We start from the raw sequence: 72,089 nt of genomic DNA on the forward strand, positions 1-72,089 counted from the left end.
ATTTTTACTTGTCTTATAGGGATTTTTTTTATTTTTACTTGTAGCAAGAAAAAAATTTCGTAGACACCATTTTTTATTTTTATTTTCTTAAAGCATATTATGAAACCTTTCTTCTCACAATTTATTTCAAAATTATATCTCAAAGAATTTTTTTTATGCACACTAATGTGTATTTTCATGAACAAACTAACCAAATTTTTGCAATTTTCAACAACTCATAGCTTGAAAAATAGCACGGTGACCCATACTTTTTATTAAATTTTTGAAAAGAGCATAGTAAAATTATCATTTTGGCAAATTATAAAAAAAAATTCTGTCTCAAAAAATAAATACTTGTGATCTACCTTTAATTTCAAATATCATTATTTTTCAACAATATCAACAATTAAAAAATACTACAGTTAACAATCAACATGAAACATTCTAGTTTAACATCACTTACATATATAATGATAAAAAACAGAATTAGATAAAACAGAATGCTCAAATAAACTACTTTGTATTTCGTATTTGAAATGACAACTTTCTTTAATATAATTTTTAAAATCACACCTATATAAATTTTGAATATTTTGTTTACTTATATCAAGATTTTTTTAACCAAAGGACAACAAACAGAACAGCTTAATTCGATTTAAAATAATTTAATTTAGGACGGATGTGTGTTGAAACAACATTACCGAAAATCATTCAAATATCAATCATTGTCGTCATCTAAAATTAACCGTTTGACAAAAGTATTTAAAAAGTTGTCTATATATTTTTAAAGGCTATTCTTTTATCTGTTTTCTTTAGAGGTTATCTGGTGAATGCGCTTTCAATCTATATTGATTTTTCTTTGTTAAAAGCTTCGAAATACAAATACAGTCTGGTTGATATGCCCTCTAAATACTCTTTTTTATCTATTTAATATGATAACTGTTCGCAGCGCAAATTGACAACGAGAGGCGAAAGATACCGATGAGACATACAAACCATTAAGTCGAAAATAAAATGGCACCGCTAGTCTTAATAAGAAAACCAAAACTAAACAAAAGTACACAAAATACAAAATACAAAGATTTTTTTCTCAGTATTACAATCGCTGTTAAGAATCACTCCACGGACACAGCTATATATATATGTCAGTGAAGGTCCTCGTTTCTAAGTACCAGAAGTAAAGGGATTTTTAAGGTAGATAAACTGCATATTATTGTTAGTCGTTTACAAAATATAAATATAACATCAATAGATAAATAATGCTATTATATCATAATAAAGTATTTATATCATCTGGCGTTATTTTAGGAATTTCATAGTTAATCTGAGTTTGGGATGATTTATAACAAATTTATACCAATTTACAAGAAACATATTATCACGCACACAATGAATTACTTCAATAATATACAGATAAACTAATTCCATTTTTATATTGATGTCTATCGTAATGCATTGTGTTTAAGGTGAAAAACCGAAAAATAAGGATATCGGGTTGTTCAAACATTGTCATTTAGTATATTTATTTCATTTTTGAAAAATATACTAATCTTTGTGAAAGCGTTCCTAGGGATACAATGTACGAATCTAATGAAAGCAAATAATTTCAGATTGAATTTGTTTGGGTCGACAGTTTTTGCAGACATATACTTCTGTCATAATTTTCACACAAAAAGTTAGCTATTAGTGACAGTAGCTACTACTTAATGCTAAATTAACAATTATTTTGTTTTTTATATAAATTGAATATGTTCAGCTGACAGACTCAACGACCTTGTTTTTAAAAAGCAATATCTACGTTTATGTAGATGAACTGGACAAAGGCCTTTCAATTTGTTTTTGAAACAAGGTCAATCACTTGTTTTATTGATTCCCTTTTTTCTTTATTGATATTTATCAAAATAATACAATTTTCCTTCATTTGAAATTTCAATTAAGGACACGCATTTGTTCGAAATGTATTGGCAACAACACCACAAATCTTTAAAACAATCATGAAACAGTGATTTAAACAGACAGAAAGGAAACAATCGTATAATATTAATGCACAGTGAAAATAAATATCAGCTTTGCAAACATTTTCATTTCTGATGCAACGATCTCAAAAAATGATGGTAGGGCGAACATATGTTTGTTTAATTAATGGTGGAGTTTGATCGCAAAGAAAATGCGTTAATACTTCAGCTCGATATCAATAGGTTTGCATTATACACGTACTTATACAAATAGTTGTTGAATGGCTTAGCACTATAAGAAGGAACTATTCAAATTAAACTTATTTATGAAAACTTAAAACGATACAATATTTTTAATGGGTAAAATGCGAATTCTATTCGTCAAACTATTACTTTTTTGTGTTCTTAAGATAGAGGTCATATTTTGAAATATCCAATTAAACTGATAATTGTATTTTAGTATCAGTCCTTATAATAAAATAAGATTTGAGATGGATATTGGTATTCGACAGTTTCTCTTTCAAATTTAACTGAAAATGAATTTCACGTATTTTTTTTGGCTTTTACATTAACAAATATTTGCTAATAGTACTAGCTAGCATTATATAAATATAACTATAAGGGAAAATTTACAGACATAATTTGTATATGATCATAGGGCCTTTTGGCACAATCATTGTGTGAGCGAATTACATTTTTTTTAAGCTTTTTTCCATTCAAATGTGTCATTTCTAGACTAAAAAAAAGCATTGAAAGCGAAGGTAAGAAAAAAATATGTAAACCCTTCTCATTTATAACAATGCACTCTTTTTCTGAATATACACAGAAACAAAGAAATAAAAAGTTGACAACATTAATTTTGCCAAATGTTGTAAAGGAATTCTACTGATTGTGTCGTTCTTAAAAAAAACTACATTTATAAATATTTTAAACAAAAATATTATTGATGGTATACAATTTCTGAAAATATGACCCACAAGTTACCCTTGGAATAGAACTAAATATTCAGGATATGCTTGTGTATCATGGAAAATGACAAAAATTGCCGGATCTGCAGGATTATCAACTACACAGTCATGCAAAATGTGACTTTTGCCTTTGCCTTTTGGCGGTGGTACGATTAATCCTTGTTTCCCTTGTGCGAATTCACCAGTTAAGACTTTACACATGTACATATGCCTTTGGTTGTTATGGTCATTTGGCGAATATGTACCTCTAGCTGAATATGCTGCATCCCTTGCAAAGTATACACCATTTCCATATATCGTAGCTAAGTAAAAAACATATTAATAAAAAGAATTTCAAGATTTGTTTTAAATAGAATAAGTGGCGATGCAACATTTGACATATGGAGACACCAACAGATGCCGTATATAATTATTATTTTTCTACGGTCGGGTTGTTGTTTTTTTTGCGACATTCTTCATTTTCATTCTCAATTTTATAGAAACATCAAACAAAAGTAGCGGGTTAGAAGAGGGCTTTCTATAATGATCTTTATTGGAAAACCAAATCCACCAACTCTTCTCGAGATGGTTCATATCCGTTGCTTGTGGGGTATTAAACTAGCTTCCAGTAAATGTGATAACTCTTAGATCGATTTTTTTAATTTCGTTTAGTGATTTTTTTCTAAGTATTCATCTGAGTTAAACCCATCCCAACTGGTGTTTTAGAGTGTATTCTTGCGTTTTGCTGTAACACCTTTATCCAAGGAAAGAGGAGACGAAGTTGAACACAAACCTAATGTTTAGCCCATCAATTTCAGTGAATGTATGACAAAGCCGGGAGCCTCTTTTTTCTGTCTGCTATGATAATATTTCGTTCCAACTAATAAACATTAATAAGTCAGGGTTTTTTTTCAATCTTTTTGTTTCATATTTGGTTATCACGGGTCTTTACTTGTTTCTAATATGAATGAGGTTTGTTTGTATGATGACATGAAGTTGTTTACATTGTTTTCTCTCATCTTTTGTTGATATTTGTCTCAGAGTTTATGGAAGGACCATTAATGGTATGGTCGAAATACCTGCTATCAAGACAGATCAACGAGGGCATTTTCGAAAAAAAAGTATGGAGGTTCATTCGGGTCACCAAAGAAGACGGCATACAGGATTTGGGGCAAAGGGTTAATAATGCTGCATATGATTGATTCATTCGAAAGGATTAGTTCATTGCAAACTAAAAACGTATAATTTTTTGTTTGTTTGTGTTTTACTGTTCTTTTTGTAAGTTTATAGCTACGTGCAATCCTTTTAATTATACTACAAAAAAAGCTTGTAAGTAGTATCAAACGTACCAGGATTATAGTTTAGTGCGCCAGATGCGCGTCCCGTTTTCAGAAGACTCATCAGTGACGCTCATATCAAAATATATTTATTTGGCCAAACACGTACAAAATTGAAGAGCATTGAGGACCCAAAATTCCAAAAAGTTGTGCCAAACACGACTAAGGTAATCTATGCCTGGGATAGGAAAATCCTTAGTTTTTCGAATGATTCAAAGTTTTGTTAACAGGAAATTTATAAAAAAAATTACCACATTATTGATATTCATGTCAACACCGCAGTGTTGACTACTTGGCTGGTGAACGTATACAAAGAATATCGCTATTTCAAACAGCCGACTTAAAATAAATGCAGAAAATATTTTGTAAGCAATTTTGGAGAAATACACAGAAATCAGAACATAAAAGATATGAAATTTCACATTTTCATTTATTGACAGCAACTCTTCTTTTGCTGTAAATAAAAGTCTGTCACTTGTCATTATCTTTTTCGATTTTCTTTAAACAAGTAGTAGACAAGATCTTTAAAAAATACATTTAACGAACAACAAATGTTGTCAGCAGTTACTCATCTCAAGAAACATGTGACTTGAAGACATTTATTACTCGAATAATTGAATGGTATCTTTACATACCATTTTTGCCACAATAACTTCTGTTAAACCCATATGTGTTGATACTATCCAAAGCATCATATGCAGTACCGTGCCAAAGTATTCTTTCGTTTTGATGACCTTGGGGATTTAATGACTCCATTGACATTTTTTTTGCCTTGTATTGCTGATATAATGCCCGATTCTGTATTCTTGAAATCTGCAATGAAGTTATAGATACTTGTTTAACGAGAAAGATAAACACAGAATTCCTAAAGTGTTTTTTTTCAGTTTACGAAACAAGTATAAATACTAAAAATTGTGCATTTTACGAAATGTAGTTTAAACATATTTTATTGTCCAAAAACATTGACAATAGGATTAGACACAAGTTTTGCAACTTAGAACGTCTTCTCCATATGAATACTTAATAACGAAAGGGTTTCTTGTCTTTAATAAAATTGACCATGCAAACTCAATACATTTTCCAATATATTTTTTTTAATTGATAAATATTAGTTGTTGCATAAAACATATTCTTATCACGCAATGTGTCATCAGCATGTTTTTTTTTTCTTTGAAGATTAATCGTCATTCATTATAACGTTTGCGAACAATCATGAAAGGTGTGTAATAACTTATACACACACTTTACCTTTAGAATCGTAAGTGCTGATCCAGTAGTAGTTTTTAAAAAATCTTGTTGAACTGCGAGATATTCCTGGTCAGTTTGTTGAAGAGGTACTAGTTTTATATTCTCCTTATCGTCCATTGGACTCCAGTTTGAGGGCATCTCAAATGCCAAGCCGGATGCGTCTGAAAAAGAGTTTGTGTATATATACTTATTCATAACATATAAAGAGTTATGTTTTATGTTGATTGATGCATACAAAAATGAATTTTACCAGTCCAAGTGCAAGAATTTATACAATTTTACACATCTCAAGTGGATACACCACGTTGACCTTAAAGTTTAAACGTTAGTAAATCAACCTTTTTTTTAACAAAAAAAACTTGTTTAATCATTGATATTTTGATAATGGCTCAACACAATAATAATAAAGGAAAAAAAATGAAGAAAACTGAATGAAATAATTTTACCTTTTCCTCTTAATACTTTTTTTTTTACTTTATACTTAATACTTAATAACGAAAGGGTTTCTTGTCCTTAATAAAATTGACCATGCAAACTCAATACATTTTCCAATATATTTTTTTTAATTGATAAATATTAGTTGTTGCATAAAACATATTCTTATCATTGTGTTCAAATTTTGCTCTTCTTTGATATTTTGAACATTTCACAGAAATACGTATCAACCCTGGTTAAAAAGTTAGTATATAACGGATAGAAAGTTGGTTTGGTAGACATTCATTGAAGAATCCATCAAAACAAACCTTCATCAAAACAAAAATTTAAGGAAATGTGTAAATTATGTACATAATGATCTACTTCAAAACCTTCAACTCCATCAGTCTTGTAATTCAGTAAAGCGAAATAAAGATTATCTCATCCAAAAAACATTAGGTCTCAAAACCTTAGGCCTCATTATAGTTTTGAGATTAAGAAACTCGCTTTCCTTTGTATTTTTTTGTAAATTTGCCTTGCATTTCATGTTTCTTTTGTCATGAATACCACCGAATATCCTTTCTTTTCTATTACGCTTATAATTTTGTCTGCAAGAAACATGTTTCATTTGCAAATTATTTATCATTGGTGCTAAAAAAACAGTTGCAAGGATGAAATTTTAATCAAAGTAGAACTGCATTGAAAACCCATTATTCCAACATATGAAATAGATATGTTTTGTGTAGGTCATCTTTGGATTGAGAAAGAAAAGCATGAATGAATTACCGATAATAAAATGATCGTGTTCATTGTATTATATGTACGTCCTTTAACGATTAGTAAAGTCAATACTTCATGGCACCGAAACGACAATTTAAAACAATTCAAACGAGAAAACTAACGGCCTTGTTTATGTATAATATAATAAATCGTTGAAAGGTTGGCGGTTATACTCGGTGATAAAAACAACTCACACACTTACAGGACTAACTAAGCGGAACAAAAAACATCAATGCACACGGATAAGAAGACTTTCCGGCTCATTGTATCTCTGCTTAAAGAATTTAAACAATTTACCTGATAGTTTGTTTTTACGGATCACCTTGACAGCCTCTGATGGATTGCTCTCTAAATATTCCTCATAGCTGTTAAAATCAACTATATACTTGTTTCCCTTGTCATCGTGAAATTCAGCTGTTGCTTTGTTATTTCTGACGGCTTGTTCCAGTAGCAAATTTATCTGACGTGGATATTCTGTTAATTTTTCCCCATCAATGTCTACCTCGAGATAACACCATTCAACCATTTCAGACACAAGATTAGCATGTTCCTCAGCATAGCGCATTTCTTCCGTTCGTCTTAGAAAAGTGTAAATTTCTTGCAAGGCTTGTGTGATATTTTCAGGCAAACCCGTAATCTTTATTCTACCTAGATTCTTTTTCAGTGAAATTTCAACACCAGAACTTAATAGTATTTGCTGTAACTCGTCTATCTAAAAACAAAACTTCAAACTTTACGAAAAATGAATGAGGCGTCAACTTAACGATTTAACGATTGAAAATTTACATCTATATTTGAATGGTCAAAATTTATAAAGAAAAAGACAAAGCCAAATTTAAGTTCGATACAATAATATTGAACGAGTATTTGATAATTATTCTATTTCCTCAGCTGCATTATATAATTTAAACTAATTAACTTGTTTTATAGCTTAGTTTCTGTAAAATTTGTCTTTAAATCAGAAAAATATCGAAATATTACTCTTAGACAAAGTAGAAACATATGTGCATATTCATTATACACTTAAACATTATTATTTCAAGGGAATCTGAGACCTTAACTTGTTTCCGAATGGCCATGGTTAAATTGGATCAAAAAACACAAATATTCATATCAAGGAAACTTTATGTATTTTTTGACATACTTATCGCTATTCAGTTCAATCCGGGGAGACTCCGGTGTTCCTATTGTTCCTCTTATAGTTAATGCGTTTTCCTCGATTTTGGTTTGTAACCCGGATTAATTTTTCTCTTAATCGATTTATTGCTTTTGAACACCAGTATACTACTGTTGCCTTTATTCAATATACTAGTAATAGAGTTTTATGCGACTGTCATACAAGTGAGAGATTAAGCTGGCAATAATACTGAAATGCCTGTACCCAATTAGAAATATGACAGTTGTTAGTATTCATTCGTTTGATGGATTTGAAATTGTGAGTTTGCCATTTGCTTAGGGACACCCTGTTTAGAATTTTCCACGAAGTTTAATATTTTTGATATTTTAATTTTCCACAAGTTATTGATATACATTATTCGCAAGAAACATAAAGGGGCACTCCTAAAGAAAACTAAGCAGAACTTGAGAATCTTGTTCAACAAGATTTATTTTGAAAATGGTCCTTTTGCATTGTTTGCACCTTGGTTTTATTTTTGGAAATGACATTTTTATAGTCATATTGGGTTATTATGTATAGAAAGTGTTTTGATTTCACAGTAAATTTGACTGCTTACACATTGAAATACATAAAGTCACCAATGTATATATATTTAAAAGATGACCATGAATAAAGCAGGAAATGATTATAAAATATCTGGTATCTATTGGTATGTAAATCTTCTAATGCGGTAAACTGTCTGATAGTTTATTTTCAACTTGTTGGTGTTTAGACATACCGAAAGTGATGCTCTTCAATTTAAAGACGAATAAAAGTTGTGATGTTTGATGGAAAAATGAACTTCTTTTGTATACATTTATACATAATTGAACATTTAGACAGGATTTTACAATTATAGTTTTCAACTTTGTTGTGTTTGGAAACTTAAACAGGAGATTGTTGCATGCATGTACGTGTGAAGATCAATTTCTTGACACATTCAGAGACAGTTTCAAATTCGGTACAATTATCAGACTGCGATTATAGCATTATTTACTGGAAATGTGGAAAATGAGGAATTAAAAGCCATTCGTGGGTAGGTTTTGATGATACAGTGGGAAATCATACAGTTTGTATCCATTGTAATTTTTGTGCCCGCGATGCTCTTCAACTTTGTACTTGTTTGGCTTTATAACTATTTCGATCTGAGCGTCACTGATGAGACTTATGTAGACGAAACGCGCGGCATTGAACCATTACACAATGACGGGAGGAATAAACACAGAGCTACGTCATAAATGTATAAAAGGAATATAAAAAAGTAATATCGACAAAACAAGAATGTGCTCTAAATTGTCATCATATACGATGTTTATTGATTTCTTCTGTTCTATAAATTAATCGTTTGGTGGCAGTGTGTTTCAATGGACAGAGAGCGACGGTATTCATATTGATCTTCGAATCAACTGTATTCTTCTTTAGTGCGACTTATTTATTTTCGATGCAATCCATTTGTGATTTATACAATTTACTTGTGTTAATTTCAAGGAACACATTTTATACATGAGCTATGACAGTGGTTTACTAGTACTTTGTTAATACTATCATTCGGTGTATCAAGAAAAAAATCATACAAGTAACAGTGGTTTTGCGAATGAATCGTTAAATATTTGGTAGAAGGATGGAAAAAATAAACAAATGCAACATCAAGAAAAACATAGAACTTAATGAATTATGATGACATAATTGTTGAAAGTGGCAAAAGCTGGAAACAGCAGCAAAAATCAAGTAAACAAATTTCCCGACGGACAACACAATATTCAAAAACACTTATAATTAAATCAAACATAAACACCAACCAAAAAAGTTATTGGCCTTGATAATACAGGTAGTATGATATAGCATAGTGACATATTGCTTTTCCAATCAAAATACTAAATAAGTAAAATATAAATTCAAGTGCTACAAAATGAAGAGTACGCTATGAAAACCGTATATGCCCGGTAGCAACCTCGGACCTAACGCATAAGGAATGCAAAAAGTTAAAATCCTGAAAACTGGATGCACATATGGCGAACAACAGAACGGGTCACACAACCAAATTGATAATAATTGTAAATATGCTAATAAAGGTAAAACTGTAAAATAAACACCATTCTACTCAGTCATCACCTAGAATATATATATATGTAAACCTATAATATAAGACTTCGTAGGTCCATATCTTGTCTTATATTCTTAAGGGTTTCTATAACTCAAGACCATTCTGTAGAATTTGTTAAGGAGATACTAAATATTTCAATGAACGTTTCGAGAAAAAGGACAAGACGTTCTTATAGAATCCTGGCTTCTTTATTTCATATTCAGACACTGATTAGTTTAACAAGTTCTGAGTATCAGCTGCAAGCTCCTTAATATTGTATGAGTCGAGAAATTTAAATTCCAATTGTGGATGAAGTTGATATAATACTGCTGATAGGGGGGTATTTAATTTTAATCATTTCGTTTGTCATAGGCTGTGTTCTTGTGATGACCATATTAATCGAATTCTGATTTATGTCTAAAAATTAGGATGAAGAAGGTGCCAAATGTGGTCGGTGTCTTTAATTTCCAGTTCAGGAATAGTATGGGGAAGCAATCAGAAAATATTGTATTGTTATTGGAAAGAACATCGATATAAATGTACATCTGATGTACAGTAGTTGTCGTTTGTTTATGTAATTTATACATGTTTCTCGTTTCTCGTTTTTGTATTTAGATTCTACCGTTGTTTTTCCCGTTTGAATGGTTTTACAGTAGTAATGTTTTGGGGCCCTTTATAGCTTGTTGTTATGTGTGAGCCAAGGTTCCGCGTTGAAGGCCGTACATTGACCTAAAATGGTTTACTTTTATAAATTGTTATTTGGATGGAGAGTTGTCTCATTGGCACTCATACTACATCTTCCTATATTTATTTATACAACATTAACCATTTATACCCTTACTTATACAAAATCGTTCAAAATTATCAGGAGAAGACATAATATTTGATTTCTACAATTAACACGTCTATATATTAATATTTTGAATGTCTTGCTAGCATTGTCTTTTTAATAAATAGGAGTGAACAAGCGATTCTCTTTTCCACATATAATATGTACTTATTAAGGCAATTACATACTTTCATTTAAATGGACAAATTTATGATTATTTTCAAGCATATTAAGATATATATTAGAATGTGACAATTTTAGAAACAAAACATGATTTTAATGATTCGCATAGGATTATGAATCGCCTTTTGTGTTTCTTTAAAAAGTACAGCATAATTTTATTTTATGTAGTACATATATTTAAGAGATACCTGTATTGAATTTGAAGCTTTAAGGACGACCATCGGTATTTTATTGTTACAAACTAGGTGTACCTGGGGACGCATAGCGGAGACAGTAAAACTGCCTATGGACGTCCACAAAGCTTTAAATACAATACCGTTATTTCTATCTTAATTCAAAACCAGTTCATAATCAAATTTGAATCATTATTTCAGTGAAAAGTCTTCATTAAGGAAAGTTTCTCGAAAAGATGTTATCTTCTTTGGCCCCTACAATAGGTGACGTGTCAATGCATTCAGCAATTCAAAATATCGGCTTCCTTAGTTACAGACACGGAGAATTTAACGCTAAATTTTATCCAATCAGAACCATTGATACAAAATATTGTCATTAGAAATAGTATTTTAAAAAGAAGTTGAATAGTTTTGACAGACTCATTTCTTTTTTTTCTGATTTGTTCCACCTCTTGAAAAAAACAGCAGATTCGTCACAAACTTTGAATTAGAATTTCATTTAATTTCATTTACACTCTATACCAAATTAATTACGATTTTTTTTAGACACATAGAGACAAACGGCCGTGCTTGTATATGTTACAGTAAATAGGTGAAATTAGGAATTACATGTAATTACTAAAATTTAGGAATTACAGGTAATCCCCGATGCACTTAGTTAATACAAGTAATTCCTGAAACGGCCCAGTTATTACCAGTAATTACTAATTTTAAAATGAATTTTTACACCTATTTACTGACTGCTAAAACAATGTTGTATTATGGTCAGGTGATCAAAAGTTATGGTAATACTAACTAAAAGATCAGTTAGTACAGTTCAGTAAATTTTGAATGGTTGATTTCTATAAAAAAATATCTTGAATAAATGTGGACTTTCAAATATTTGGTTAAATCCGAGTAACTTTAGTTTTAATACAAAATGGTTCAAGTTGAGCTTTAAACAGATAATTTTTGACAAATTTCAGCAGACATGGAAATCAGAAATTCAAAATTCTCCTAAAGTATTATGTTTTAATTTATTAAAGAAAACTTTGAATTTTAAGAATATTTTGACTTACTACCTTATACAGATAAGATAACGTTATGTAGCGGGTTATAAACTGGAACGAACTGTTATGTGCATTAGCTTCGAGATATATATATTTTTTTTTATATTTTTGTTGTTGTTAAATCATTAATAAAAATGATATAGTGAAATTATAATTCACTGTTAGCAGCCAATCTGGTTATATTTTGTTAAAATAGCTGAGAAACAAGGTTGATAAGTTGTGCACTTGCGAGGGAATATATGGACCTCATTGAATACGTATTCGTGTGACCTCCAATTCAACCTCTTGCTGGAGATGGGTTATCGATGTATTTAAAAGCTATTAAAGTTGTAAGGGTTTTGCATAACAGATAGTCTACTTTTGCTGTTAATCGCAGGCTCAACAAAAATGAGGGGAAAATATTAAAATTTTAATCTAGATACTATCTTTTGACTAGTACTGTAAGAAGCTTCTGTCAAAATTGGGTAAAAATCCAGGATGGTTTATAAAACCTAATGTTTTAAAAACTTTAACTGCATAGTGTATGAAATGTTAACTGGAGAAAAAAACTCTAGTCCATTTATAAGTAATATACGAAAAAAAGGATTCGTTTTACAAACTTTACTTTTGGATATTAACTTATGATCATAAAAAAATTGCTTCTGTCCATGTTTGGTATAAAACCAGGATATTTGGAGAAAGTTATTTTAAAGTTTTAAATCACAGTGCATGATGGAGATTTTAGTTTAACCAAATTATTAAAATCAATTTTAGATAGATATCATTGTCTTGCATGCATATATTTACAGAGTTTCAAATCCGATAAAACAACTATTTTCCAGTTTCAATTCACAAACATTAAAGAGTATGCACTTTTGATGTGCCTTATATTCCTACATCCTTAAGTAACCTCCCTTAAAATCCCTATCTCTTTACTTTCTTATTTGGTATTTTGAATTATGTTTTTAATTTTAAAACAAAAACATCAAGTTAGTAAATAGCTGTAAAAATGACAAAAAAAATCAGTGATTACCAGTAATCACTGAAACAACTAGTAAATACATGTAATTACTAAATTGGCTAGTAATTACAGGTATTTACTGAAACGTTTAGTAATTACATGTAATTCCTAATTTCACCTATTTACTGTAACATATACACAAAGGTTATCGAAATAAACCCTTTTTTTTTTTTTAAAGGAAAACCGATTGAATTTAAACATATTGACGAAATATGTTTAAATCAAATCGGTGTTCCTTAAACAAAAACAGGTGTATACGTGTGAAATTATTTGTAATAACTGATTTATGGAAATCGTAACTTGTGATATTTTCTTAAACTGAAAGCCAGGCAATGCTATGGACATAGATTTCCTTTCCTTATTTGTTATGAATATTCCGTTAGCTTTGTCTTATTTCTTTCAATTTAAAAGTCGTTTGGAACTAAAATTTAAAAAAAAAACATCTAAACAAACATACTTCGAAGGTTTCACTACATTTTATCCAAATCTTATATAAATAAGGACTATAATTTTATTTTTAGGAATTGAATAAAATTCAAACATACAAAAGAGTATTCAATGATGAGTTTAGTAAAGTCAAAATATAAAAGAGTCTTTTCAATAGTAAAATGACGATTGGAGCGACCGTTTTAGTCTTAATAAAACTTCAATAGTTTTATTTTAGATTTTTATTTATTTTTTGTTCAATTCATTTTTGTAATTTTGAACTGTCAAACATAGCATTGGTTTTGAAAGGTTTGAGAGCAGCGGCTTATGTTTGATCACACGTAGCCTGATCACTTACAAAGTAGACGTAAAACTAGTTTATCTATAATCCTTACCGTATCAAAAATAAAAATAAATAACTTAAAATCTCCTTTTTGAAAGTTTAACTCATACCTGTGGTTTTGATAAATCTTTTATCAAGTCATCATCGACAGTTTTTTCTTGGTATGCACTCTCTAAACTATTTTCTAATGCTCTGATAGCGATTTTAGCACTTTGTTCGGATTGTGCAAACACCTTGATGTATACTGTAGCTTTCAAGCTTACATTACTTATCTGGATATGTCGTTTCGGCCTAACGGGAGATTTTCCTCCTAAAATGAAAAAGTTTGTATAATATGATTTAAAAAAAGGGAATATTTTTCTTTTTATTTTTCCAAGTTTTATATTCAGATATATTTGCGATATCCTGTCATGTTATAATTTTTGTATACAATGAAATTGACATTAAGGAAACAGTTAGTTAACTGATAAAGACAAACCAAATTAAACGTAACACTTGTTAATTCGATAACGATACACAAATATTTAGTTGATATTCTGTGTCATAATCTGATATCAACGATAACAATTAATCATTGCAAGAAGAGGAAATACTTCCAGATAGAAGCGTAAGAAATATTATTTTAGAAAGACAATTTAAAGTCTCAATGTCGACAAGGCTGAAGGTAAAAAACAAAACATTTTCAAAGAATTATAAGAAAAGGGAGAAAAACATGAGTATTTTCAATCACTCTTCTTTCAGTCGTTAGCAAACTTTTCGAGCGTTATATCTGTACATAATCATTTAGATGCATGCTTTCGTCACCGAACATCAGTCTTTGGTCATGCCGAACGTTCCACAAAAAATCATCTTTTATATATTTCTAACGTCCTATGCAAAAATCTATACGAAGGCAAGTATATGAGATTTATATTTTTCGATACAGGTAAATAAAGGCAATAGAAGTATTCAGTTGTTCAATAGTTATAGATCGATTCAACAAAAAAAATCGAGGTCACAAACCAAGTTTTCTGGAAACACATACTCTGTAAGAGCGTAAGGCGTTCGACTTTTTTTTACATTAAAGATATCACTATAAGTTGCAGCAAAAAAATGCCATTGTAAGTGACCTTCTCTTGTGGATTACTTATTGTGTATCAGAATCTTCATCGGCCGATGAAGGTGCTGGTTTGAAACATAGTTTGATTATTAGGCTCGTGCTGTTCCTTGTTTTGAAAACATAAACGATATTATGCTCTTCAACTTTGTACTAGTTTATAAATATTTTGATATGAGCGTCACTGATGAGTCTTATGTAGACGACATGCGCGTCTGGCGTACTAAATTATAATCCTGGTAACTTTGATAACTAATTTTACACGAGTAGTTTGACATCGGAATAGTCCTTCCCAAGATATGATAAATGCTGGTTACATAGATCACATAAATCATACCCGAATGATTCCGTAGAAAGTTTTGTCTGAAAGATTACTGGTTTCATAAGGTTTAGAATCATGCCTATGTGAGAGATTTAACCAGATATCAACCTCTAATTGTTCAATGTGTCATCGAAGTCATGAAGCCATTTTGACATTTAAATTTGAAGCATAGATATATTAATCCATGGCGATCCGAACATTACAGATAAAGACAATAAGAAAAATGTTTCCTACTGTACCAGTCTATATATTAGACATTAAGAGATCTACAAAATAATCATTGACGGTTAAACAAAATGTCACCTGCTCTTAAAAGCAAGTCTCTCCATTAAATATTTGATTCATTACTTTTAATTTTCTTTTTCTTACGTTAATATATGTATACAAATTTGATAGAAACGTACATGTATATCATATTATATACTTTTGCATTTTTCTGTTTATTGTTATTTATTTTACAATTCAATATGAGAGGAAGTTGTATAAGTGACTAGTCATTTGTTTCCCAATCCTTGTTTTTTATTGCTATACATGTGTTAATTTGATCGTGATTAATGCTACCTCAAAAAATTATCTATATTATTAGATTTCTTATAATCTACAGCAAGATTTATATGTAAAACTACCTTAATCAGTTTCGAAGGCAAAATAACAAAAGTTCGAAATTTTGTTTCTTTTTACGCGAACACCCCCGAGGAAGTTGACCAGAGAGTTTCAAAATAAAAAAGGATTGAAAATAAATTTTGCAAATTGAAAGCTAAGACATTTGCTTTATAATAATCGATTCGTTTTGACGCATATCATCGACAATTTCTCGACATTACTCATTGTTGACAAAACGCGCGTCTGGCGTCCAAAATCGTAAACCTTGCATTTTGAACACCTCAAAATAGTTATTCGTTCAAAAATATTTAATACTTTTATACTAACCTTTGATATAAACAATTGCCAAAGTATACATTTAGACATACCTAATCCAAAATATCCTGCAAATTTTGATAACATGGATGGATTTTGATCACCCGCCATGGTGCTCTCCAGGCAAGTCACAAATGTTTGTACCATATTTTCATCGTTTAAAACAATGTGAACTTCAATATCAGTTTTGCCGCTGAAGTCTTGAAGAACGTCAACAAATACTGCTGAGACCTTCTGTATCTCTCCAAGTTCTGAATTCAATAAAATGTTTCTATAATTCATGGGGGGAAAATCACAACTAACGTTTACATCATTTGGTCCTTGGTAGAGAGTTATCTTATTAGAATTAGTAACCCATTCTATTTTCATACAACAGTGTTTTACCGAGTTAATTTACTAGACATATTAAGTCTTATGATCTTGTTCATGTTGTCATATCAGATACTTGATAGACTTATTTTTTCAATAAGCAGTGGGCTTAAGGAACATTTTCCCTATATCAATATTCGATTATTAACGTTTTGCGATTATAGCTAGAAAATGATTTTTTTATACAGATTAATTTTTTAAAATTTTTGTTTTAGATTATATAATATTATTCCATAATGATTTTTCTTTCAGACATAATCTACAGAATACAGTTCTGCACATTAGGTCAAAAGTTACAAGAAAATCATAAGACACTACAAAATTAGTTATTGTTGAATACTATTAGAAGTATCAAGTCCTTTTAGTATACTAGTATGAGTTCTAGAGATCAATTATTGTACAGTTGTACAAATATGATAATGCTATATTATCAATAAACCCACCATTTGCTGGAAATGCAACGCTGTGTTGATCAAACTCCTCAAGCTTTTCAATTACCAATTTTATTTTTGATTTCAAATCTGATGACGAGTCCTCTACGTCCAAATGAATTATAAGCTCACTAGCTAAATTACGCCCTGCTGTTGTAATTGCAATTTTCTCCTTCTTCATATTTTTAGCTTAAATGCATAAGATATCAACACTTATCATGCTGTTAACATAACATTACAAATGAATCAACATGCTACATACTACTATTGCATCATGTCCCTGTCGTTTTTGAAATCTCAATAACTATTTTTTTTTTAACTATTTACATAAATCTTAAGGGAACATCCGCGAAAATCAATGACTTCATAACGTGACTAACGCTGCGTTCACATTAAATAATTCGAATTAGTTTAAAACTCATTCGAAACGTTTCACGTCCGGATGTAAATTCTAATATAAAATTGCAATGCATGTCAAATTCGCTTTACTTCATCCGAACTTTTTATTATCATTTATATCAATCAATTGATTATAATTTAAGATAAATGCATGGCATACCGCCATCTTGGGTTGTACAATCGCAGTACACAATTCTTTGCCTAAATTTGCAAATGTGGAGACGGATTTACAATTGATCAATTATGCTGTTCATTTATAAAAAGACAAATTTATCGAATATTTTTTTTTTAATCTAGTTATTCAATTTGGCCATTTAATACATTGTAGCAGGTAAAAAAAATGTACTGGACAGATAGGGGTTTTTTTTTAAACTTTTTGCAAGAAAACAAGTTCGGTAACGCCACTTTCATTTTCATTTTCTTAAAAGAGGATCGAAAGATACCAAAGGGACAGTCAAACTCAAAAATTTAAAACAAACTGACAACGCCATGGCTAAAAATGAAAAAGACACGAACTCCACCAAAAACTAGGGGTGATCTCAGGTGCTCCGGAAGGGTAAGCATATCCTGCTCCACATGTGGCACCCGTCGTGTTGCATTTTATAAAAAGTAAAATCACAAACATACTGAACTTTCAGGAAAATCAATTCGGAAAGTATATGGCAAATCAAATAACAAAACGCATCAAAAACGAATGATCAATAACTGTCATATTCCTGACTTGGTACAGGCATTTTCAAATGAAGAAACCTATCTTAATTTTTAGACTTATACCTTGAATTTGAAATACACAGTCATCTCAGTACCAGAATCTAGGACAAACGAGACGATTTTAATTTTGAAATTATTAATTTCCACTACCTTATATTAAGAAGCAGAAGACCAACGTCACCTACATATGGGATACACTTTTTCGGTAATTAAGAGCTTGCAGCTCCGATTCAGACTTTGTAAACGTCACCAGTGTCTTAGCAGAGATTTTTTTTATACACATGAGGTATGTCAAAAAACGTCTCGTCCGTTTTCTAAAAACGTTTATCGGAAGGTACCAGGACTTTGTTGATAAAAATTCCGCATCAATTTTACAAACACTACACGAAGATCTTGAAGTATAGATTCTACGTACTGATGTTAAATGTCATCTTAATAACGTATTAAAGTATTATTTTATTTGTCTTTATTACTTTTACTATTAAGTCTGTTTAAACGATATACATTTGACGTGGCTATGTACGTTTGTATCCCGTCATACTGTTAACGACAAATTATTTTGTTGTATTAAAATTACTTTTACTGTAAAGTCTGTTTTTATAAAAAGTAAAATCACAAAAATACTGAACTGAGAGGAAATCAAATCGGAAAGTCCATAATCAGATGGCAAAATCAAATAACAAAACACATCAAAAACGAATGGACATAACTGTGATATCTATTTATGATATTCATTTGAAGTAACTCGGCAATTATGTATCCCATCATACTCTGAACGACTTAATTGATTTATATCAACCAGTGTGATGTTAAACGCCCGATTCTATGCCAGTAATAAAAAATCGATCTTTAATGGGTGCATTTTTCATAAATTAATTTAATCGTATAATAAAAAAAGCAAAATGAGGATGTTAAATTTGATGTATGTCTTTTTGTGCTTCCTTGTTACATGTCTTTTTGTTTTGTTCACGCATCGTTGTCTATATAATGGAATTTGATGCGACTGTCATACAGGTGAGGGGTTTAGCTAGCTATAAAACCAAGTTCAATCCACCATTTTCTACATTAGAAAACGCCTGAATCAAGTTAGGAATATGACAGTTGATATCAATTTGTTTGATGTGTTTGAGCTCTTTTGATTTTGCTATTTGATTAGGGACTTTCTTTAAATTTTTCAGTTCGGTATTTGGTATCAGTGTTTTCAAAAACTCTAATTCATAGATTTGTTTTTCTTTTATGCACTAAATGTGCTATTTCATGAACAATCTGTGGAAGTTGTGGCAATTTTGGAGAAGAAAAAAACACAATTTACCATACTTTTATCATATTTAAGAAAAAAAAAACAATCCATAGTATAATCTTCATTGTAGAAAAGTATAAGAGCATTCTATATAAGGAAATATATACCGACGATCTTCCGTAATTCGAATTACAATTTAGAAAGTGTCCACCACAGATTAATTCGAACATTAACAAAACGGCGTTTCTAATGTGAATTAGAAAAAAAGTATAATGAGAGATCGTAACTACCTAATTCGATTAGAATTAAATGTACGTGTTAACAAACAAGGCATATAGGTTTTAAAACTCTGTATTTGTAACACTAGACCTATAATATCTTATTTAAATCTAATTGGCTGTAAACGGGATTTTCACTCAAGTAAATCGATTTCTTTCACTGATTACTTTCCTTAAAAGTGTTCATTTTGATAGAACATTTTGATATTTCATTGACAATATAAAAGTTTGCAGAATTTGTATAATTTTCATAGCGCAGTGTAGCTGCGGAACCGTAGCTCTTAGGTCTTTATGATATTTCTTTACTACATGTATTTGCGGAAATAAAAAAAAATACACAAGGACCTAAGAGCTACGTTTCCGCAGCTAAGCGCAGTGAAGACATCTCATGGTTATAAACATTATTTGATTTCAGAGCGCAGGGGGAAATAATGTCCATAACTCAACGGTACATAAGAGCTGTAATCTATATACTATTCATCATGTTCAGTATGGGCTTTACTCTTTGGTGCTGGCCGTACGGTGACCTATAGTTGTTAATTTCATTGTCATTTGGTCTCTTGTGGAGTGTTGTCTCATTGGCAATCATACCACATCTTCTTTTTTATATTTATATTTTATACAGTTTATGTACCTTGCGTTTTTAGTTCCCGTGACAACGAATCTCCACCGTTACGGATAATTACACTGCTAACGCTACCTGTGTAAAAACATGGAGTAAAAATGAGTTTCTTTCTTTCAAACTGAGTATAAATTATAGATGCATTACGATTTACAAAATGTACTGAATAACGAATAATAGTTTAACAATTTGGACTGGATTTGTATGTTCTGTACTGACAATACTAATAATACTAAAAGACAACTGAACGGCAAAAGAGATATTTGGCAATTTCTTACTTGACATCCATTTTGTTAACAGTCGTATCAAAATTCGAAACTTTTTTGTCTATCGATTTCCAAAGCAGTGCACAGAAACAACAAAATTTCAATCAATAAAATATCCTAAATAACTGACATACATGAAATCTGTTAATATGTTTTTAATAAAACTTATCACAGAAAATTAACCCCCATTGTGTAAATAATTACAACATTTAAGATTGTTCAACTTATTGCAAATAAAATGCCACTATGTTGAAATGCTATTTAATCAAAAATTTTACTTATTCAATAGAAAAGGGGGAAAATCGTAAATATCGACCATTGTTTGTGTTATCAGTGTGTTTGATCTTGGCATTGCACAAGGTCGTGTTTTTCTCAGACTGTTTATGGCATTCTTATACTAACAATGACTAAATCAATTGGATGTTGGATGTGAACTGACTGAAAATTTAGTCTTAGATGCATTTTTTTTCCATTAGTTGTAAGTGCTTTTGAACTAGCTATCAGTAACTGCGAGTACTCTCAGATCTGTATTTAGTGTCTTTTTGTTGTTGGGATATACATGTACCCGGCCATGTCTAGTCTATGTAGTATTTGTATGTTTATACATCTGATGACTTAAGCCTTTTTCCACTGATTTGTATAGTTAGTTCTTATTTTGAACTGTTACACCATTGTCCCAGGTTAGAAGGAGGGTTGGAATCCCGCTTACATGTTTATCCCCGTAAAATTATATATCTATGTGCCTGTCCCAATTCATGAACCTGTAATTCAGTGGTTGTCGTTTGTTTATATGTTACACATTTGTTTTTCGTTTACTTTTTTTGGACATAAATTAGACCGTTAGTTTTTCTCGTTTGAAGTGTTTAAAACTGCCATTTCGTGGCCTTTAATAACTGACAATGTGGTAAGGGCTTTGCTCATTGTTGATGACCGTACGGTGACCTATATTGGTTAATTTCTGTGTCATTTGGTCTCTTGTGGAGAGTTTTCCGTTGGCAATCATACATATAGTCTTTTTTATATTTAATGTTCTTGGATAGAAACGACATAAAATGCCACTTCAAACATTCAAGAACAATTATTCTAGAATAACAAAATTTAGAATAGGGATAATCAATCTTTACTTCCATCTCATCATTACTTACAACAACTTTTTGATATGAACATAATTAGCGCTATTTTTCTAGTGCTTGTTGTTAACATGTTTGTTTCGCTCGCTTGTTTTATTTGTTTAAATCTTTGTATTGTTTTTAAAGAGGAATGAAAGATACCAGAAGGACATTCAAACTCATAAATCGAAAATAAACAACGTGCCTTGGCTTAAAAAAGAAACAAAAACTAACAAAACAATCCGGTATGGTAAGCAGATCCTGCTTCACATGTGGCACCCGTTGTTTTACTCGTGTTGGTACAGACCCAGATAAAAGTATAATTCGGTGGGTCATGTTCGTGAAAAAGGAACGAAATTGTAGATTTGCGTCTGCAAACAATGATAGATAGGCGGGACCTCAGCTTGTTAACATTACATTAAAAAGTTATTGGATGTAGAGCATAAGGCAGAGCTCGGTACTTATTATACATAGGTCAGTCAGTGGGCTCCCTGTTATAAAATGTTATAAATCCTCCACTGGTATACACCAAGTCATTGTGGTATTGTGCTATGGTAATTGTTGTATTCTTGTCTTTTGGTTGAGCTAGTGTGGTTAGTCACTATGCATTTTTGTTATTCTCGGATGACATATTTGTTTGATTTGATACTACACTGTATCTAAACCACACCGGCACAATTTGCTCGGACTCGATGGTATCTAACATCCGGCACAATGACGGAACACCAATAGACAAAAGAAAGGTAGGTTTCTCCTTATTTTTTTTTATTTTTTGGATGATATCGAAGAATAAATATACATATACAACTATTTTGTATTGTGAGATGCAATATTTTCTACAACCGTTCTATATTAACGGAGAAATAAGTCAAAATGCTTGTCAAAATGACGAATTGAGTGAACCTTGCCTCGAAATTGTTTAATTTCTCGTTAAATTGTTCACATTGTACGGAAAGAAAGGTACGGGAAGATAGATATTGACACGGAGATTGCAAATTTAGTTATTATGAGCATCTCAATAATTTTATCTCTGTGTATGGAACGAAAGAAAAGGGTCATGTCAAATTAAAATAAACCGGTTTCGTCAATGTTGTTACTTCACAATCACCCGGTTTCGTCTATATATATCACCCGGTTTTTTTGGGTTTTTTTAACAAACAATTTATGAAAAGCAACTTTGGCACGGATCTGACCATGTCTTTCGAGAATTTAAATATATATTTATTGTAAAAATTTGGCGTGTTAAAATTTATTTTAAACGGGCACTTTTGGACATAGTTAATTATGATAATACACATTTTCCTAATGAAAGGCGTATCCCTTATTTCACTTAACTTCAAACTAATTTTAAATGAAATATAAATACTCAATAGCAAACAATGGTATCTTATTATTTTGTAACATTATAATATGTTCTTTGTTTATAATAGTAGAATGTAAAGATGAAAAATAAAAGTATGTGTTTTGATTGTGTCATAATTTTAATTTACTGTCTATATTTTATACACTATGCATTCAATCATTGACGAACAGTCCCAAACCGACTATAGTCTATACTGTTCTGCACAAATCAATCATGCATGCAGTCCTGCCAGATTTTCTGGTACTATGTCTATATATACTGTGTTACTTGCGCACAAACGCGAGTTTTCACACTTAAGCATCCATAACATAGCAGTGAGATTTGTAACTTTCTCCCCGTTTCTGGTAGGCACATTTATTTTCCTACGCATGTTTTTCATATTATTTTTACAGTTCAAATTCATTTTTTTTACAGTTCGAATTCAATTGAAACTTCAAGATAACTTTCGAAAACAATATCTGACAGTTTTGTATTTTCAATGTGAATAAAAGTTGGTTTGCAAAACATGACCGTCATTTATATCTAGGTCTTATTTAGAAGAAGTGACGGTAACCACTTATCCCATACACATTGACAATGAGACAACTTTCTTTTAAACACAAAAATGATGTTGAATTAATCAAGTTTAGGTCAGCGTATGCCTTAAACAATGAGAAAAACACACAAACTGCATGAAAGCAAGCTATAACAAGGCCCGACCCCACCTTTGGTTGCCAAAACTATATTGATTCCTGTATTTAACGATTTTGTAAAGCAAAATATAATCAAAATATTGTTCGACTCGCTACGCTCGGCGGTATGTAAAAGTTGTTCGAAATACGCCCACTTTGAAATAAACTGAATCCGTCTGTCCGTATATATTGTCAAAATATATTGACCTACGTCAGTGAACGATCATTATAACACAATGGCGACAGTACAGACTCGTTTTTTTTTAATAATGTTAACAAAATAATTATTATTGAATTTTATCGATGACCTGAAACTATTATTCTAATTTGTACATAGCAGTATAGTTACAATTAGTGATAAATAAAGTTTATTTTAATGCATGGTAGTTGTAATCCTACATTCATTTTCTATGTCGATTATGAATGCATATACATTTGTCTTACTATCAACGTTTATCCTTAAGAAGATTTATTTTTAACGATGGTAGAAAAGATGACATACATGGAATGATCAGATTCCTCATAAAGGTGTCCATTCTTTTGTGCGAGAAAATCACATATCAATTGTGTGTTTCGATTTTTAAGACAGTAAACTTTAATTTCAAGTTTAAACATGTTCAATATATTTTCCCATAACTCATATAGAAAACGCATATTTAGAGAGCTTTAATCTCAATATGCTGTTAAAAAATTTCGGAATGCAAAGTAAAATTAAAATATTTGTGTTTTATAAGAGTAGGAATTTGCTTATTATTCATTTGAATCTGAGACTCATATAAATAATAAGCCGCTGTCCGGTGAACGAACTTGTTTTCGAACGACCCACAAAACTCTTTTTGAACGCTGAAGTTAAATAATCAATTATAATGCAATGCGTTTATGATTTTTTTATTTGACCAAACCGGGTCATGCATTTTGAAATCTATGACAAAACCGGGTTGTATACATTGACGATAGTTATCAAAAGTACCAGGATTATAATTTCATACGCCAGACGCGCGTTTCGTCTACATAAGACTCATCAGTGACGCTCAGGCCAAAATAGTGAAAAAGGCAAAACATATACAAAGTTGAAGAGCATTGAGGACCAAAAATTCCAAAAAGTTGTGCCAAATACGGCTAAGGTAATCTACTCCTGGGGTAAGAAAATCCTTAGTTTTTCGGCCAGTTCCATTTTGACATGACCCATTTCTTTCGTTCCATACACAGAGTTACAATTATTGAGATGCTCATAATAACTAAATTTGAAATCTCCGTGTCAATATCTTTCTTCCCGTACCTTTCTTTTCGTACATTGTGAACAATTTGACGAGAAATTAAACAATTTCGAGGCAAGGTTCACTCAATTCGTCATTTTGACAAGCATTTTGACTTATTTCTCCGTTAATACAGAACGGTTTTAGAAAATATTGCATCTCACAATAGAAAATAGTTGTATATGTATATATATTCTTCGATATCATCCAAAAAATAAAAAAAATAAGGAGAAACCTACCTTTCTTTTGTCTATTGGTGTTCCGTCATTGTGCTGGATGTTAGATACCATCGAGTCCGAGCAAATTGTGCCGGTGTGGTTTAAACACAGTGTACTAGTACTTGATAATGATTAAGATTATAACATTTAGTGTTGACTTCTGTAAACTTTTTTGTATTTTTAATTTTATGTCTGTTTGTTTTGTTCCCACATGCTGCCAATATGATGATATTTTATGCGACAGTCATACAAGTGAAAGATTTTATAAGCTAGTTATAAAAACCAGGTTCAAACCACTATGAAAATGTCCGTACCAAGTCAGGAATATGGCCGTTGTTTTTTTCATTTTTTAATGTGTTTTAGATTCTGATTCTGCCAGTTGAATAGGGGCTATTCGTTTTGAATTTTCCTCGGAGTTTTGTATTTCTGTTATTTTACTTTTAAATGAAGTAAGCTAGATTGGTTCTGTTTTCCCGCCTTATGTATCATATACAAAAGTTATTCTTGCATGCCTTGATCTATGCACATGTTAATGTGGGTATGCATAAAATTTGTCAATATCTTTAAACCGAGCGTTTTCGAGATAGTAAACGTTGACAAATATAATGCCTAACCCTGTAAGTATGAGCATAGATCATGGCATGATATAATTATTTCGATTCCAGTATGAAAATTTTGAACTTTTGTACTCCGGAGCGGCCCTATAATACACATTCGAAACGGAGCCATTTTGATTTGTTGAAAAAAAGAATTAGAACATGCCTATGTATTCAAAGGCAAAGAAGAATGTCATATTAGAATTTGGTTCTGAATTAATACTGTTTTATTCTAGTATAAAAAAAAAACACGTGATTTTCTATACATGTATGCCATTATGTTACGTCAATGTTGTGAATTTTGAATTATTCCTATGACGAAAGTAGTATCCTCTAGATTGGTTAGTTTTTGATTTCAATAACGTGAATTATGTCTGAGAATTTTTCTTTTAAAGATTTTAAAGGAGCTAGTGACCTTTTCTCTCTTATTAGACAAATAATATGCTTCATATATATGAAAAAAGACAATTTTGGTTAGAAAAAAGTTCATATCAAACTATACTTATAAAAGCAGACAGCTCATAAAATATTTGGCGTAGAATTTTTACTGATCATGCAATGCCGAATTGTAAGGAATACCTTTAGGTCTAAGAAAATATTACAGATTTTAAACGAATCTACGGTTTTACACAAGAAGACGGGACAAATTTCGCATATAAACACACACAATCGCAAAGACGCAATTTAAAAGAATATATATATAATAGCGAGTTGATTGATTTTTGGTTGCTTAACCATAATTGTACATTATAAGATAAAGTTTGTTATAAAAACCTCAGTAGTAATTATTCATCTTTCAATATGTATTGAAGCTCTTTTTTCAAACGATTGCAATTGTTAATAGCATATAATAACTTATATTATCGTTCGTAGGAAATACGCAAACAAATTATACACAATAAATGATTGGTTTCTCACATGACATACACAATATATGTAGTTATTCCAACGCGCATTAAATCATTCATATTTAGTGTACTGGTACCTGGTTTTGAGACAAACTTTCCATTTGTACAATTAACTATGGCGCTGACATCAAGTGCACATATATCTCCTTGGTATACTTTTAAGGTTGCATGGTCAAAATCCATAGAGACCATTTTATCTTTTGATCTTCGATCCTTTTTTGGTGCTTTAAAAAAATATTAAAATATCAGACCGAGGAGGTATTAATTGTTGCGAGCGATGAATAAACATTAAAACTGTTATTAAGTTGAAAAGGGTAGATTGCACTACAAGATATTAAATACTATAAAAACTCTTCACTAATTCCAGGCTTATGATAAACTACCCCCTCCCTTGTCAAATTTTATCTCTTTTAGATGGTTTACAAAGTATTAGACAAACTTTGTATTCTATCCCCTGGATTCTTTTGTAGCCATGCTTGACATCTTGGTTGGAAGGAAAGTTCACAAGACGCATTGTTTTAATTAGTAGATACCATAAATAAAGGCAAAGTAGTTCAGCGGAGAAGAATTTGTAAGCTGATTAAAGTTTAAAGTTCTATCTATGATAATATTCAAGACAAACAACAAAATTTCCTATAAACTACTCATTCAGGGGCAGCTACCCAAAAACTAAAAAAGAAATCAGGACAGTTAGATATTAACGTGATGAACATTTTGACTTTGTCGGAAATAGAAGATAAAAACGTCATTTGATCCCTATGATCTTTTTTCAGCCATGGTGGCTTTGTTGTTTGGCAGGAGGGGTCGTTGGACACTTTTGTTAAAATTGATACCACAATCATAACTGTTGCGAAGTTTGTTTGAATGTGGACCAGTAGTTTAAAAGGAGAAGATTGTTGTAAAATGTAAAGAAAAATGAACAAATGACACATAGAAAGAACTCATTTGTTCATAAGGCCAGATGAACTAAAAATTAAAAAAACTCATACTCTTTTTTTTGTCCTTTCTGCGATTCCCATTCTGTTTCTCATTCTCAAATGCCTGGAAAGAATAAGTTAAAAAAATTGAAGCTATTGAAAACAAATTATGCAAAATCTCAGTTAACTTACTTTAATTACAATATTATTTTAAAAAAACCAGTCTGTGGCGAGCGAAATTAGTCAAGAAGACTTTTCAGAGGTTGACAGGATATGCCTAGTCGTTTTCAGTTTTAACTTAAATCATATGCAATCAGTTTTAAGACGCAATAATTTTAAACATTTCATTTTGTGAAGGGGGTCACTTATTACAGGGCCTCATCTCTTTATCTGATTTCTGTGTTCACAATTCTGATTTTACGTATTTCACCTTTATCATTATGAGGAAATCAGTTTGGACCTTTATCAACGATTCCATATACCAATATCTTTTAGTTTTTTTTAGATTCGGTGTCAAGTTGGTATATATCATTTAGCGTTGTCTGCGAGAAATGACCATATTAATTTTCTGCTAAAGTAACTAAATTCAAAATCAATATAAATATAATTAACATGTATATCTTATTTGACTGTCTAAATTGATCGGAATGTGAAGAGAAAATAGAGCTACAATTGTTTTTGGTCTATCCCATTTAGCATATGCCATTTGCGCGGGAATCTCTTGCATTGACATCAAAATGTAATTGAATTTGGATTAATGCACTGTGATATAATTTGTTTTTGGCTATATTGTGATATAGTTGGGTGACCAGTCAACGCTTTTAATCGATTTGAGTTAACGGAATAACACTGCTGCATTTGATATAATTGGAAAGAGAATACGCCTTATTGAAATAATGAGATCGTCGTTGTCTACAGTATTCACATTTTTTTTTCAAATTTGGGTCAATGGTCAAAGCTAAAATATTAATGAAAACGCAGTTACATTAAGACACCTAACTACCCCTATATGTAAGCGTTAATTACAAATAAAACTATAATAAATATAATAATTTAAAGGATTATAACTATAGTCCCTATATTAACGACTAATTTGATATATATGTTGCCAAATACGGTGCAGTATTGATATTTGTTCTTATAGGGTGCACATTTAAAATTTTCATTAAACTGTTTAAAAACAGGGACTTTGACCTATTAAAATTTCCCAATTCGGAATGTTAACATAAGATTTGATACAAGTGATCTCTAAAAAAAATTTTTTTTATTATTTTAACTTTCGTAAAATGCCCTCTAAAAATATTGTTTTTCTGTCTTTTGATAGGAGATGTTCGTACAGATTTTCATGCTATTGATTAATCTTTTTTTTATGAGCTTTGCATGTAGAAAACATTGAACTAAGTTCTAAAGCTGGACTATAATTGACCGAGAATGGATTGATTTATCATGGTGTGTATGTTTTTGCTTGATAAAAATGAAAAAAAGACTGCAAACGGTGAAAAGGGAAGAGGGTTTCTGTCAATGTAGATATGAAACAAAATTACAATGAAAAACAGAATCACCAATCTATCTTGCACTCTTATATGCCTTGTTAGCGTAAATTAGCCTACAATTGACATTAAGTTAAAGATGATTTTTTTAAAAAGTAGATACTGTTTTCATATCTTTATATTTTGATGGATAGAAGAATCGATTATTCAAGAATTGGTTGACCGATATGGAATAAGCATTTTACAGATGATATCGGGTATGTTTCTTACATCGTTACTGCAATCCCCTTCCACTTTCACGAATGTGACCTACACACTTAGACTATTTAACAGATTTGTAATAGCATAAACAATACTACGGGTGCCACATGTGGAACATGATCACCTTCCCTTCCGAAGCAACTGAGATCAACCCAAGTTTTCCGTGAGGTTCGTGTTGCTTAGTCTTTAGCGTTCTAATAAATATTAACTTCTAGATCTTTGATAAATATAAGGATCTTTAGAATCAAGTAATTTACAATGTAATTGATAATCGGGACACACAAGGATGTTATTAACCAATGACATGTACAATAGATATAATACATCTTTTTTTTATAACTACAACATTTGAAACTTTATAAATAGTATCACAATTTGAAGTACAAGTAAACATCATTAAAAATTAGAATAAATAGTTTTAAATTATCTATTTTTTGGTTCAACAATATATTTGCTAAAGTAGATCAGAATTTCCGATTTCCAGCACTATCAAATACGTTCTTTTATGTTTCTGAATGGATATCTAGCTTTTAAATAATTTTTTATGATTACCTTCAGCACTTCAATGTCCTTTTCGTAAATGACAAATCTCACGTCTTTAATTGAAGTAGTTGGATTATTGCGTCCAAACATTTCCACGTTAGAAAACATCATTCGTGCAACTTCGGTCTTTGGATACCCAAGATTTCCAGTTCCCAAGGCAGGAAAAGAAATAGACGTAAAACCAGCTTTATTAGCTGCTTCCAAACAGTTTGTCATAAACATCGCTAATTCCTATGAATCAACAAATGGATTTTAATGCAAAAAACGTGAAACATTTTTTTAAATCTCTTCTTGTGGCAAAGAATTAAACATTTAAGAACACAAATACCAATGTGAATAATATATAAGTTTACCCCTTGATTATATAAAGAAAATCTAAATAATATCAAAAACCAATTCTTTATAGAACAATTGAAGGTCTTTGGACCTCGATAATAAGAATGAAATTTAAAAAAAAAACATGTTAAAAAGGGAACTCCTTGTTGATGTGATTTAGTACCTCAAACTGATATAAAAATAACATTAATAGGTAAATGCAGAAGACTTAATTGTTTTATAATGAAAAAGAAACAATTTAAAGCAAAGGTCAACAAATCTAGAACGTCAAATTGACCTTTGACCTTGATCTTAATTTCAAGTCATATGTCAGTAATCTCAAATCAAAAGACCCCAGGTCAATAACTTGTTTGGTTGTGGAGAAATACCGATTTCAAATACAAAAGGGAGAAAACTCCTATAAGGGTTGACCAAAACACTTCGACTTAAATGGATTGAAGTTACCCCATATTGTAAACAGTAATTTCAAGTCATAGGTCATTGATCTCAAATCAAAAGACCCCAGGTCAATCACTTGTTTGGTTGTGGAGAATGACCGATTTCAAATACAAAAGGGAGAAAACTCCTATAAGGGTTGACCAAAACACTTCGACTTAAATGGATTGAAGTTACCCCATATTGTAAACAATAGTTTTAAGTCATAGGTCAGTGATCTCAAATAAAAAAAAAACAGGTCAATCACTTGTATGGTTGTGGAGAAATACCGATTTTTTTCAAATACAAAATGGGAGAAAACTCCTATAAGGGTTGACCAAAACACTTCGACTTAAATGGGTTGAAGTAACCCCATATTGTAAATAATAGTTTTAAGTCATAGGTCAGTGATCTCAAAAAAAAAAACAGGTCAATCACTTGTATGGTTGTGGAAAAATACCGATTTCAAATACAAAAGGGGAGAAAACTCCTATAAGGGTTGACCAGAACACTTCGACTTAAATGGGTTGAAGTTATGCCATATTGTAAACAGTAATTTGTCAAACGCATCATATCATGAACTGTTACAGTTTCTTTTGAATATAGAAGCAAAACAAGCAAAATCCAAAATTTAGAATATGACCTTGACCTTCAAATTTGACTTCAATTACAAGGTCATAGGTCAGTGAACTCAAATAGGAAGGTCCGAGGTCAATCACTTGTATGGTTTTGGAGAAATAATGATTTCAAATACATGAGGGGAGAAAACTCCTATAAGGGTTGACCAAAACACTTCGACTTAAATGGGTTGAAGTAACCCCATATTGTAAATAATAGTTTTAAGTCATAGGTCAGTGATCTAAAAAAAAAAAACCCAGGTCAATCACTTGTATGGTTATAATAGTTTTAAGTCATAGGTCAGTGATCTCAAAAAAAAAACCCAAGGTCAATCACTTGTATGGTGTTATCCCATATTGTAAACAGTAATTTGTCAAACGCATCATATCATGAACTGTTACAGTTTCTTTTGAATATAGAAGCAAAACAAGCAAAATCCAAAATTTAGAATATGACCTTGACCTTCAAATTTGACTTCCATTACAAGGTCATAGGTCAGTAAACTCAAATAGGAAGGTCCGAGGTCAATCACTTGTATGGTTTTGGAGTAATAATGATTTCAAATACATGAGGGGAGAAAACTTCTATAAGGGTTAACCAAAACACTTCGACTGAAATAGGTTGAAGTTGCGCCTTATTGTAAACAAAAATAATTTGGCAAACATATCATCTCATTAACTGTAACAGTTTCTTTTGAATAACGATAACAAGCAAAATTTGAAATTTATAACATGACCTTGACCTCAATTTCCTTCAAATGGACCAAGGACTTCATATCAAAAGACTATAGGCCTCTACAACTTATACCGTATGACTTTATCCAACATATCGTCTATCTTAAATTTTTAAAGGGAAACAACTCCCATAAGATGTCTCCCGATCACTCCAGTCTAAATAAAACAAATCATTCTTTAGAGTAGACGAACAATTTGGTGAAAACAGTTTGTACAAATCTTTAATGGTTTTAGAGATATAGCGATAACAAGAAAAAGGGGACATGGGGAGATAACTCCTATAAGAATAAGTGTTCGGTCACACAGGGTGAGTTTTGAAACCCTCATTACTGTACAACATCATTGGCCAAACATATATTCGATATGTTGTAAAACAAAAAAGCATCTCAGACGACAGAAGAAAAAAAAATAATCAGAAGAAAAACAAAAGGTCTTTCCACGAAAAGACAATGAATGGAAGATCGGACAACGATACACAATAATGCGTTTCATATTCTATATATATAATACAAATAGAGCTTTTTTGGTTAAAATAATACAAAGTGACTCTTAGAATTTTACATTAAAGTACATGATATTTTGAGCTAGAATTTTGTTTAAAACTTAGCTTTCGTAAGAAAGAGAAAATGAATGCTTTCAATAATTAAAGGATAACCAAGAATTGGAGCAATTAGATCGCCTTGTTTGACATTCATCTGTTATATATGAAGATTACCATAAGAAATAATATCACAACATTAATCCTTTTAAGCGAAAGACAAGTTTAGTTTTCATGTCAGTGCTATAGTAAATTGTATCAAGATCAAGATTAAACCTTTGCAGCCGTCGGCGTAGTCCATCCATTTAGGGCTCCGTGGTAGACTTTTCTGCATTCTAACTTCCCTCCGCCGGTCACAGCTATTTCTCCAGGAGCTACTCCATTAGGATAATGTTTTGTGCACTCTGACTGTAATGAATTCCCGCCAGCATTTAGAAGGGACTGTGATACTGCACCGTGTGTTAGCTGAAGATTACTGGATGTTGAATTAATTATAACATCGACCTGCCAAAAAAAATGTAAACGTCAAAATGTGTATTGTACAGTTAGACAATGTCTAACTAGCTTTGATTGAAGTGCTCGTTCTAGTACATTTGTAAATCTAATAGTAACTAATACATTGTTTTAGAATGGACTTATAACGGCGTAAAATTTAACTTTCGTAACTTTATTAAATGTTTGATGTCCTTATGAGTGCAAAAATCAATTTTTATTATATACGCTTTACCAAAAATTTGGTAATTATTTAATTTTGAAATGCGTAACTAGTACAGTAGCGTCGGTACCATTGATATTGTTCGGTGTTTTTTCTTAATTTAATCAGTACCGATTGAGAAAAGAAAACTTCAACCGAAACAATCAATAAATAATTTCGTTGTTTAGCCTGAAATGATAAAGATTAGTTTATATTACCTCCTGTAACGCTACTTGACCCCGAAGAACAGTAATTGATATTGGCCCTGACGAAGGCTGGCTCATATCGTCGTCATCACTATCATCATCAAAATCATCATCAGACAGTGCCACTTTAAACAATAAACGATATAAGTTATATATGAAAAAGATTAATTACCATATATCCGACAAATGCAAATAAATTTAAAAAAAAACTGAAATATTTATTTAGATGTTTTGAAAATATGATATAAAACTTTCTTTCTAACAATGATGTTTCATTTTATATATTACTGTGACATTTGTATACCTTGTTGACTATTTCTGTATCACCAAAATTATTTCCTATTAAAATTGTATAATGCCAAATCTACTCAAAATACCCGGCTTATAATATTTTATTCATTTGATTTTCTTAAGTCTCAGTGGAGCTCTAATTTAAATAATTAGATGACAAGAAATAGGTAATGAAGGATTGAAAGATCTTCGAATTTTCGTATCTAAATTTAGATAGTTTGGATGTTATGATTTGCTTACTCGTTAAACTCATCAATACCTAAATTTGGATCTTTTTGAGGAACAAACTATGGATTAAATTGTAGTTGAGTAAAATTCAAATTACTGACAAATTGTATGTGACCAGAATACTCTTTAATTTAATCACATTAAAATATAACAAATGATATAAGGGAAATTCTTTATAATTATCATTAAGGATAATGTATCATTCTAGTATTTCGATGCTTAGCATATAGAAATAAAAATAAAAATACCCAGCCTTTCACATTACAAGTTTTTTTTTAAGTCCACCTCCTAATGGGCGCTTGACTCGCTACGAGATATTTTGGATTGCTAAGGTTGTTAACCACTTTTGTTAGACAATAGCCGCTAATAAATCAGGTTGAGAATTAAAGATTCCAAATACAGCTAAAGTAATATATTCATGGGACAGAAACAAATTTTGTTCTCATTGAGATGTGACTTATGTCATTCTTATTGCGAAACCTTCATTATCAATGACCAATCATATATCATTATACATACTAGCACTAGCATCTTCAAACCTATGTTGTCTCAATCTGTGAGGTGTGCTTTGACCAATTTCTTTCACGTTTCGTCGATCAAATTTCGTCTGTAGAACGGTAACAAAGCTTTTCAGTGTACTTTCTTTCAAATCACATAGAACAATTTTCTGGATTGATGTAGACTTGTTTGACTTAAAAAATCTTTTGATGGAATCAACTATTACTTTGCAGGCATCATGTAGTGGATATCCAAAGTTTCCCGTTCCAATCGCTGGAATTGCTATAGATTTTAATCTTCTTTCCGCAGTCTCTTTTAGAGATTGTTCGATACATTCGGACAGATATTCGTCTTCATTGTGAAAGCCATCTTGGTATGTTGGTCCGACAGCATGAATGACCAATTGACATTTCAGATTACCTGCTTTGCTACAAAAAATCTCTCCAGGCAACAGCCCTTTATCGCCGAGCCGTCTACTAATATATTCACTGCATTCCTGTTGTATGATTTGTCCTCCTTAAAAGACATAAAAGTCTGATGTTTAATATCTATAGTGATTACCTGCATAATATCTTTTAAGTAAAGGAGACATATGATCAATAATTCCAAAAACAAACTGAAAGAACAGAAGTATGTAGAACATCAAGCAAAAAGTAACTGATATGTAAGAATCAAATTTCAGCATTGTCTGTCATTTATATCATAACCAATGCAACAAATACATTGAAGATGCATTAAGCAAGAATTGCACTTATTTTAAAAGTCCTTTTTGATCACGATGCTAATAACTACTCCAGTTATACAACCATCTCAGTCCCCGTTTAAAATACACGAGGCTTTCAGAGAACCTTCAGGTAGATAAAAATGCATAAAATTGTTATTCGTTTATTAAAAAAATGGATTCATAATCAATAGATAAATAATGTCATAATATCGTTAATTATTCCAATCATCTTGCGTTAAAAAGCAAATGTAATCGAAATTTCCTAGCTAATCCGAGATTGGGATGGTTTATAACCTATTTTCAATCCCAATGGTTTTCCGGTAAACCGTTGCTTTTTCTCAGTTGTGGAAAACTTTGTACTATACTATCCATATCTATATTTTGAAGTAGATACTTTTACCGAAAAAGTGATAAGTTTTTGGATATTACATATATCATTTCAGATTACATAAATAATTCATGTTTCGAAAGTAAAACATTCTCAGATGCAGTGCGAGTCGATATTAAAGATTCGTATAATTTGTCAGAAAAAACGCAACTCACCAATTTCATAAACATTCATTAAAGACATGGGTAAAGTCTCGGTCACACCTTACCGAATAGCTCGAATGGACGACAAACGGATAACTAACGGATAACTTTTTTTCAATCGGTTCATGTCCGTCAGACGTCCGTTCTTATCCGTTAGCCGTATGTCCATATCCGTTGAATGTCAGTAAAGCGTACGTTTTATCCGCCGACGTCCGTTCTGTCTGGTTGAAGATTTTGAGCATGTTCAAAACTTTGAACGGACGTCCAACGGATAATATGTCCGATTAACGTCCGTAAGGCGTCCGTTTTGTACGGTACTCGTCCGTTTCGTTTCCGTTTAGTATCCGTTACGTGTCTCTTATACATCCGTTGGAGGTCTGGAAGATAAATTCACCAACGAACTTCTATCGGTGGTATAACGGATAAAACGGATGACATGAACGGATCTGAAACAGATAAATGCCAATTGAAATTTCGCGTCAGAAGTGCCAATTATTGGTATGTCAGACTTCTTAATTTTCATGAATTCTTATTATTCATAATCGATTTTAGAGTATAGGCACGTCTTCACAATCAAGCACTTATTGTTCAGGCCAGACACTGCCCTTTGGCGGAATTGTGAAAAACGAACAAAAACCAGTTACACAAAATATTTTGAATATTTATGCGATTTACATGCATTATTATTGTCGCCTTTGATATTTCCGTATTCTGTAAACCAACTTATTTTCGCGGCTTTCGCGAGTACAAAAATAGCGCGAATTTAAATCGTCGCGAATATGTATCACTAGGATCTTTTCTTATTTAAACACCTCAAGTAAATTAGAAAATCGCGAAATTAAATAGCCGCGAAGTTGCCTAAATAGGACCAAACGCAAAATTAAGTATCCGCGAAAATAAGTTCGTTTACAATATCTTGTTCATCCGTTTTATCCGGTACGCTTCCGTAAATTGTCCGTTTTATGCGGTACTCGTCCGTTGGATGTACGTTCGACATCCGTTCTGTCCGGTACGTGTCCGTTTCTCGTACGTTGCATATCCAGTGTGTATCCGTTATGCATCCATTATTCGGTCAGTACAGTAACGGACTCCCAACGGATAACAATTTTGTCAACAGACAACTTTTATTTTCATCCGTTAGGCGTCCGTTCATGCTATCCGGTAAGGTATGACCGAGGCTTAAGTTAATTATTATCAGACAAAACCGTCTATATTCTATATTTTAAGCCCTTTTAATTATTGAAGACTCGTTGTGAATGCATTCATGAAAGAATTACAATTATATGCCTTCAACTAATATGTGATTATGTAAAACCACAAAGGAACAGCATTTGCAAATTGACATTTGATGATGACATAAGTATATTGAGGATTACTTCATAAACGACGGTTAATGAATTTATACACTCGATGGTCATACGAACATCAAGCACTATTCCTAGTTAGGGGTTTAGAACCATGCCATCATAGTTATTCCCCTTTCGTCATTATTGTAATTATCAATACTATTTACAATTTGTTCGAGAACTATGACTGCTATATATAATTTATCTTTTTATAAAAGTGTTATTATATAATAGCGCAATATGATTAAGTATTAAAACCGATTGTTTATCACATTAACAGTATGAAACACGTCCTGTGGTAATATGACAGACTGTCCACATACTTTCAGGAAAAGAATCTAATAGCAAGGTATTTAAAAACTGTGTACTAGTAAAGAATAGTTTAGGTCACAGAGCTGATAAGGTACACCTTTTTAAACTATTGTACATGATAAAAGCAAACCAGATAAATGAATAATGAGAAGATTATTCAAAATGGGCCACCACACTTTTCTATATTTTTACAATAATTTCCTTCGCAATGTACAACAAAGGATTAGGTTCATTAAGACCCCTTTTGGCCCCAAAATATAGCAGTTTTACAAAATTGTGAAAATGTAATTTTTTAGCTATTTACTGGAAAGTAGAATGATTCTGCTACACAAATATGGGCTGTATTTGACATTACAATGCACATATATCGGTTACTAGCATCACTACGTCATGCTAAATTACTGAAATCCTCACAATTTCAGTATTTTAGTTAAATTTTAGACGATTTACGTCTTAAATGAAAAAGGCCGCAAACGTGTTAATTCATAATATTGAAATTTATGTGTGTTGTATTTGATGATAATACATAACATGTATAAAGGTTGAGGATGAACACGGATGCGGCCACTTTCATTTTTGACCAAAAAACATCTGATATGTGACGTTTTTTGTCATATTTGATAAATTTTTCATATTTTAGCTTGGATCGGAGCGTTTTTAATGACTAAATCAGTTAAAAACTTTCACACAAACTGATTTAATCAATTGAAATAGACACTTAAGTGTTTCAAAAGCGTCCAAAATCTTTCGTTAGATGAACCTAAATTTGAGGTCAAAATCGGCCCATACCGGACATACTCCTTTAGAATAATTAACGAAATATGTTGTTATTGTTGGAATACAATACAATCACTTCATTTTTTCGTTGAAATGTAAAGTTTTACAAATATAAATTGCAGTTCTTCAGCATTGTTAAAAACTTAAAACAGATATCGATCAATTCCTTTCTTGCAATCAAAGATTGCAAATTAATATCGCATAACCTGCAATGTATATTTATTTTCTGTACTGAAATTCGACACACAATTACTAAAAACCATTACGAACAAACACATGTGATTTATAATCCCCTGTTGATTGTTTACTGTATAACTGATAATGAGGGAATATTTACTTCGTCATATAACAGGCAGACATGAGAGTATATAAAACAAAGTCGTATTTAGATTTCTTTCAAGGGTATTGATTACATGCTCCTCTGTTTTTCTCATCGATAATTATATAATTTGCTTATAACGTTTTCACTTTACAAGTAAGATTATAGTTAAGGGTGAAGTACTCTAGTTTACACTATCAAATGTGAATGGGTCTGTCCGAAGTATGTGGGAAATTACCTTCTTTTCATAAGATTTGTTATTGACGAAGATATATGTTAATTAATAAATGCATTCACTAATCTGGGCGATTTTAAACTGAGATATAGAAGATATACTTGTACGTATAAAAAGAACGTGAGTAGTCCGCTAGATCCAGTGGGTTCAAATGGATTGTAAGTTGATGTTTTATGAACAATGATGTTTCTGACTCGTTCACTAGTAGATAAATCATAAACTTACAAATATACTTAACAAAATAAACAACTCACCGCATTTTAACCCATAAAGTTATTTCAAAATTTCTCTAATTTTTGCTTCAAGTTTGTGAAAATAGAGAACCTTTTTTTATTTTTGCATGACTCATCAGGACTACATTTTTTTCTACAAAAGACTCATCAGTGACGCTCGAATCCAAAAATGTTAAAAAGGCCAAATAAAGTATGAAGTTGAAGACCATTGAGGACAAAATTCCTAAAAGTTTTGTCAAATACAGCTAAGGTAATCTATGCCTGAGGTAGAAAAGCCTTAAAAAGTAAAATCACAAAAATACTGAACTCAGAGGAAAATCAATTTGGAAAGTCCATAATCACATGGCAAAATCAAAAAACAAAACGCATCAAAAACGTCACAGAAATCAATAGAGTAATTATTGAGTGTTTTTAAGACTTTACCTTTTTTAACGATAACTTCTGCTAATCCACCAACATGTTCCATAGTTTTGTTTGCTGCATTGACAATAACATCAACCTGAAGTTCTGTGATGTCTCCTACTGTAGTGACGATAGTTTGACCTGATGGGATTGTGCATGTAGCCGTTTCTCTTTGAGACGATAAGGGTTGGGGGACGATTTTGGTATTCATGGACTGGTCATCGTTATCGTTGACGGTAAAAACTACGGCATTGGTTCGTTCTACCTGTGCTATTTTTGCTTTTCCTTCAAAACTCTGTATGTGTTGAACAATCCCGGCCTTATTTATGACATGCTTCCTTTCTACGATGTTGGTGAGCAGTTGATTTATTCTTGCGTTCGCTTTCGACAAACCAGTATTATTACCTTTCAAAAGTAACTCTGAATCATTTATCTGAATTGTAACATGTTCATTTTGCAAATCTCTCTCTATAGATGCTATTTCTTTTCTATAGTGTTCCTTTAAAAGTCGTAAAACTGCGCCTGATTGGTTTATTTTTTGCTGTTTAATTGCATTTTTATACAAAAAGTCCTGTAGGGTTTCTCTGATCATACCGATATCAGCAGCGGAAGTGGTATATACTGTTATCTTACTGCCTGTATCGTCGATTTTAACCACTTTTTCGCTAGTTAAACATTGAGTTGACTTAATTAGGTCTTTCCATAACTGTGTCTTTAGTATATTCGATTGCCCATCTTCGACATCAATTTTAACCTCGCTTAACAATTTTCTAAAAAGCTGAAACGCTTTTACAAGTTCTTCGTCGGATATAGAATATATTTTTAAGCTTTTGCCGTCCGTCACTGTCCATGTTGCTGTCAATCCACTTTGAGAAAAGTTCTTCTCCAGGTATGACTTGACTTCAGGTATTTCTAGAAATCTGATCATGCCTTCGCTTACTTCGTCTACTTTACGCTCTGTTATTTCTCTTGTTTTTTCAAACATTTTCATTTTTGCTAGGGCTATCGCGGTAGCTTTGCCTGTGAATTTTACAAGGTTGTTTTCTTTATCGATAACAACCTCTACCCCATCTTTCTTTTTACTGTACTGCTCTTGAAATCTTATGCAATGTAGGATTGAGGTTTCATAAGGTTTAGATCGGAAAATGTCCTCGATCTGACTTTTCTTTTCATCAATTTCTTTTTCTATATCTTTTATGACTGCTGAAATTTTTCCTGATACCTTTTCCGTTTCAACACCCTGCCCAACAATAACAATTGTGTTATTTTCTTGGTCATTTCTTATAATAAGACTGTCTTTATGCATGCCCTCTATTTCTTTCATAACATCCTCCATTGCCTCTTTAATCGTATTGAGTTTGGACACATTAATACAACTCAAATATGTGGATATTTCCTTTTGAATTACCGCTGACCATGCTTTTGCAAGTTTTCTACAATCTTTATCAGTTGATTCTAGCGTACAAGCAACTTCTAATTTTTTATCCATATTCATAGTTGACCAATTAATTTGGGCATGTTTTGGTCGAAGATATTCATTCATTTTCTGTTGATTTTCGGGTGATTCCTTAAGAAAGACAAGTTTCCACTTATCAATATTTTCAATTAGTATAGGATCAGGCAGTTGAAGCTGTAAACTCTGACTTTCATCGGCTGGATTACCTAGGCATTCCTGGTGGATTCTTACTTTAAATTCGACTCCATCAACCTTGTGCTTACGATTGCAGACAATATCAACCGCTGTTTTAAATAAATAAAATTTGGTAAATGTAGTCTCTATATTAAGGTAGCACAATACAAAGATTTTATACCTCCAATAACCCAGATTTAAAATGCTTTCTTTATAATGGTTAAAATTTATAAAAGTGGTATATTTATATAGATAACAAATCACTCTTTCAAATTAATGCAATGTTAGTTTTATATAACAATGGTGTAATCAATTATAATGTTAGCTTTGTCTACAAAATTTAACAAGAAATGTCCACTTTCAATTGAAATTAGCTCTTTCATAGATATCCCGAGAGGGTTGGTTTTATTACATGTTGTTCCTGTTGTCTCAGATTTTGGATAGAATGTATAGATAAATCTTACAACTAATCAAATATTATCTACTTTTACGTTGAAATGATGTTTACACTTATAAGAGATTTATGAGAGCATGAAATACGATAGCGATAATTTTAGACACCCTTTTTTTTATCTTACCTCCTATACATTTCCAGGAATATGATATTAGGTTAGTAGGGAGGCGGCGCTATCCCATACACGGTTAGTAGTGGGTTTATGTCCCTTTATAATCCATATTAGGTAAGAAGGGGCGGGGCTTATTTCATACACAGTTAGTAATGGTGTTATGCCTTTAGTTATGTCCCTTTATAAAAACAAAACGGTACTGAGAAAAAAACTTAAAAGTTCCAACAGACGAGGAAATTGATGATTAAGATTGAAATAAATTCATTTAAACCTTACAAGAATTTATTGTTGGAATCTTTTTTTGTCGGATCAATGGAAGTTTTTTCTTGCTGCTTACAGTATCGCAGATTTGCTCATTTTGAGAATCACTAGTCTTAATTTCCAACGTTAAGATAAATTCGTCACATAGCGTGCTAGTGACGTCATACGGTATAGATGGGGTCAGTAAATTCCATATGGGGATTCGAGTTTCGTTCTCATCCCATATTGAATTAACTGACCCAATATATACCGTACTAGATCACTAGCACACTATGTAACTAATACTATCTCATGCAGTGTTGATTGAAAATTGGTTAAAAATGCCTGTATAGTTATAGAGATAAAAGTGTTAAATTCATTCAAGTGAGCTGACCAATATTTTTCCAATAATTGCATAAGAATTGATAACATAATGATTGCAAAACACAAATATTGCATTTATTTAAAAGATTAATCTTTTATCTATCTATATATACCTCTTTTATCAATATATATGCAATAAAGAAAATAATAGCATTTTAAAGGCTGGAGATTGGATGTAAAAAAATCTTTGTATTGTGCTACCCTAAAAAAACAAATTCTTCTAAATTAATAAGTGGCTAGTCTTTAATGTAAAGAAAAATCACAAAAATACTGAACTCAGAGAAAAATCCAATCGGAAAGTCCATAAGCACATGGCAAAATCAAATAACAAAACACATAAAAAGCAATGGACAAGAACTGTCATATTCCTGACTTGGCACATGTATTTTCAAATGTAAAACTGATGGATTAAACCTGGTCTTATATTGCTAAACCTCCCCTTTGAAGACAGTCTAATCAAAGTCCGTTATATTTACAATGATTCGTGAACTGAACAGGCATAATAAATAAAATAGTCAAAATATGGGAACATCAGTCATCATCGTATAACAATTTTAAAAGGAACAATTCAACAGTGTAATGAGAGGAAGTACACAAGCCATAATTTCCCACCCAGGCTGATAACCCATATCAGCCCGGGATGACAACCCATATCAGGGGCGTCTCGTACAAAAACCCATAACAATGCTTCTCGTGAAAGTTACTTCCGGTGTTTCTGATATCGATTGTTTACTTTTCCATTGTGACTTCAAAATTTACGGGAACTTTTGTGAGGATAGTTTACTTCTTGCTAACAAGTGTCATTGCAAATTTTGAATCATTTTATAGTACAACAAACATGGAGTAATAATGGCCGTGATCATAAAAGTCTTCCAAATTTTCAATGTTTCAAAATGTCTCTATAGGAAATGTTACAATACATATATATGGAGGTAGTGATGCTGTTGTTGGACAATTATGGTATATTTGATTCATAATTTAACTTCTTTAGAGAGTTTTTGACTGTTTTAGTTATTGCATTTGTTTATAGGAAGTATATGATTTAGAGATTAATACATGGCCTTTTCCTTATCAGCCTGGGTATCATCCAGTGACCCCCATATCAACCCGAGACGGAGACGGAGCCATGTATTAATCTCTTTATCATATACTTCCGACAATAGTTTTATGCAAGGCACATAAACAAATTCAATAGCAGTCAAAAACTTTAAAGAAGTTAAATTATGAATCAAATATACCATAATCGTCCAACAACCGCATTACTACCTCCATATATATGTATAGTAACATTTTGTTAATTTGAGGCAATTTGAAACATTGAAAATTTGAAAGAATTGATTATTATTACTCCATGTTTGTTGTACTATAAAATGATTCTTAATTGTCCATGGCATTTGTTAGCAAGTAGTAAACTATCCCCACAAAAGTTCCCGTAAATTTTGACGTCGTCATAAAAATATCTGACGTCACAATGGAAAAGTAAACAATCGATACCAGAAACACCCGAAGTAGCTTGCACAAGAAGCACTGTTATGGGTATTTGCACGAGACGCCCCCGAAATGAGTTATCAGCCCGGGTGGGAAATTGTGGCTTGTGTACTTCCGCTCATTACACATAATGCAAAAGCTATAGTATCAATGCTAAGTATATGATAAGATATATTAAATAATTCAGTTTTCATAAAGTTTATAAGATGTCTTGATTATAATATGCGATACCTTATATAATATATAAGATATCTTATATAGGCTATTATAAAATATTCATAAAGTTTATAAGATATCGTATATCAGAATTGCTGGATTTTAACCTCAAAAGATAGTCAGTGCTCCAATGGCAACTTACATTGAATATCGTGTGTTTCTCTCTTATCCCATATTGATATTATTGACACCATATATCATATACACCATGTAACAAATAATATATAATGATTGTGGTTAAACATTATTCGGGCAATCAATTCTATTATATTGTATATACGCTCTTAATGCGTAATGGAAGTAATTATTTGTGAATTCTTATGCATTCTATATATAACTTTGGACTAGTTTAAATCTCGGTCTATTTCTGAAAATTATTCTTACATACTTTTGATTTTTTATTCCTGTATGCTAATATTGCCTATGTTAATTTTGAAATTGTTTGTATGCACATTGAACGACAAATTTATGTGACGTATACAATTTGCTAACGTCAGACACTCAAATCAATGATTGTGTTCGTAGATAGTAAATGTTTTTGTGTTCTGTAAAATTGTTCCTTTTAAAATTATTATACGATAATGACCGATGTACCCATAATTTTACTATTTTATTTATTGTGTCTGTTTATTTAACGAATTATTGTAAATACAACGGAATTTGGTGAGACTGTCATTAAAGTGAGAGTGTTATCTCTATAGAACCAGGTTTAATCCACCATTTTTCTACATTTGAAAATGCCTGTACCCAGTCAGTAATATGACAGATCTTGTCCATTCGTTTTTGATACGTTTTGTAATTCCATTTTGCCATGTGATTATGGACTTTCCGAATTGATTTTCCTCTAAGTTCAGTATGTTTTCTTTTTTTTCTTTTTGTGTAGTTTGTTTGTTTTTGTCATTTGTCTTTTTTTCTCTTTTTTCTATGAAAATGAAAACCATTTTGCCAGTGAAGGGGAAAATAACCCTATACATCACGGTATATCTTTTTCAAGTTTACTGGTTTTTTTTCTCCATCAAATCATTGTTGTGGTGTATTCCTCTACTTCCATTTTGAGTATGTAAGCTCAGCTAGAACATAAATCCGTTAAACCATTGACAATTATGTAGTATTCATAAAGATTTTATAATGGTTTGGTAAGTTAGGTTGTGCACTGCGAACTGTTTTGACAAATTCTATTGTTCTATGTTAATTCTTAAATTGTTTTATTTTATGCTTCAGCTGGATTTTTACTTTTTATAAGAGCCTAAATATGGTTTTCAAAATACTCAGGACCACTTTTAATCCTAAGTTGTACTTTTAACCTTGTTCTTATTATTATGTCAAAAGATATACGTCATGAAGTTTAATTTTTATAGAATTGCAAATACGATTACGGTGATTGGTCTTGATATTTTCTTTTATTTATCAATATTTTCGACTATTTATAGAATAACAGATCATATATTTAATAAGCTCGGCTATATAAAATCTTGTCGTTTTCATAGGTTGATAGTTTTTTTTTTCTTTACCTACTTCCGGTTTTTGGTATTTTTTCAAGATAAAAAGATAAAACCCTAATATTTGTAAATTTCGACATTTCGCACCAATTACTCCTATGAACTGAACTATGACTTGTATTTGTTAATCTTAACTTGCTACAACTTTTTTTTCATTTTAGGGTTTCTCTCTTTCTATTAAAGTTTTCAGATGATACACAAAAATGAAAATAGAATTGTCAAAATTGTTCAAGACAATTACTCATACAAGGAACCGTCAGACAGTTTTGTTTTAGATAGACAGTAGGTAGTCCTTTTTAAAAGTAAATATTAAAATCGTGATATTGTAAAACTAAGCTAACTTGACAAACTCACAATTATAATCGTCAAAAGAAATAAAACATTGATTCAGCTGCTGGTTCATCTTCACTTTGGTAACACCATCAACTCCACATTTCTTTTTGCTGTCAAAATATAACTCTAATGTCTCCTCAGACGTGGTCTCTTTAAAACCAGTAGCAACTATCGTATTAGTCACAGTAACATGATCTATCTTTAGATAGTTGCCTTCTAAAGTTTTCTTTGTACACTGCTGTCGTAGTTTTTCTATGTCTGAAGTTGAAAGGGGTGCTTTAAACACATGTTTCTCTGTATAAACAACTACACATCCCTGTTTATAATACAGTTGCATCACTATGTGTTTTTATTTGAGATTTGTATTTATCTTGTTGTTCTTGTGTGGCACGACATTCAATTATATTACAGTATACTACAAAATATGATATATAACAAGTCTAAAAGGGTACCCCAAAAATGGATTTAAAAAAACATGTATTATATATCTATTTACAACAATGACTGCAAAGTAATGCTTCAAATAATAATATTAATGTGCGATATGAAATGGAACAACCTTAAAATTTTACAGGTGACCACAGTTAAGAAAGTTAAATCATAAAGTGCGTTTAAATACATTCCAAACAAACCGCACGGACCGATCTAAGCTGGTATTATATTTCACTTTTGACAACGGTATGGTAATTAGAAGAGAGGCTGCGTGATTAAACATCCAAAATAATAGCAGTTTGATAATATTTTAAAAATATGATAATAAATATTGCCGAAGATTCAGCAATTGAACGTGACTGCGTACTTGTACATCTCTCCAAAATAAATAGAACCCTGTAAATTAAACTGGTATATTTTTTTAAAAATCCTTAAAAACTGTAAAACTTCAGTACAGAAGCCTGAGTTTCTAGAAACAAACAATGGAAGAAAAATGAGTGATGGTAGGGAAATGAGTGACTCGTTCTTTTTTTCATTTATGCTCTCTGGGGAAACTTCCCTTGTTTTTTCTTATCTATACCTTTTCCCGAGGAAGTCTGTTGGACCTTGGCCAATACTCATTGTGGTCTATTATTGAGATGATAAGGTATTCGAGATCAGCTTTGGCGTGCTCAGATTATCTCAAAGGACGAGTTACGAGGAGGTGGGGCTTGAAGTTGTAGTCACTTAACTGACCATTCATATATTTATATATTACGGATTACAAATGTGTCGAGGTTTGTGATTGGATAACAACACAGAGATGTCAGTATGTATTCAGGAAACTGCCAGGGTATATACGACGCTTTTATCCCCAATTGGAACCTCAGAAACGTCATCATAACACCGGTTACTATGTGACGTAGTCAAAAGCTATCAGACTGTCTGAGGCTCACAAAGGGAAAATAATGACGAGCTTCAGTCAATAATACATTTTTGATACAAAATCAAGCAATTTACACTTTTATTTCTGAAATATAATGTTGAAAGTGTTGTTTTAAATTATTACATACACGTTAAAATTATGTTTACAGCAAATTAGAAAAATCCTTCACGTATGCTCAACATATCAGGTTGGGTTTTTCAATATATTTGTGTTGTCAACGAATACCTGCACTTGAAAATAACATTAAGTCAGGGGTAATCCGTAATATGTGTAATTCAGGTCTCAGAAAGGGTATATACTGTGACATTCCCGCCTTGGGCTTATATCCCCTTCGCCTTCGGCTCAGGGGATATCTACTCTAAGCCGGGAATGTCACAGTATATACCCTGTCTGAAACCTGAATAACATATAATATACATATATATAAGTTTAAAATTACACCAACAGCTGCAGTGTAAAAATCAGATTTTTCTGCTGACAACATGTGGAACATTTTTTTATTCAACCGGAATAAACTCACCTGGTTTTGTATCAAATGTGACCAAAGCAGTGCCGTCCTCTTCACCATAAATTATATCAATTGGTTCAGCATTTGATTTTGCTTCCAGGAAATTAAAGAGCGAATCTTTAGTGGCTAACGAACTAACACCTTTTATAAACACTTTGTCTTCATACTTTGGAAGAGGCGGAGGAGGTATATATCTCTTCACAGTTAGTTGCTTCCCACCAACCTTGTGTGTCTTTTTGAGGATTGTATCAATAGCTGTTAGTTCAATTGAATATAAATATAGTATAATATATGGATAAATATTACAACACCTTTATTACAAAAGATAATAGAAGGTCAATGATATAGATGTTGATAACATTTTGGTATCCCTTGGTTTGCTTATTCAACAAATTAGAAAAGAAACATACAGTCGTAGATGCGTAAATTTATAAATTGATAATATTAACCTTATGAATGGCACAGTGAATGCCATCATGTAGTTCATTTCTTTGGAAGAAATTGATTTGAAACGCAAAGCATTGTTTTGTTAGATTAATCTTCCTATTGATTTCAGTAAACATCCTACATATCTTAGTTGTCGCCAATTTTTTATACTTTTTTTTACTAGATATTTAAATATATACAAATCTAATATAAGGTATAACCTTCTTCTCTTTCGAATTTTAGGATGTATGCATTTTCTTCTACTTTTTCCATACAGACGACGTCAACATCAGCACCCCTCCTTGATTCAAAGTAAAGTTTCATCGTTTCTGCAGGCACCTTTTCTGTATCAAAACCGCTAACATGAATTGCAAAATAATTTCCGTCACCTTCTGCTTCCTTAATATCTGGATGGGGATCGTCCAAGGCATCTGGCATATGAGCTTCAATCTCAATAACTTTTCCTTGAAAAAGCATTGGAGTTTTCTTGAGCACTCGTTCGACAACTGAAAAGATAATCCAATTAAACGTTTTTTTTAATTATTGAAAAAATACTTTGAAACTAAACGTAAATGAAAAAAAAATTTAGCAGAACTACTATTATTTTATCAATAAATATGAAAACTTTGACTAATTGAGTAATATTTTTATCGGCAGATTGTTTTCAGTACTGTATACTAACCATGCATATAATGAAGTAGATAACCTCCTCTATTTAATCTGCATTATTATACGCTAGGCATGTTAAAGGGTCCATAGCTATGTAATCGTAACAAAGCAGATTAAGAAAAAAGATACACTACAATATGTTTCTATTGTATCGGAAAACGATCTATATGCAATAAACTAACACAGAAAGTATGATGTGTCCACTTTTTGGCCCTATGAATTTAAAACACAAAACTTAGTATATGTCTACCAATATTTTGGCATGATTATAACTTAATCGGTAGTAGACAGAAAAATATCCTGTCCTACAAAATTGAAAACTATGCAGGAAATAGTTTTGGCGCACTAAATAAATTATTGTTCAATCTTCATGCTGACCTTCTGTTTCTTCTTCTCTTGTTTGGCGGATTCTTAGCTGAACATTCAGTATAAAATTAAAGCCAACACTGGGTCGATACATAGCGACGAACGCTAAGTCCCCGTGGGTTTTAATCTCCGTTGATAGAAACTAAGGTCCCAGTAAAAATGACCTTAGATAAATATACCTATATTTTGTGTGACAATGGTTGATTATATGACTGTCAATGGGTAGATCACTCATTAATCTGTGGCTTTTATATGTAAAGACCATAATAGCGTTCCATATGAAGGTAAATGGCAAAAAAAGGCTTCGGACGGTTTAACGTTCAAACTGACCATTTGTGTTTTAGTAAGTCGCCATCCAATTTCTGTTCGTTATTTGTCAATTAAAATCACTTCTATTCTAAATCTATAAATATCAGCATATCAATGATTAATAATGTCTGCTTATGTTCCTTGAATAAACATTTATGTTGTATTTGTTTGAAATTACCGAAAGTATCATATCAATGATAATTATGATGTAGTTTTTGAAATGTAGAAGAAAAAACTGTTGATAATCAAAACCGCTTACATTCCGATTCTTAAAATACTTGAAACGTTTCAAGTTAAAAGTCCTTTTTTGAACATTATCTTTTTTTCGAATCATTAATCAATAGTTTTTACCATCGTCTTCCTCAAAAGTGACTATTGCAGTGTGCTTTTCTTCGTCATAGTCTACTTCTTCTACACTGGCACCTCCTGACTTCCTTACATTTTCAAAGAAGAATGTTAAAGCATCTTCTGTTGCATCTGATGGAATTTTGGACACTCTAAGCATTTTAGACATTGTGGTATCTGTTATATATATACAAACATTGACAATATAAACTAGTTTATATTTACTTGACAAAACATTGTCCTAATAAACTCATTATGTATACCAGGATTATTACTTGAGCCTGAAAAAAATACATAAACTGGTTTACCTTTTACAAATTATGACTTGAATGGAGAGTTGTCTCATTGGGACTCATACCATATATTATATTATCGCTATTATGTATATTTCTTCGTCTGCTATGAAAATACATTATATATTCAACCGTTCACTTCATTTTGTTACGTAAAAACACCAAATTACAGCTCATCAACAGTGAAAATGGTCATCGCCATATTTGAACACGCCGGATGAGACATCTTTTTTTAAATGAATGAACTACCTGAGCAACTACATATTTATATCAAATACGCCTACGCCAAAAAAAATAGTACCACAAAAGAAAATGCATTATCATCGCATAAGATACTTTTTTTTACTGAAATTTAAATTAAATGATTTTCGAAAATACAAATAATAGCGATAAATAGATTATTTATGTTTTTTCAAACTCGATGCATTTTCTCGTTTAAAAAAACATAAATAATTTATAATTATCGCTATTATCTGTATTTTTCCTTTGATGTTTTTTGTGATAATTTTCACTTCACTCGTGTAGAGTGAGAATGAAAATTATCGCTAGTTTCTAAGGTCCTTAGCAACAGCGTATTAATCTAATTCATGCGCTAGAGTGTCGGCCAATCAGAAAAGATTAGCCGGAACTATACAAAAAAATGTTATCGGATGACTGCGCTGAAATGTCAAAGATGATTTCTCGTTTTAATATTTTACCGTGAATTTCGCCGTTAAATAATTTATTGGAAGTAAATAAAAGTAATCAAATCATGTTTTTAACAGATACAAATGTCCTTTTTTTACATAAGTCTACTTCAAATCATCGTAGGTCTGTCTGCATGTACACTTCTTCATACATGTATATTTCTTCGTCTGCTATGAAAATACATTATATATTCAACCGTTCACTTCATTTTGTTACGTAAAAACACCAAATTACAGCTCATCAACAGTGAAAATGGTCATCGACATATTTGAACACGCCGGATGGTCAGATGAGACATCTTTTTTCAAATGAATGAACTACCTGAGCAACTACATATTTATACCAAATAAGCCTACGCCAAAAAAAAAGTACCACAAAAGAAAATGCATTATCATCGTATAAGATACTTTTTTTTTACTGAAATTTAAATTGAATGATATTCGAAAATACAAATAATAGCGATAAATAGATTATTTATGTTTTTTTAAACTCGATGCATTTTCTCATTCTCATCTCATCTCAGGGCTTCGATGCATTTTCTCATTCTCATCTCATCTCAGGGCGGAAAAAAACATAAATAATCTATAAATATCAATGAAATTCATTATTGAACATGCTTAGGTTATTAATAAGCCTAAGTTATGTTTTAGGGTATTTCAAATGATAGAATGTCTGATTGATTTTCAATAGAAAGAATATTAATTAGACAAAAAGAAGATGTGGTATGATTGACAATGAGACAACTCTCCACAAGACACCAAATATAGACATGTTTTCAAATGTTCATGTTATCATTACATGCATAATAAAAAGGAATTTCGATTATGTTGAAAACATCTAAAACAAATAAAGTGCAGATATCATCGACATCGAGCACAAGTCAGCATGATGGAGACTGAATTAAATAAACTTAACGTATTAGATCGACTGCAAGTCTTCTAAAACATAGTTATATTGATATTGACGGTTCTTTATACAAATGATCAAGTATGTTTTATTTCGGGTAATACAATTTTACAACAAAATCAAAGAAAATTGGTAAGTAAAATAACATTTAAAATATAAACTCCAAATAAAATTTAAAATGGAAAGTGACGAAATTATTATCTCATACACAGCAAACGTATGAAAAACAACTGTCATAAAACAACGGTATTTCATTTTACCATCCAAATGATTTTGAAACGAGCGTGTCGAGTCTAATTAATGGCATCAACCCAGTGGTGCAAATAGTTATCAAAGGTACCAGGATTATGATTACGTACGCGAGACGCGCTTTTTTTCTACATGAGACTCATCATTAACGCTGATATCAAAAAAGTTGTAATGCCAAACAAGGATAAAGTTGAAAAGCATTTAGGATCCTAAATTCCAAAAAGTTGTGCTAAATACGGCTAGGGTAATCTATTCCTTGTACAAGAAAATCCTTAGTTTTTCAAAATATTCAAAGTTTGGTAAACAGGGAATTCATAAAAATGACCACATAATTGATATACATGTCAACACCGAAGTGCTTACTTCTGAGATGGTGATACCCGCGGGGACGAATCTTACACCAGCAGTGGCATCGACCCAATATAAAAAAGAAGATGTGGTATGATTGCCAATGGGACAACTATCCACAAAAGACCAAAATAACACAAACATTATCAACTATAGGTCACCGTATGGCCTTCAACAATGAGCAAAGCCGGCTAATGTTTACAAAAGCCGCACCAAATCATTAGCCCGGTATCTTTTGTGTGTTTTTACGGATGACGCATGCGCATATCTTGTTTTTATTAATAATCATGACTGGTCATACACATTAGGTAAAAATGGTCTATATCACGATAATTCTGCCAGTAGCGTTTATATTTTAAATATAATTATGGATATTAAAGGAATAATATCTGAACAAAGACCTTGCATTAGATTTTTTCTAGAAAAAAAAAGGGATTGTAAAAAGTTAATTCGGGTCCTCGTCGGCTTAGTGGTCTAAGTTGTTCATCTGCTATATAATTAGTTACACTTCGTTTGTGAGTTCGATAGCAGCACGTGGCAGCTGCATCTGATTCTTATCATAAATATCCTAGGATAGCCATTTTTGCTCGGTTGCTATCTAAGCTTCAAATAGCATTTCCAAGTTTCTTGATTTATTGATTGACAACATATGTGTTACCTTTTTATGGGCGTTTTCATTAAATCGGCATTCCCATGTGAAGCAACTATATTCCTCTTCTTGTCGTTTTGTTCCTTCAATCATACGAGACTAACTTTCCAAAGAAACGTATATAGTATATAGATGATGTTCTCACTATAGATAATTCAAAACTTGTTGACTATATTGAAATCATCTATCAAATCGATTTTGAGAAAAAGATACAACAGACAATGTCTGTCTCATATCTTGAATTGCATCCATAATGAAATCATTTAAAACAAAACTTCCAAATTGTTATGTAGTGCCTGTAGTGGTGATGTTGAAATCATTCCATCAATACGAACGCCAGCACGAGTTGGTTGACTGTATTGAACATCTGTTTTATTGATGGCGACGGATATGTTCAAATAATCGTGACCCGTCCCCTTTTCCCCGAATGATTGCAAATGAGACAATTCTTTACAACAGACAAAATGACTCAAAAATTTAAAACAACTGTAGGTCACCGTTCGGTCGTCAACAATGAGCAAAGTCTATACCGCATATTCAGATATAAAAGGTTTAGTTTAAACATATTTTATTTGCTGAATTAAAGCAAAATGGATTAGACACAAGTAAATCATACTTATGAAGTTTTCTCCATATAATAGGTTGTTGTGTGTCTGGTAGTCGTTGTCTGTTAGGCGTTGCTACTTGATTTTCGACTTATGAGTTTGATTCCCGAATTTTTTAACACCTTTTAAAAATATATGTCAGGGTTTCTTTCTGAAGATATTAAACAATCTATCGTATGAGGTTTGATAGTAACAAACAAAAACTGCCAGCAACCTTCACGGTTTGACATCAGTCGTCTTATTTTAATGATTGTCTGATATATATCGAAAGCGTGTAGATGCATCATATCAAATCCACATTTTATGATATCATCTAAGAGGGTGTTACGCATAGTTCTGTCGAGTCTTTTTCTATTCCGTATAAAATTATTAAATCGAGAGATGTGAGGTCTGTTAATATAATTACCTATGGTGTGATAAGTTTGTTAATGCAGTCATTACGTCTATCAATTATGAGCGAGTAAGTAATTTAATAACTGTAGTTTTCTTGTTTGGGTTTTTAATCATTTTTTTATCCAAGCTTCACTGATACGTCTCTTGTAGACGAAACGCACAGAAAGCATACAATATTTTAGCCCTGGTATATTTAATGAGTTTATATCTCTAATAATATGATTATACATTGTTGCGACCTCTTCACATTTTCAGAAACATCTAATCTAAATCAGAGGCAGATTCAGGGGGGCCCCCCTTTTTGGAAAAAAAATTGGTTGCTTATATAGGGAATCACTGAAGCGTGACTGGAGCGGGCCCCCTCTTAAGTCAGTCAGTCGGCCCCCACTTATGAAAATTCCTGGATCCGCCACTGTAAATAGGCTAGATCCGAGATACGGTAGTTAGTTGAATCCGTCATTTAATTTCATCACCTCATAACTAAAGGGAAAACGGTAGTATTACATTTCCCCAGCATTAGGTTGGCCTTTTGTGTACCCAAGGCAGGTGAAGGAAGTCAACTTTGGAGCGCTGTGATTGGATGTAAGGGTACAAAATATTTTGTTTTATTATCTATGAATAACTGCAATGTGTAAATTTACAATATGAATTTTAAAACCTATTGAAATATATATTTTCTAGAGAATTATTCCAAAAGGCTTCTAAAATTTCATACATTTGGTGCAAAATGACAGTGGGCATGCATGGATAACATAAACAATCTCCGTTGAAAAATTAGTCATGATACTATTGGCTTCAATTTTAAGAATACAGTAATAAAGTACTAACACCACACATAACTGTTTTATCCAGGTTTTTATTATAAAAACTGGTAAATTTAGAAAATGTTAGTATTGTCGCCTATGGCAGAATAAATAGTACCGTTTTCCCTATAACGTATTCATCGTCACTTCCTACACATGTTAAGCGAAAAGATTGATCTTATACTGCACAAATTATTTTGGAGAATTAAAACCCTCCCTTTGGAGGTACGGAAACTATGGTTACATAAAACTACCCTGCGGAATGACGAGTCGGAAAATGCTTGTTAAACCTTTATAGATCAGAGATTCAGGCGTAGATATCTTCTCGCTTGATGTGTTAATGTTTGAGCTTTTGGTTTTACAATTTGATTAGGGACTTTCCTTTTTAAATTTTCCCAGGAGTTCAGTATTTTTGAAATTTTAGTAGTTCTACCTGTCTTCTATCTGGTAAATAGAAAGCGTGCTCAATTGGTGGGGAAAGACAAGATTCGAGAAATGGCCTACGGTAATATATATTACTCTGAAACAATTCAAATCAAAAGAAAATTGAATCCATTAAAGTAAAAAAATGCAAATTTGTCCAATGAAGATTTGAGTCGGTACATAAAATACAATGTGCTACCAACTCAAAGTGCTTTTGTTGTTAAAACATTTATATTTCAACCTGGAATTTGATAAAAAGTCATATCACAAAAATACTGAACTCAGAAGAGACTTCGAAACGGAAGTCGCCAATCAAATGGCAAAATTAAAATGGTTAAACTTATCAAACGAATGGACAACAATTATCATATTCCTAACTTGAAAATGGCATTTTCAAATGTAAAAAATGGTGACTTAAACCTCGTATTATAGCGCTAAGCCTCTCACTGGACACTTACATGCTATTTGCAATGATATTCCTGACTTCATGGATCCAAACCCCTTTTGATGTTCCTATTTCTTTCCTTAATCACTCAGGGCAGTAATAAGTAGTAAAAAATTCATATTGTATTAAATATATATTTAAAAATATCACTTATATTTTAGATATTTGTTAATGGTCATTATAATATTATTTCGAATTTTCACTCTTTTATTGAATTCTTTACAAACAAAATGAAGAAAACAAAACAGTTAGATTATGTCTTTTGATCTAATATGTAATATATTTTTTTTACTTTTCGTACTTCATTTGTTCGTTTAACTTTTTTTTTTTTTTTTTAAACGTCACTTATGAGTCTTTTGTGGACGAAACACGCGTCTGATGCATATTCAATAAAAATTTCAATCATGATTTTATTTTGATAGTGTCCATGTGGAGAAGTGTGAACATGTGAGAGTTTCCTTTATAAAATCATACTTGTTCAATGCTAGTTTTTCAGCTGTACTCATTGAACGATCATCATCTATTCGTGTCATTATATGGTTTTGTATCATTCCTTAATTTTGCCACATAAATAATGACATAGTAATAATACGTTCTTCATAATTTAATCTTGCACTCAACTGCTGATCATTTAGATCAGAATATGTTGTTATGAACATGTTTCAAACCACTTTGCTATTACTTTTATGAAGTAAATTAAATACGCATTTGCTTTGTTTGAAAACAGATGCAGGGATCAAAATCGGCGTTATCTTCTTAGCATAGGACGGATCGTTCAAAAACTCAAGTCATCGTGTCATTAGGCATGGTTGTTTTTAGAATTGTCAATAAAATTATTTATGTTGTAAAATGGTAGAATTTCGTGGCCTATGTAGTTATAATTAAATTTGTACAATACAGAAACATTCAGTTGGTACCATTGTATTTTAATATCTTAAATAACTTTCCTTTTACAGTATATACGATATAAGCGTAACATTTACGTAAATTTCATTTTCTTTCCATACAATGTGAAAAATTTAACGAGAAATTAAACAATTTTTGATATGCATCTTTACTTGTTTCTCCGTAAATATAGAACGGTTGTAGAAAATATTACACATCACAATAGAAAATAGTTGTATATGTATATGTTTTCCTCGATATCAGAAAAACATAAGGAAATAAGGAAAAACCCATCTTTCTTCTGTTTATCAATGTTCCGTCATTGTGCCGGATGTAAGATACCATCGAGTCCGATAAAATTTTGCCGGTGTGGTTAAGATACAGTGATCATGTTTGAGTTACAAAATGCATAATCGTATGCAATAATCATTGGATTTACTAAAAGTCAAAATTCGACATTTTTTTCGAAAAATTTTTACTAAATAATTTGTGTACTATGTTGTTATGAAGGAAAGTAGGTTCTAAACGTATTTGTGTACAGTAACAATCATTACGTTTGTAATATTCGTAAAACAATATTGCTGTGGAAAAGATATGACAACATATAATCATATCTGAACAAAGATAACTTTCAAAATAGCCATTTTTTGTCTTTTTTTATTTCCGAAGTGTATAATTTTAATTAAGCGTAACTTGTTTTTGTTCGTAGTCAATAAAACAAGTCATAATTATCGTGGTCAATCCTTACCAACTTTGAACATGGCCATTTTGTGCTTTCAGATGGTCATTCATCGCCTTTACATGGAAAAGTATATAAAACGAAAGTTGGGTCAATTTTTTTCTTCAGGATTTTCATTTCAATTCTTAAACAATTCTCTTTAAATGTGTCTGTTACGCGAATATATAATGATTTTGTTAATGTCAGTTATTTAACATACCTTATGCGGTAGGAGAATCATATATAGTTATTCCTCCTGTTGCATTAAATGGCCTACACCCAAACGGTAAGTTATTTCTTTTCAATGCGCATGTCTAATTCGTGGAATTTATTTTCCTTTTTGAGAAAAAAAAAAATCACAAAATAATAGTTTTCCAAAAAGTCGAATTAGGACAATCAGTAAAATGATTTTCAAAACATACTCATGACATGTAAAAGAATCGGTGTTTTGGATATTTTGTTCAATTTGATAAAAAAAAAAACCAACATATATATATATATATATATATGTAGATATAGGAAGATGTGGTGTGAGTGCCAATGAGACAACTCTCCTTCCAAATAACAATTTAAAAATTAAACCATTATAGGTTAAAGTGCGGCCTTCTATATCTATATTTTACAAAATGGGTCAAATACAATACGTAAAAAGATACCAAATTTGAGTTTGCAAGACAAATGGTTCTTGAAATCGAATCCGTGAAATATTTCCAAATCGAATGTTTCGAGGAAGTGTTAGACATGTTTGAAAAATAATCGATATAAACCCTTTACACATGCATGGATGACAGGTAAACATGGGACAAATATTATTTACGATGATCACAATTTCAAGCACTTATGTAGGCATTATCTACCGGTGATTTAATACATTATAGGATATCATAATGCAAACGTTAATGTTCTTGTTCGTCAACTCAAACGAACATAAAATACTTATAAATAAAAAACCAAACACTATTTGGGATATCAGCTCGCCTGGACAGTACAGTTAAGTTATGTTTATTCATTTTAATTACAATATATGAATATTTGTCTGCACGCCCGTAGCCGCTGCTTCTACATATCATTTTCCAATTATACACAATCTTCTTTATATCTTTTTAACAATCTTTTCAAGCATGTATAATCTCAAAAAAACATCCACATCAATCATAAACATGGATACATCAATCATAAACATGAATACATCAATTTACAAAAATAATTATATCTATAAAATAGTTTTATATACCCAATTGTTTAGATACTGACAATCTATTATCTATTATACTTTCTTTTATATAACCATCTTTAGCATTTTCGCTATCCATCGCCCATGCTTTTTAAAAAGACGATCGTCAACTCCTGCTGCTGCTGCAGCGGTTGCTCCCCCTGAACGTAAACTGTGAAGACCAAACTGTTTTTTATTTTATCTAAAACGATGGTTTCTAATGCATTCAACAATACTTCTCTAGCTCTAGTGTATGAAAGTGGTTATTTTTTCCTTAACTTATAAGTACCACTTTTACTACAATAACTTAAAGACCTGAAGACAAATTCGTCAGAAGGTTCTAATATAGCCAGCCACTGGACAAATTTTATTTACAGCTTTAGAAATAACTACATCACGACCTTCCCTGTAAACATCAGTTTTGCTCTGTTTTAAAAATAGCTTAACATGAGTAGGAAAAAAGGTTACATTAGATCTTTTCAAATTTACTAATTCAGAATCGTAAAAATCCTGCATAAGTTAATAAGCACATGCATGCAATGCGTAGATCTTTAAGATTATTACAATCTTGACCATATAAATGAACATTTTTTGACAAAATGTTAGCTGAAATAGGTTCCTTTTTGTTAATTTTGTGTCCAATTTTTCTGTATGATCCTTCACGATCCGAAATAACCAAGTCGGAATTGCAAGGGTTCGGAAAACCGGCCAGCTTGTGTGCCCAAGAAATCGCATATACAGCCTTGTCTATTTTACTTGTAGAGTTGAATGTTTCTAATAAATGAACTAAGTATAATGCAATATGAACAGTAGAAGCTAGTAATGAAAAAAATACAATGTAATTTTGACCACTTACACCATGAGTTGAATCCATATGTGTACTACTTTTTAGTGCTGTCCGCCCTCGACGATCGAACATAATCTTGAAGCTTCTGTACAAGATAATCAGGCATACTATGATGAATATCGCTGGACAATGATTGCCATATCCCAAAATTGAAAATGTCTGTAAAATGCGTTAACGCTATAAAAATTAATAAACTCAAAACATAATATATATTTAAAAATTAGCATGACCATACTTCATATTAAACCAGAAGTCTTGTCACATACTTTTGACCTTGTCAACTATAATTCTTCTATACTTGACCTTGTCACCACCAATATATTATTGGTAGAATCATTAATACACGTGACCATGTCAACTATTTTCTATATGACCGTGTCACCGCTACCCAGTAGCATCTAACATAACCGCCAAAACTGGTGTTATGAATTGTTCATGAGCAAATATAGAACTTGGGTTCGACCCTCCTACAAAGATACCTTCTGTTTCTATAAATTCAATTACATCTGTAACATGTTCCTGGTATTCTAAGTTTTTATCGATAATCTTAGTCCAATAGGCTGTCGATTTCCATTTAGGAACAATCAAGGTCCCTTTAGCCTTACAGTATATCAAGTGTTTAATACACCGAATAACCGAATAAACAGGTGGTACCAACCAATTATTCTCATTTGACCAATCTTGTATAAAAGCATCTACAGCTATTGCACACTGGTTCCAAAACAGAGAATTGTATCTACACACTTTTGCATTCTGAGAATTAGCAAACCTGTCTATTGTGTAAGGACCCCATAAATCATTCATAAATTGAAAAAAACTCATTTGATACGCCCCAGTCCTCGTAATCAACCATTCTACTGATATAATCAGCTTGAGAGTTTTGTGATCTAGGAATCCATTGAATGTCAATGGAAATGCATTTTTGAATACAGACCAAAAATATCGACAAAGGTAAAATTTGTAGTTTGTCATTCATACCACCAGCTTTTACAATGGTAACACATTTCTGATTATCTGTGTACCATTTAAGCGTTTTGCTTTCAAAAACATTTTTGAAAGATATCAAGACTAGCTCTATAGCCTCCAACTCCCTCCATGTCGAACTTTCTTGAGCTTCAGAAAAATCCCACGTTTCATTTAAAAATTTCTTGTCAAGTTCTACTGAATATGCACCTGCCCGTTACCACTGGCGTCAGAGTTAATTACAACATGTGACTTTGAGTAATGACCCAACAACTTAATGTTTAAACTATGTATGTTTTTTAACCAAAAATGCAGTTCTGATAAGACTTTGTACGGACATGGAAATAACAGCCATTTGTCCCATTCTATTCTACACTCTATTGTTATATAACACAATTTTGTGATAATTCTAGCTACATTGCCAATGACTGGAGCCATGGAAATTTTACCTACAACCTGAGTTAAGGTCCTATCAGTTATTTTAGGAAATCTTCCTATAACTGATACAAGCGACACACGCATTTACACGTCTGTCTGGAATAACAAGACTTAATTCGCTAGCATTCCAAACAATATCAAGCCATTCTAATGACTGTACAGGGGGGGAAAATGACTTTCCTTCATTAATAAGAAAACCGGCGTCTTCTAAAGATTTCTTAACAAAATCTAAATCTTCTATACACTAAGATTTATCTGTACACATACCAAAACCATCACCAAGGTACAATACACCATCTATACCGTTTTCACGCCAATATTTGACCATAGATCTCAGACATTTTGTAAATATATATGGACCCGTACATATACAAAATACTAAAACTGTAAAACAATAAAATCTATTGTTCCATCTGAAACCTAATAAGGTTTGTTGCTGCGGACAAATGTCCAAATGAAAATATCCAGAACTTAAATCAAATTTATATATGTACGAATCTCTCTGAAAATACTGAACTGCTATCTTCCAATCTTCAAATTTTATTTTGTCTTTTTTGATTGATTTATTTAAAACAGATAAGTCAAAAATAAGCCGTTTTTTGCCATATTTTTGAATTGCTACGCTTAATGGATTCACGACATGAGGTTGAAATTGATACTTCAACAACACAACCTGTAGAAACCAACTCAGAAACAGTCTGATTGACAAATGATTCGTTCGTAAATATAGGTCAACATGCAGACTTCTTATACGTTCAGGTATTTCACATCCACATTTTTATGGAAATATTCTTTATAAAGCACAAAGGTGTCAGTATTCATCCCAGAAACTAACAAAACCTTTGAATAGCCTTATTAAGAAGGGATATAGTTAAGATACTTGTTAGGTCATGAAAGATTGCATATTTTGGCGTTAATATTGATTCACTTACAGGGTCTTTGCATCGGAACTAAACACATTTATTCTAAAAACCAGTTGTTGGCATGACACGGGTTATGTTCTTCTCATATAAGTTATAATGGTATGATACTAAACCACTAACGGGAAGGATTGTGCCTGATGTTCATATGATGAAATCATAATCTTTCAGTCAGTTTAAATTAAGTCTGAAGCTGGCATGTCAGTTAACTGCTAGTAGTCTGTTGTTATTTACGTATTATTGTGATTTTGTTTATTTTCTTTGGTTACATCTTCTGACATCAAACTCGGACTTCTCTTGAACTGAATTTTAATGTGCGTATTGTTATGCGTTTACTTTTCTACATTGGCTAGAGGAATAGGGGGAGGGTTGAGATCTCACAAACATGTTTGACCCCGCCGCATTTTTGCGCCTGTCCCAAGTCAGGAGCCTCTGGCCTTTGTTAGTCTTGTATTATTTTATTTTAGTTTCTTGTGTACAATTTGGAAATTACTATGGCGTTCATTATCACTGAACTAGTATATATTTGTTTAGGGGCCAGCTGAAGGACGCCTCCTGGTGCGGGAATTTCTCGCTACATTGAAGACCTGTTGGTGACCTTCTGCTGTTGTTTTTTCTATGGTTGGGTTGTTGTCTCTTTGACATATCCCCCATTTCCATTCTCAATTTTATCAATGCCGATTTGTCATTCTCAAGAAACATTTTTACCGGCGGGTCAATAAATGGAATGACATAACCGATAACCGTTACTTATTGTGTCAATAACAAAGGAATTTGCTCCAATATTTTCCGAAAATTTTTACATGCTTGGCTTATCTTCCTTTAACACCCGTAGATGACATGAAATTATGACTAATTTCTTCAAAATAATGAATTTGAGTTAAGAAATTATCTAATTCATATTCACATACAACACAATTTATATCAGTTAAATTATACTTATCATTTACATTTTCTGGGTGCATCTGCAGGTTTACTTTTGATTGGCAACTCCAGACGATCCGGCACCAACGGTACCCACTGGCACGGCTCACGCCGTGCGGTGGTGTTACTAAAGGGCTGCCTCTGAAACTGTTGATTGTATGTAGGATTAGCATGGTTTCGGCTGGTGGCAATCTGGGTTTGTTGGAATACGGAGCGGGACGTCCTTTTGTCTTGTCTTTGATCGTGCGCTAAGCACGACTCTCCGCCTGGCGAATTTTCTTCTCATCTTCACTGTCAGAAGCAATATCAAACTCATACTCACGGACGGTTGACAATCCTGCCGGTGAAGAATCAGCAATCCTTATAAGCTTATTACGGCCTTTAACTTTATCCAGCAAATCCAGAACAACACGAATACTATGTGCCTCTGTTGATGGTATTGACTTGTAAAGCTTATTGAGATCATTCACAATTTCTCTCGTGCTTGAACTTTGTAGAGATTTCCTCTTTTATCTTCTTGGACATCTCGTCTTGTTCACGTACCAACTTGGATTCAAGGCTATCCATTTTCCCGTCCATGTACAACTTGAATAGAGAGAACGTGTAAGGTAAGTCCCTATCAGAAGATGATCTGTTTGCACCATCACTGCTTTTATCAGGTAACGTTCGTCTTGTATTAGCCCGTGAAATACTCATTACTCTATCGAATATCTCAAACCGGTATACCTAGTCATGTGACAAATGTCACAACAAATACATTTGGTTTTGCTCATTATTGACTGGATGTTTAATAAAATATAAATGCCCGACCTTCATAATGAATCATATGTGATAAGAAGATATATATAAATGTAATGTATCACTGATTTACAGTCTGGTGACTTAAGGCCAAGGAACAGTAAATGAGCTTCGTCACAAATGTTGGTAAATATTGCCTACAAATTTGACTCGTTCAACTATAATTAAAAAAATTATAAACAATTCATTCATCTCTTTTTTTTCTGAATTAAACTCATAATACTTTAAAAATTATGAACATTTGTATAAGAGAGAGGCGAAAGATATCAGCGGGACATTCGAACTCATAACTGAAAAAGAAACTGACAACGCTATGGCTAAAGAAGAAACAGATACACAGATGAATAATAGTACATAAGATACAGCATAGACAGTGTAAAGACTGATCAACACGAACTCCACCAGAAACTGAGGGTCATCTCAGGTGCTTGCTCCGGAAGGGTTAGCAGATCTTGCTCAAAATATGGCACCCGTCGTGTAGCACATAAAAATCAGGGAAAAACGTTCTAATATTTGTCTGAAAATGTCCAATATAAAATTATAGTCTTTGAATTTTTCTTTAAAAAAATGATATGCGTTTGATACATAAAATTCTGTTTCATGATATAAAATATTCATATTGTCCCCGACTTCATTACATATCATTTACCTAGTGACAAAATTAAATGTTACTTTTTGACTGTCGTTTTGTATCTTTCGCCCCTCCTTTGCGCTTGTTTCTATGTTGTTGATTTTGTATTTTTCAAACCCTTTTCAGAGTTAACTCTATTTTTTACTTCATTTGAGCGGAAATCTATGTACCAAATTGACAGTTTTTAAGGGTCCGGTTCATTGATAACGTTGGGTTAACAACACAAACAAGCAAAGACTAATATGGCAATATATTTTCCAGTAGTCAAAACTGTGTAAATATACATCGCATACATACAACACAACTGGCATTAAAATTCAACATACAAATAAATCTTAAGAAGACACCAACAAGAAAGGTGTTGTTAATATTAACTCGTCAAAGATGCATAGACAAAACGTTCATACCCCATAGCCTCGTTTCGTCTACAAAAGACATAAATTAAATAATGTCAAAAGAGTACATTTCGTTATACACTTTCTCGATAAAAATCGAATTAAGTTAATAGAAATATAAGGGTAAAAAATAGAAAAAATCCTTTGTGTCAGAATCAGAACCCACCTGCAATAGACATTATAATAGTCAAAAGCCCGATTGAGAGAAACATAAACACGTCATATCGGAAGTCATACAACCAAGTTTAGGGGGATATTAATGGGACCAAATTGGTACTGAAAAAACATCATCAATATACCTGTATGAGAAATTATATAAGTTCATATTCTTGTTGTTACAATTGTCTAAAGGAACTAAGACTGATAGAAAAAGAGGAACGGTTTACAAGAAAGATGCACGATTAGGTTGTTCCCATTGGAATGCCGACAGCATATAGCAAAATGTGACATCAAAAGTCATTAAATATGATGTTGTCAATGAGAAACCCCGGCATAAAGATTACTTGTTGTTTGGTTATGCAAGTTTTAGTTTTATGATAAGTTTTTAAAAATATACGTTGAGTTGAATTCCAAAACAACTTTGTAGCGTGTGCTACCATTTTTATTGTTGTGATTTTTTTTAAGACGATTTTTTGATTTTTCATGTTGTATGGTGTTGTAAAAGGACTTTTATAAATTACCAAGATTAGAATATTTCCAGAAGTTCTTTTGAGTTCTTATGAATCAACATGGATGTATTGTATATGCCACTACACAGGTTAACAGTATAACAATATTTTTGTAGTCCTTAGTTCTTTTACTGCGAGCAAACTTTTGGTTAATCTAACGGAGATTTCTTAGGGTAAATATGCATGTGAACTGGCAATGTACTGTATCCAATACAAACAAGGTGGGTTGTCAGATTGTTTGTTCATTTAAAATCTAATAAGGCCACGACGACCTTGTGATTAAGCAAGATTGTATCTGCATCATACTAGAAGGTTATGTTTTGTATGTGAAATCATTATCACCCGAGTGTTCTTAGCACTGGTTATAATAAAAATGATTTTTTTCTATTGAATAGTGGATGTGAAATGATTGATACATTAATTTAGTCTAAAAAACATGATTTGGTATTATCTATTAGTGGGTTTGAACTAGCTTTCATTAGTTGTGAGTACTATCAGATACACGGTGTGTCTTCTTTGTCTTAGTTAGTTTTTTTGTGCGTTGTTTCGATCTGTAAAGACCTTTTAAATTATTTGCTATATGAAAATAAAGTAAAGTGGTACTAGTATTATTGTCAATGAGACAACAATCCACTAAAAATCTAATGAAGTGGATGTAAGCACTCTAATACAACCGTATTGTATTCAGCAAAGCAAACGAACCTATACCGCAAAGTCGGCTTCAAAAGGCCCCGACATTATCTTTTTTTGGTAATTCCAATGCGAACTTAAGGCCTAATTTAAAAGAAAACATAACTAACGAAAAACTAATATGACAGATATGTACCAACAACAACCACTGAACTAAAGGTTCCTGACTAGGGACACGCATATAAATTATGTGGCAGTGTTACACATGATCATGAGCCCTAACCTGGGACAGTGGTGTATCAGCATACATTAAGGACAATCTATATGAAACAGTTGAAAAAGGATTAACTCATAAAATTAGACTAAGAAGAAAAACATCAAACAAAAACACAGACCTGTGTGGCTGTGAATAAACTCATCATATATACCAGGACTAAATTTTATATATACGCAAGACGCGCGTTTCGGCTACAAAAGACTGATCAGTGACGCTCGAATCCTAAATAGTTAAAAAGGCCAAATAAAGTACGAAGTTGAAGAGCATTGAGGACCAAAATTCCTAAAAGTTTTGTTAAATACAGTTTAGGTTATATATGCCTGACATTATTTACCGGCTTTTTCGTTTGTTGTTAATTAATATAATAACATTATCATTAAATTCGACATATCATTTTAAACGAAGGCAAACAGCCACCGTGTGTTATATTTTGTGTAAACTTGTAAGCAAGAAAAGAAACAACAAAATACATCAAGAAGAAGAAATCAAAACATTCTGCATTGTAAAAAATATGATTTCAAAAGCACAATATATAAAGCCTCGTTATTTCTACATAACCTTAATGTTGGATTTGATTACATAAACTCTATTTTGTTTTCAACCAGTTTTAATCTATAATCAGATCAATATTCATCTAGAAGATATTATAATTTTGAGAAATTTTCTATATTCAGCGTAGGAAATTTTAAATGGGTATAGGTTTATGTGCGTGTATAGACTATTTTACGAAAATTTGTTATTACTGAGAACTTTGTAAAGTTCAAAACATAATTGGTATTATATTCATATATAGACAAAGTTATTTGGTAAAACCCATTTAAAATTTATGGTCTGTTAAACATTATATCGATTTTCTGAATATAAAGGTAAACTGAAATGCATTACTTAGTTATTCGAAATGTGCATGTCCGATACAAGGATATTTTTTGCACTTTAATCAAAAAATAAATGGAAGGACAGATTTTTTCAAAATGAATTTTCCATATTTGTTTCATTTGATTTTTAAAAAGGTCACTTCAGTAATGAGAAAACATTAAAAAAATATTTACAAAGAAAATCTACAAATATATATTAAAGAAACCCGGTTTGCATTGTTTATTGTTTGAATTTTCTGCAATAAAACCATATGTTTTTCTTATTCGTAGTACGATGTATAAAATCGAGTAGATTCGAGTGTTTTCAAAGCAACTTTATTCATTGAACAATTTGCATTGTTTAAGGCAATAAATTTGTTCTATTGATTTATATCATATATCTATCATAACTTTTCGTTTATTTATATCCAATTCTACATAATGTGTCGTCATATGATCCTACTTTTCAGTATTTTCAAGACATTATTTGATTCTTTGGTAAGTTCAAAGGAAGTTGTAGAACCATATAATCTGCTTGTACCCTCACATTTTATATAGTACTGAAATCTGATACTTTTAAATTAATTACTACTGAAATAGGAAAAATATATTTTGAAATCAGTTTGGAGTTTGCAAAACTTGTACATTGATCATCGTAAAACAATATCTTAGAGGCGGCAGTAGTTTACCATGGTTAAAAAATATACTTACAAGGAGAAACACAGAGGGGTTCCCATAAAATACAAACGGAGTGAGACGGGATGCAAAATAGCATTGTCATTTGCGTAAATGAAGATACAAATATGAGTTTGAATACAATTCCAATTTATTTATAATCCGCTAATGAACTCATCATAGATACGCCGATTTTATATTACGCCAGACGCGCGTTTCTTCTACAAAAGACTCATCAGTGACGCTCGAATAAAAAAAAAATGTTGAAAAGCTAGCGCGCTTTACTCCTCTTGTTAATTCACAGTCAGTTAATAGCTAAAGGACGTTATCGGGAATAAAGCACAATCGCTAAATATGCATATCAAAAGACTATGCTGGTACAGAACCAGGAGAAAGGTCTCCGACCGTTAAAAAACAAAAAAGCAAAAATACCAAGCTCCAAGAAAATTTAAATCGGAGACGTTTATCGAACCTGGTTTTATTTCAGGATAAAATTTATTCTTGTTTGAAAGTCACATAGAATTCCATAATGTTGATAACAATGTTTGAGTAACAAAAAAAATATCATGAGTAAAATTGTTAAAAACTGGGGTAAACAGTCAACATTGTGTTATAAATTAAATTTTCATACTTTAAATACATCGTACAAAAAATAACTATTTCAACAAAGAGAACAAAATGAAATATTGACACTCTATAGACAAAGTACATGAGTAAAAATGAAATATAACAATACACAAAGAATTACCATAGAACAGGACAAAAATGGTTGGTTTTATAACTAACAAGCTACCAAAAGTGTAATACCATATGTAATTTACTAAACAGTAACGATTAAAAATATACAAGGCAAGCAAAACACTATAACACGTAATTTAGAAGATAGTAAACAACGCAAGTACCCAGAATCTATACTTTAAACATCATGTATTATTTGTGATGTTAATGCAGTTTTTTCATCGAGGTCTTGATATCTTGGGATTATTTTGTATAAAACAGGTCGAGACGTTCTTTGAAGTAACCCTGGTTCGTACATTTTCTTCGCATACACTGATGACATTTTATATAGTCTCATTAGCAGCTGCAAGTTGGAAGATTTTTTACCAATATGAGATGTGTAATACTGTTTCCAGGACAACATATATGTACGTTTGAGCAATAAAGGTTATCGACAATTTGTATGTATTACTATGGGAACCAATTACGCCCCTTTTACAAAAGACGTGTTACACTATGGTCACGTCCCCAAATCGCATCTTTGTCAAGTTTTTTATTTTGGATTATCTAAGCGTTCATTTATACCTAACATCTTTACTAGACACATATGTAGTAGTACCATTAACATGCAATAAAATACTGTTAGAAGGAATGTACAAAGGAACAACAACACAATTATCGTGAATAGATGATAGACATATCACAGCTTCTTTATCTCTAAAAACGGACTTTGGTCGATCATTCACACAATATTTGGAATTATGAACTCGACTTTTTATCAGACCAGATTTCCCCCTTTCAAAGTTTCTAGTCCAACTTCTTCTCATGTAGCCTATGCTCTGGCATTTTCCTCAATGGTATCTTTAGTTAGTTTAAAGTTAAGGTTTCAATTGATTCCTTGTAATTATCTGAACTTACGACCATGAAACATTACTTTTCGTAGTAACATGGCTTGAGGGGCTGTAAATGTAAGGAGAGAGTATGAACAGTCACTTGTCATATTTTATAGCGGGGATTCTTCTTAATAAAGCTCATGTAATGATTGCTTATGCATTGTGTTTTTTAGTTAAGTACTTTAGGTGCAAAAGTAGGATACAATAGGAAAAATCATGATGAAAAAAAAATGATTTGTTGTATGGTAAATTCCTATATTTCTTTTTCAGCATGCAATATTTCCAATCTTACCGGTTGAAAAAGATGGGGAAAAGCTACATCGCTTATTGTACTGACCAATATGTATATTAGAGAAATTATATTTACATGCATTCCTTTTCAAGTTTATGAGTTTGAATGTCACTCTGGTATCTTTCGTTCCTTAAAAAATTAACAGACAGTGAAAAAAAAATACTTCTTATGTTATGAAACTTTAGAGGATGTTGAAGATGTGAAAGAAGGTCATCAAAGCGACCAGAGGGAGATCTAGATTTTGGAGATGTTTTGATTTGTGCCAATTACTATTTGATGTCTTGAGAAAGTTTTCAATAAGCTCATTACATTAATATGAAATTTTATGAATGTTATCTGGACTCCACAAAATACTTATTCTTTGATATGTTACCTTTATACATCCTGTTAGAAAGATGCGTGGTTCCATCTTCAGGTGAATCCTCCTTCCGTGGCTGTTTCGGCGCTGTCCACTACAACCTCGAGGGGTGCACCGACTGGGGTGGTCAAGTCCCAGCCCGAAACCACATGACTATCCATCCCTGCCTCTACACTTTACTGCTTCCACTGTTCTGACCTTTTTTCCATAACCACATTGATGCGGTCTCTGCCTCTTTACACAAGTTACCAATCAGCTTACTTCTTTCCCCTCAAACAATACCAAGTGCTCTCAATGCTCGCTACATAGACTGTTCAACAAACCCTCTGCTTCCCATATTTACTGGAAATAACCAAACCCTCCATCCATTGTCTCTGCATTCTGCAAGTATGTCTTGATAATTCAATCTCTTCCTTTCGTTGGCATCTTCTAGCAGGATTGTCTGTTTTATCTGAGGCGGACCAAATGACGATGTCAGGTTTCTGGTTTGTAACTGCAATCTGTGGCGGGAATTATAACTTCTGCCTTAGATCCACCAACATTTGCCAATCAGTTGCTGTTACCAGTAAACCACTTCCTTTCACCTTCGTCTTCTGTCCTTTCTTTCCTTCCGTAACAAAATTGACAGAAGTAAGTCCTTCCTTGTTTTTCCTTGGCTTCCTGATGTTTCTCTCTCTAGGGTGTCTGCTAGTGTCCCTAATACCTTGTCGTGTCGCCATGTATACCTCCCGTCTTTCAAAGCACTCGAGCATGAGCATGAAGATAATATATGCTCCAAGTTTGCTGGCTTACCACAAAAAACACACTTCGGGTCATCTTTCAACTATCTCACTGTGTTTTAATCGTGACTCAGCATCTTCTATTGTCCTCGTTGTCGAAAACTTCCTTCCAGTTTTTGTTTCTACTTTTGCTGACCATATTTTCTCATCCCTGATGTTTTTAAACGTCAGATGTTGTCTAACCTTGGTAAATCCATGCCTTGTAATTTCCTAGTAGTCCACTCTTATCTACTGCCTTCAATCAGTCGTCCAACTGCTTATATGTATCTTCCACATTCAAATTATCTGACAAGGTGTTGTTGAACCATTTTCCGAGGCTCTTAACTGGGATCTCTGAGACTGTTGGTATTATTTCGTCTCCTATTTTAAACCTTTCCTCCTTAACTTTACTATTCTTCACCACCAATCTTCTGGATTTGCTAGGCTTCACTTTCATTCTTGCCCAGATGATCATCTTATCAAGCTTTTGTAGTGTCCATCTGGCTTCAATAACTGTATTTAGGCATATTGTCATATCATCCATGAATGCCCTTCCTGGTGGTTGCCGTAGATATTCTTTGATATGTTTATTGTGACCATATGAACTACAGGATCAAGTTGTCCGCGAATTTTCTTTTTCTTTTCAGAAAGGAGTTCTTATTATAAGGCTATTGGTGTGGTGATAAATTTTTTCATTGATGCGTACTTTGATAGATAAAGAATTATCAAGGTCCGTTAGAATAAAATGTTTGTAAAGAAACCTGAATTGTAAATCATTATTATAAGACGGGTGTTGATTCATGCTTTTCCGCAAAGTTTGTAGAGTTTCATCAACATAAAGTAGCCTACTGACAGCGCATTCAATTTCGTGAACGATAAAGGCAACAGCAATATACCGCTGTTCAAAACTCATAAATCCATGGACAAAAAACAAATTCGGGGTAACAAACTAAAACCGAGAGAAATGCATTAAATATAAGAGGAGAACAACGACATAACACTACCAAAAACGGACCGGGCATCAGACAAAATCCCACGAGAATAACAAATATAACATGAAAACCAAATACATGAATTTGGAATAGACAAGTACCGTGACACGTCTTATCGCAATGTGAATTTACGCTCAAAAATAAGAGAAAAAACGACGCAACGTTAAAATGTAACACGCACACAAAAACGAACTATGATATAACAATGGCAATATTCCTGACTTGGTACATGTCATTTGTAAAGGACAAAATGGTGGGTTGAACCTGGTTTTGTGGCATGCCAAACCTCGCACTTTTATGGTCATGTGAAATATAACATCAACATGACAACACAAAAAAACAGGACTACAATATAAATAAATTGGAGTACACGATTGACGAAGAATCACACGAACAACAGCCAACAAAAGGCAACAAGTTCAAATTTTATTACGTCAGAAGTGCATTTTGTCCACACAAGACCTACTAGTGACGCCCAGATACAAAAGTGTGAAATCCGAAACAAGTACAAAGTTGAACAGCATCGAGGACCAAATGATAAAAAAAAGTTGTGCCAAAAAAAGCAAGTACCGACAATGTTCTTAGAATATTCCAAATCTAGGTTCAAAGACTTAGTATAATAAATTTTTCCTTTTAAGTACTAGTGAAATCTGGAGAAGTGATAAGCATATTAAATGTTTGGGATATCTCAAAGTAAAGTTTCTTCTACGTAGAAGCTTGATATCGACTTGGCTGCAGTAAGAAGAGCAGTACAGTAAAATACAAAACTGCAAGGAAAATTCCA

At 32.0% G+C, this 72,089-nt stretch overlaps 1 protein-coding gene across 1 annotated transcript; it reads right to left on the bottom strand.

Annotated features, from left to right (window-relative positions):
* Positions 1-2,914: 2,914 nt before the first annotated feature.
* Positions 2,915-49,827, bottom strand: LOC134697554 (protein mono-ADP-ribosyltransferase PARP14-like). The gene is made up of 17 exons (XM_063559835.1): positions 49,665-49,827; positions 48,191-48,475; positions 47,556-47,798; positions 45,700-45,972; positions 39,344-41,062; positions 34,465-34,959; positions 33,439-33,551; positions 32,803-33,030; positions 29,896-30,117; positions 27,665-27,716; positions 17,051-17,227; positions 16,292-16,489; positions 14,013-14,212; positions 6,958-7,372; positions 5,467-5,627; positions 4,854-5,031; positions 2,915-3,204 (listed from the first exon to the last, which is right to left on the bottom strand). The coding sequence occupies exons 1-17, from the start codon at positions 49,825-49,827 to the stop codon at positions 2,915-2,917; spliced, it is 5,412 nt and encodes a 1,803-aa protein (XP_063415905.1).
* Positions 49,828-72,089: the final 22,262 nt, after the last annotated feature.

The sequence above is a fragment of the Mytilus trossulus genome, chromosome 14 (assembly GCF_036588685.1).
Source record: "Mytilus trossulus isolate FHL-02 chromosome 14, PNRI_Mtr1.1.1.hap1, whole genome shotgun sequence".
Classification (NCBI taxonomy): domain Eukaryota; kingdom Metazoa; phylum Mollusca; class Bivalvia; order Mytilida; family Mytilidae; genus Mytilus; species Mytilus trossulus.

What these genes read in the sequence shown, in the direction of transcription:
- LOC134697554 (XM_063559835.1), bottom strand. Translation starts at nt 49,827, where the DNA reads ATGTCTAAAATGCTTAGAGTGTCCAAAATTCCATCAGATGCAACAGAA. An exon ending in AAAATTCGAAAGAGAAGAAG is followed by an intron (nt 47,799 to 48,190) that starts GTTATACCTTAT and finishes TTGAACTAACAG; the next exon opens with CTATTGATACAATCCTCAAA. An exon ending in GTCAAGTAGCGTTACAGGAG is followed by an intron (nt 33,031 to 33,438) that starts GTAATATAAACT and finishes TTTTTTTGGCAG; the next exon opens with GTCGATGTTATAATTAATTC.